Raw genomic sequence first — 72,089 nt, forward strand, 5'->3', positions numbered from 1 at the left:
ACAGATAAATTTTTAACGTTCTCAGCAAAGGTGTGTGGGTGGCACTGAGGGTGTTGCCAAACGGGGGCCTTGAAGGGACTCTTTACAGTCTTATTCACCCACAGCCTAATGTTGAACCCCCACGTGATCACACGAAAGGAGGGCGCGAAAAAGGAAGGATGAAAAGGTATAAAAACTCTTCTCTGCTTTGGACTACGTTCAGATTTCGTCGAATAGTTTTGAACTGTCAATAGCGGTTCTACCCTTTATCCAGGAGCAAAAATATCGGCTGCGCTGCAATCCAAAGGGGTCAGATCACGCTTAATGTGACTGCAACCCCACGATAGAGTAGGGCTGAAACACCCCTAGGTTGGTAGAAGTGTCGAATGTTGTCAAGAACGTCGTCCTGTTAGTCGTCGCACTGTGAGCTGTAGTTCCAGATCGCTTAATGAATGGATATCAACGCCACAAGGGAAGGTGGTCGCATTGACGTCCTTCATGTCACTGCCTGAAGCCTTTTCATGTCAATTCTGAGAGATGGTGTGTCTAAAATGTTGTCCTCGATCGCCCATAAGAAAATCGTGTGATTTCACCCTTAGTGTCGCGGTTCTGACCTCAATCACTGAGGCGTCAAAAGACGCATGCACTGTGGCGGTGGGCAGAATTGTAAAATTTGGTATTAATGTGACATCATTAACCCACCTTACAGCTTACATGAACTTCTGAGCTGTGGATTTCTTTCCGCATGTGTCGACTTTCAGTCGCCGTGCCACTCAGTGACGTCGCAGGGCGCCACGCTTTCCCACCGTTACAGAGGAAGGTTGTTGGCACCTTTATGACAAATTTCAAACTTATGCGTCTTAATGGGAGACAATTACGGTATTTCGGTAAAGTGATTCTTAATTTCTTTGTGGATTGTAGTTTTCAGTATTTTCTAATTAGACTTTCGTGCGGTATGAAATGTCTTTCTTTACATATTTGTCGACTGAAACTTCCAGTTCTTTCCTTACACTTTCACTCCAGTTAGACAAGGCTGTTACCATTCGCGCTGTCCGTTTTTGAATACGTTCGACATTCCCAATTAGCCAATTTAGTAGGGATCTTGAGCAGTTCTCCAGTGCGGACTATGCAGGTCTTTTAAAAGATACTTTTTCTAAGACTATATTTTACCAGAAACTTACCAAATTTTCTAAGACTGAAACTGCTTTACGTACGCTCGGACTTTGCAACTGTTCCTCTTCACATATCTACGTATTTTGCCTTCTACAACGTTGCATGACGAAAGTAACTCAGTTAATGAGAGTTAGCTTGTGTTAAGTTAATTTCTTTACGTTGGTAGCACGTTGCCAGTCTTTGAAAGAAACATAAAAGAGACTAGGGTTTAACCTAGCGTCAACCATGAGGTCATCAGACACAGATCACAGCCTCTAGTTGGAAAGGTATGGAAATATCGGCAGCGTCGACTTCAAAGGAATCACGCCGGCATTTGCCTTAAGGGATTTAAGGAAACCAGGAGAAAACTAGATCTGGATAACTAAACGAATATTTGAAGCGTCATCCATCCGCATATGAGCTCTCCTCGCTCGGTGCTAGTCCTTGCATCAATCTCACATATTGCCGAGATGTGACGGTATTAGCTTTTTTTAAATGTTACATATACGAAAAGTCTGACGTTTTAAGTAATACTAGCTGCATGGTCTTAAGCATGTAACATGAACAGTACTGGTGGTGTGAGGCTTCCCCGTGACGAACCAGCTTCCAGTTGTTCAAGCGCCCTTCATGCAGAATAACGTGTTGCGTACAGCATATCGAGAAGTTTTTATTCAGTTGCAAACTTTGCTAGATATGTCATACTCACATATTTTCACCCAAAGCCTTAACTGTAGTTATATTAGTTTAGGAACACGTTTACGGAAATGAGCATTCATTACGTTTGTTCAACGAACATTTCCTTTACCACTAGTTAATCAAATTCTATGGACAAAAACTCATGATAAAAGGGAAAAATAAATTGGCCTGCATCATTGCACGAACACAAAAGAAATGGAGCATCTAAATCTTTTAAGTTTCAACCATGTTTACACAGTGTCTGAATTTCTCATTGAAGAAGACCTTCCGTCTTGTTAGGTCGCCGGATCCAAACAGAGCGCAAATTATTGTTGTGAGCTGCTAAGAAACATGTCTATTGATAAAACTAACTCCCGTTCCTTAGAAAGTCTGAACTCTGTGACATAAGTGTGTCCGTGTCCAGCTTTAGACTTGATTTCGAAAAACAGTCAAGTGCAGAAAGAGCGTTTTGCTCGAAATACATGTACTGTGAGGCAAAGCTCGATTACGATATCCTGACTGTTCCGAAAGAACAGTCGCCATTTTGATCCAGCAGCCATTATGAATTAAGACACAAAGGAATTGCAGACATTGGCTACGAGCGGGCATCGATTGAAATCAAAGCTGAAAATTTGTGCATATATAGTTGCAATGGCCACTCTGTCCGATTAGCTTAGTGTTCTGCCGGCACGGTAACTAATTGTGTTTATTCAGAGGGCTGGTCTGTTGGCACGGTAACTCATTGTGTTCGTTCAGAGGGCTGGTGGCTCTGTAATGAAAAAATTGAGTACAGGAATCAATGATGAACTTGAAAGGTTGTCATGTGACGTCCGTCAATACCGAACGCAACAAACAACGAAAAAATGGGAAAAAAGTGGAATGGTCAGAGCATCTGCCTAGTAAACGAAAGACCATAGTTCGAATACCGTTCCGGGACAAATATTCAACTTTCGCCATTGATCTCAGTCAATGCCCCCTCCTTGGTGTTTTAGTTGATTTGTACTGATGTGCGTAGGACTCGAAACAACACTGCATTCAGGTATGGATTTTGTGTCCTGGAGAGTTTACCATTGGGAATAAATGTGAAGTGACAGAACGTTATTTTCTAAATAGAGTTAAGTCAGTTATTCCGAAAAGAAAGATACGATACATCTCCATAATTAAAACGGAAGAAAACAACGGAAAAGTACCACTGAAACTATTGGCGTTTATGCAGCTGTTGAATCACTCAGTGCATATTTTAGAAATACCGAGTATACGATTTCTCCTAGTAGCAGACAGATATAGTACATTTGTACACTTAGTAATGTAAATTTTACGATGTATAATTGCAGTGATACAAAATACCCCAATTGCAAAGTCGGAAGTACGTTTGTAAAAAGCGATTTCCTTTCGAAACCGTAAATAGTTTCATCAGGAGTTATCTTGTGGCTAGTAGATGGAAATGTAAACGAAACTGCAAATATTTATGTAACATTTTCTTTCCCTCTTTACCTCATTACGTTTCATTGGTTTATTTATATGTTCTTTTTCACAGGATGAGATATTTTCCCTTAAAAACGACAAATATGGAGGCTCGCATGTGAGTTCAGTGTTCTGAAAACGATTGGGTGTGTTGTTTCTGAGTTATTGGTGTTCGATCCTTGTTTCTACGGTATACGCTACTGTGTTCTCCATTTTCTTACATGTACTCCATACAAAGTGTTTGAAGAAGAAGCTGACACACATGAAGAGATGATGATATGGACTATTCTAAAGTGAAAACATAGCACAAACAATACCCTGTTTCTATGGATCCCGAGATACATCTATTTGAAACTTACAGAAGTTGATAGTTCACGTTGAGAAAGTTACTTTGTTTTATAGACACTATTTCTTTTAAGTTCAAATTCTAAAATATCACTTCCGATTCAACTTATTTTGCGCCTTGTGTTGAGCGACAATGTGTTCCTAATGGGAAATGGGACCGACAGCTCCCATTAGCAACACAGCAGCTATCTACACATTACATTTGCGACATTGTGCCTTTCATCTTTATTAATGAACGAACAAATATTTGCTCTTTGCCACATGGATATAAAAAAATGATAGAAATATTTACCGCAAATATAGGCAACTGTTATGGCTTTGTTGGTTGAATTCTCACCTCTTCATTTTGACCACTAATAGGTAATGTCCCAGATATAATAGTGCATTATCAAAAGAAAAAGTTTTCAGTCTCCACATAAATCTCGTAACGAAATCAAACTACCTAATATTCCAGGCAGATAGATTCTCATATAAACTCCCACTCCAGATACAATGAAAGTGAATTTTAGTTTGGTTGCTTCTAACGTTATTAACTACCGTGAAACAAGAACACAAACGAAAAGGAACTGCTCAACACAACAACCCCCGATTTTACAATACCTGATAATCACAGATATTTCCTTACAAGAGAGCTAGCTTGTACAAATTACTAAAATTTACATTACACAGACTACAATAAAATGATGTCCCCACCCTGTTGCTAATCAAATGAAGAAAAAGGATCGTAAATTCCCTGCCTTCATTGGCGAAACGCTCTAAGGTTACAAGTCTTCGTCTGTTTCACATTAAAGGTACCGACTCACTTTTTGAACGTGAATTATAAAGAGGAATTGGCATCAAAACACGAATATTAACGTCTGTTAATTTACAATCAGCTATTGATTTTCATTTCTTATAGTATCTAATAACTGCATCTCAGAAACAACTAAGATTTGAGGATGTATGTGTCCGATTTTTCCTTTTAAGATGATCAATAATATTCCTCTCGCGTCCCTACTAAAACTCTTAAATAAAATATAGAAAGTAATAAAATTGTCAAGGTGATAGTATGCATATGGCATATTTTACCTCAAACCTTTCTTTAGGACATTCGTTATTCATGCATTTGACCGCAATGACACATGTTATTTTGCTTTTGATTAAAAAGTACTTTAAAAGACGCTCAGATGGTTTGAACTAACGTCTATAAAACTTGATGCGCTTAGAACGAAAAAGTCACAGAGAAAGTGTAAGATGAGCTTTTTTTCCTTCAGATTTCTCTTATCGGTAATCGTCTGCTAGCGTGTAGGAATTCCCTTGCCCTGCAAATCAAGTGTAGCGCGGCCTGCGGCTCTGCAGAGGCAACTGACCGAGATTCCGTGTAAAAGGTGTGCGGGCCACTGGGAAGAACTGGTGTGACGTCAGCAGCAACGGCGCACGCTATATGTGCGGGCACAAGGACCGCTGCTGTCAGTTGGCGTTGCGAAGCTGCAGATGATGGTGAGTACCTCAGCGCTGCCTACAAATTCACTGTCACCGCACTCACCTCGCAGTCCTTTTCCGCACGTGCTCAAGAACATTCGCCGCAACGTTCTATATACACCAGCTTTTGGACGATAGAGTTGACCTTCTTGTTAGTTATTTAAATATATGTCTCACATGTGGTCCACACTAAAAAACAGCGCACACCTGAGAGGAGACACATGGACAGGTTGTGTTCTTAGCAAAATTTCGTTCTACCGCCTTCATTTACTAAACATAATACATCGAACCAAACAAAACTTCTACGATTCCATTCAACGACGTAACTTAGCACCGACATTTCAGATTAGGCTGCGAAACTACTCGTAGTTCGGCTGTTGAATAAGATCTCCGTTGTGAACATGTATTAGACTGTCAAAATCTCGTTGAAAAATATTTATTTTCATACAGAAGTTACGTTATTCTTTAGCCGAATTAAGTTTCGAATTATTTAGAACAAGGAGGAAAAAATGTAACAGACGTGAACTCAAAACCAGAATGAAAAATATCTGACCCATTCATTTCTTCATTTTTCCATCTTACACGTATTACTCCAGTGCACATCCTATGGAATAACGGATTGTAAACATTGTTCTAATAACAAATTGTCGTGTGCGCGTTGAAGAATGAAATACATATCACGTCTTTGACGTCAACGTACTGATCAAAGGACACAAATACACAGCTTCACGAGTTTTCATTGTCACGAGAGATAAAAATAGGGTCCCGAACTCATAATTTCTTTATACAGATTGTGACATGCGGAATCAATGTCAGTACATCTCATTTGACTTCGCATGACGTACGTGATCTAATTGTCGTTGTAGCCGATCTTTCTCATCGATATAATTACGTCAGTAAAAATGACAATAAAGTCTAGTCTGCAATCCGTCTTTGTACATTGATGCTTAACATTAGTGGTGGATAGGCTAGCATGACCTTACAGGACGAAAGCTACCAGTCACAGTTGTCAAAGCGAAGTGTTTGATATTGGGCGAAAGCCTTGTAGGAGGATAGCGCCTACTTTGATAGTTAGATTTCTGAGGATAAGCAACCCAACACCACTAGAGCCGGCCACTGGGGCGAAGGAAACGCGGAAGTAGACTGGAGGCCGCGTATGACGCACAACCAGCTAAGGCACAGCGCTATTTTGTACACTGTCACACAAAACACGTAGCTTATGAAAGCAATATCAGCTCTCGCTCACTGTACGTAAATCAATATGACATGCAACTATATTTCTGATGCTCATTTGTTTGCGATGATGTGTGTTTTTCTCTTTTTTTTAATTTTATGAAACTTAACTTCTTAAACTCATTGAGAAGCTGGAACTGTGTGCTGAACCAGGAACAACACCCGGATTTTTGTTTTTGTCCGCGCAAGACAAAGAATCGGATTTAGCTCCTGGTTCGGAACACAGTTAGAATGTCCAAGGCCGTTTCATAACGGTGCACACTCCAATGCCGAATGAAAGATTTATTGTGAGATATATATAGTTGTCCCACACTGTAAACATACCCATGTTATTTTTGTAACTAGCATACAGAATGGTAATTCCGAATATTAGTGTCTGATGGTTCTTTTAATGGTGGTCCCAGAACAATGAAGGTTACAAACTGACGCTGGATCATTTGGAGATCTGGTAATAAACACGTATAGTAAAAAAGTGGCTCATTAATCCGTATTAATTTGTAACTTCATAGTTTTTGGGATATCATATTGCCTTTTAGTGCGACGGAAATAGGAAGCAGCCTTAATGTTAGGCTTGTATTTATTGCTGTCAGATAAGCAATCCCTTACATGCGTCCACCACGGGAAACAAAACTGAAAGAATGGCATTCGCACAATATTATTTTTCTAGAAAACGGATTTTCAACTTCTTATACAAAAAGTCTTGTTTTAGTGGTTTCAAGTGAATATTGAGACTGACTTTGCTTAAAAGTGCAGATATTTGGGAAATGTGAACATATATTCCACATGGAATGAATAATGAATATTTGAAGCATTAGGTCCGCAAGAAGCTCATTTTACTCTCGTCTGATAACTCTGTTCTACAATAAAGTTTCTGGAAATAATATGGCACATGAGTTAAATACCCGAAGCTGTGACTGCAACTTTTTCACATAAAAAACGCTGAACTGTTTGTGGCGTCGTATCGTGATCGTACTTGCTTTAAATGGACGCCATTAATATTTCGAAAAATGTTTGCTCAGCTGTTAACTAGGCCACATATTGTGTTGACTACACTATATCTGTTCACTGATGTGTAATGCAAACTAGGAGTATTGAGGAATTTTTCTAGTTCGGTAAACACGCAAATCTGATTGAAGCCCCTGGGAAAAAATCCTTGTTTAGGACTATGGATATATCTGGAGGCCGCGGTATCGACAGCTGGGCCTAGCAGTATGTTCGTGTGAAGCATCCTTGAGACAATTTAAATTCCTCCTAAAATTGTGATTAAGAGAACGATATGCTGAACTTCAGAGATCGCTTGTCCACCAATGGCAGGCCCCACCGCAAGCAATTTTAGACGATCTGCTCAATATCATGGACAACTGTGGCACGTCCTGTAGTGATAAGAGAGGGCATCACAATTCAAATATCCTCTATGTCACTAGCGGAGCGACGTCACACACCGTAACTGTCACTTACAATACGTAACTGGTTTTTCTTACACCATGTACTTGTATTACTGAGACACATATCAAAGATGTGACAAGGCAGCTTTTATACTGTGCTTGGATTATTTTGTGCCTCTTAAATATGCCTTAACTTAAATATGTAAGTACATTTTCATGTGCTACAAACCACACTGACAGTGCTCAGGACTTAATTCATCCACTTACGATTTCTTTGCGCCCTGAATCTTACATCAACATGCTGCAAGCCGGCCGTAGTGGCCGAGCGGTTCTAGGCGCTACAGGCTGGAACCGCGCGACCGCTACGGTCGTAGGTTCGAATCCTGCCTCGGGAATGGATGTGTGTGACGTCCTTAGGTTAGTTAGGGTCCTGGAAGCAAGTTAGCTAAGGAGTGCCACAGGGGTCAGTCCTGGGCCCGCTATTGTTCTCCTTTATGTCAATGACATGTCGTCGGTTCCGCGCGCCTGTAAATGTGATTGCAGTCCCGATGACCTCAATTGTTTCTTAAGCGTCAGACCTGAAAACATTTATACTGTCATCGTCCAGACGGCTCCCAAGTCGTGTTCAGTTTGCCGCATAACTTGGGATTTAAATTCAAGGGGGAGAAGTCTGAAGAATTTTAATACGTCATCAGAAGTTAATTAGTCCTGTTTTTCGTGAATTATTATCCTCTATATCATATCAGAAAACTGTGAATAATTTAGATTAAACGTAACGTCAACTAGACATAAAATGTTGTCGTTAAGTGTGTACCTCTTTGCCCTCCAGAAGTTTCGGAATACATTTCCACAGAATGTGAAACAACTTGTGCAGTCACTCGTCCTACAGAACTTCCACTTTTGCGAAGCACTCCAAGACGGCACCAGTAGTAAAATCCCTAGATTACTGTTTTGTAAGTGCCACGACCTGGTTACTGAGAAAACGGAGAGAGTTCGAAAGAACCGAGTGGTCGACGACAGAAACCGTAAACACATTCGAAAGGACAAACTGACGGAGGGAGGAAGGTCATGTTTTTACGTCGAATCAACAGGAAAAACCGAGAGTAAACCAAAATGTTAAAGCCACAATAGGAAACCGAGGGAAAAACCAAGAGCAAGAATGTAATTGTGTACGACAGTAATGTTAGTGGTCCGAAAGCTTCGGGAACATCATCACAAATGAACGACACAAGCGGGCACACTTCCGTCCCACCTTACGCCGCCAGGTTACGCGAACTGACGCGAGCTCCTAGCTGCCTGCAATTCAACCGCGAAACGAAATAACTCTGGATGCTGGTGCATCTACATTACTGGCCATTAAAATTGCTGCACCAAGAAGAAATGCAGATGATAAACGGGTATTCATTGGACAAATATATTATACTAGAACTGATACGTGATTACATTTTCATGCAATTTGGGTGCATAGATCCTGAGAAATCAGCACCCAGAACAACCACCTGTGGCCGTAATAACGGCCTTGATACGCCTGGGCATTGAGTCAAACAGAGCTTGGATGGCGTGTACAGGTACAGCTGCCCATGCAGCTTCAACACGATACCACAGTTCATCAAAAGTAGTGACTGGCGTTTTGTGACGACCCATTTACTCGGCCACCATTGACCAGACGTTTTCAGTTGGTGAGAGATCTGGAGAATGTGCTGGCCAGGGCAGCAGTCGAACATTTTCTGTATTCAGAAAGGCCCGTACAGGACCTGCAACATGCGGTCGTGTATTATCCTACTGAAATGTAGGGTTTCGCAGGGATCGAATGAAGGATAGAGCCACGGGTCGTAACACATCTGAAATGTAACGACCACTGTTCAAAGTGCCGTCAATGCGAACAAGGGGTGACCGAGACGTGTAACCAATGGTACCCCAAACCATCACGCCGGGTGATACGCCAGTCTGGCGATGACGAATACACGCTTCCAATGAGCGTTCACCGTGATGTCACCAAACACGGATGCGACCTTCATGATGCTGTAAACAGAACCTGGATTCATCCGAAAAAATGACGTTTTGCCATTCGTGCACCCAGGTTCGTCGTTGAGTAAACCATCGCAGGCGCTCCTGTCTGTGATGCAGCGTCAAGGGTAACCGCAGCCATGGTCTCCGAGCTGATAGTCCATGCTGCTGCAAACGTCGTCGAACTGTTCGTGCAGCTGGTTGTTGTCTTGCAAACGTCCCCATTTGTTGACTCAGGCATACAGACGTGGCTGCACGTTCCGTTACAGCCATGCGGATAAGATGCCTGCCATCTCGACTGCAAGTGATACAAGGCCGTTGGGATCCAGCACGGCGTTCCGTATTACCCTCCTGAAGCCACCGATTCCATATTCTGCTAACATGTCAATGGATCTCGACCAACGCGAGCAGCAATGTCGCGATACGATAAACCACAATCGCGATAGGCTACAATCCGACCTTTATCAAAGTCGGAAACGTGATGGTACGCATTTCTCCTCCTTACCCGAGTCATCACAACAACGTTTCACCGGGCAACGCCGGTCAACTGCTGTTTGTGTATGAGAAATCGGTTGGAAACTTTCGTCATGTCAGCACGTTGTAGGTGTCGCCACCGGCGCCAACCTTGTGTGAACGCACTGGAAAGTTAATCATTTGCATATCACAGCATCGTCTTCCTGTCGGTTAAATTTCGCGTCTGTAGCACGTCATCTTCGTGGTGTAGCAATTTTAATGGCCAGTAGTGTATCTCGTTCTCGATGTCCCAGTCTGTTTCAGATTCTAAAGAAAATTTGTGTACGTTGCATCTGCAACATTCGTGTGTCTTAGTTGTGATGAAAATGCTTGGTTGTATGAATGTGGACCACGAAACTTTTCTTTCCTGATGTTTGTCGAGAGATGCATTGGAGCACCACCGTATACTCCAGGAGTTCACCAATAACTAAGACAACAGATGATGAAAAGCTTCATTGCATTTGTCTGTGTGACCGTTTATTTAATTGCTTCGTACGCAAAGCATGGATTACTGGGACCATATAAGCTACGTGACTACCATATGCTATGTCCACTTCATCAGTATCTCAGTGAGCACGCACCACAGCATTTTACATGACAGATCAAAGGCCTGTCGCCTCATCATAATTCCAACATTAGGTCTGAGTTATTTTCTGTGGTCACCGATTGTCAGTCTTTTTCTCCATTTGCACAGTCGGCCCTGAGAGCAGTGCTAGTGCTGTCGCTGGTGGGAGCGGTGATGTCGCAGTACAAACCGTCGTACGCGGGCAGTGGGTGGTCGTACCCCGGCCCTCTGCCGCAGTTCACGACTGACGTCGGGCTCGACAACCGCGTGGGTCTGGAGTCCACCAGCAGCACACTCTCACCTGAAGAGGACGTCGCATCGCTCGTCTCTGCCTGGCCGGCTGACCGTCAGCCCTTCTGGTTCGTCAACAGGTATGTAGCTCCAACTCTCGGTTCATCTTACACTTGCTGGGCTGAGTACTGAGTACTGAAAAGTACTCCACTGCAGTGCTATATTTGCGACATAGTATGCTGCTCCTTCGTACGTTGGTAAGACAATGGCAGCTATAATGAACAACCTATTGTTACTGTGGAATTATTTTCTGTTTCCAAACTACTCAGACAAGCTACTCAACCACCTAAAGTGATGGAATGGATCTGAAGTTAACAAGAAACATAAAAGCAGATCAAGATGGCGAGACGGAAAAACTTGGTATTAACTACTGAAAAAAAAAAGAGCAAGAATTCCTCTACAACCTTGACTGACTACAAAGTGGCAGTTATCTCTTCCTCCATCGGAAGTTCTTTCGTGACCAATGTTATAAGGTGGATGAAAACTACAAGGACCAAGTGAAAACATTTTTATGTGTAGAAAACTAGCTTATGGTGCATAGAAAGCAATGATAATTAACGGTGGGAAATATTTACTTTCTGTAACTTGGTTTCCCGAGATGTCTCATATAACGTGCAGTACACTACACACCCCATGATGCAAAGTATCAGGACATATCTATGTAATGCGGTATTGACAACTACACGTCACGAGAGGCGGACATACCAATATAACAGGAGGTGAGGATCGTTGTGCTGTCAGTAGAGAAACAGTAACAGCAGAATGAGTTGGTCGGGAGAGTTCAGTTGACTTCTAACGTGGACTAGTCATTGAATGTCACCTGACTAACAAATCAGTCAGGAAAATTTCAACCATTATGAAGCTACCCAAGTCGACTGTTGGTGACGTGACTTTGAAGTGGAAACGTGAAGTAACTACCACAACTACACCAAGACCAGGTAGATCTCATGTATTGTTGGACAGGGACTGTCAAACATTGCAGAGGGTAGCTGTAAAAATCGCATGAAATCAGCGGTAGCAATCATTCAAGAGTTCCAAAGTGCTACCAGCAGTCCAGATAGCGCAATGACTGTGCTTGCTAAGTTCAAAGGAATACGGTACAGCTGTCGGACAGCTCATCATAAACCATACATTTCTGTAGTCAGCGCTAAGCCAAGTTTAAGGTGGAGCAAACAGCGACGCCACTGGACAGTGGATAAATGGAAAAGAGTTTGGAAATTACTCTAAACCCTGCGGCAAGTCAGTGGAAGGGTTTGGATTCGACGAGAGCCTCTAGAAAGTTAGCTGCCATCATGTGTAATGCCAACAGTAAAGTACGGACGAGGTGGCGTTACGGTATGAGTCCTTTTTCCGCGGTTAAGGTGTGATCCACTTATTTCGATTAAGAAACACTAAATGCCGAAGGATACTAATACATTCTACAACATTGTGTACTAACTACAGCAGAGAATGATTTCAGAAACGATCATTTTTTTGTATCGACATGACTAAGCACTCTATAATAAAGAATTATCCATGGGACAACGGTTTTTAGAAAATAACTTTCCTGAAATGGACTGGCTTAATCAGAGTCCTAACTAGAACCCAACGAAACACATTCGGGATAACTTACACTTTCACTCCGTTCCAGACCCCAGCTTCCAACATATCTACCTTCTCTGGTTGCTGCTCTTGAGAAAGAATGGGCTACTATTCCTCAACAGACATTCAGACACCTCACTGAAAGTGTCCTCAGCAGCGTTCAAGACGTCATGAAGGCGAAAGGTGGACACAGGACGTATTAATGTCCAGTAATTGGTGTCCTGATACTTTTTGTCAGAAAGTTTATTTATTTATGATTTTATGATTTTTCATTTTTACTCATGAAAGCCAGTACTTTAGGAGTCACTCGCTGTGGGGTTTTTGGAGAGAGAGTAGGAACTACTTTTGAAGTTCGCCATTTCTTCTCTAAATACTTTCTTCGTATATCTTTATTGCTTTTCATTTGCGATTTTCATGTGTCCTCTTTTAGATATTCCGTATTTTAGCCCTTACTTCTCTCTCTTCTTGCACCAATACAAGACGTTGTAGCTCTCATTTTTTTTTTGTCTTCCCAAAAATGTGATGATGTGCTTTCCAGTTCCTTACTCTCATTTTTGCGCTGTCTGACATTTTTGCAGCACAACCAATATTCTAGCACTGTACCTTTCACAGGGTTCTCAATTTTTTCTCAAATATTGCACGGGCTATTTCCGTTGTAAAGAAAGGAAGCAACAAAGGCGGTTGCAGCTAATATGTCGTCGACGACGAAGTCACTAGAGACGTAGTGCAATGTCGGCTTGGACAATGGTGGGGAAAGAAATCTGCTGTATTCTTTCTTTACAAAGAATCTCTCTCGATATTCACCTTAAGCAATTTTGGTTAACAATAGGAAACGTAAATTAATATGTCCAGAAGGGTATTTACCGCCCGCTCCTTCTGAATGCGAATCCTGTGTCTCAGTCTTTGGGCCGTAAGGGTCGTCACTCACGTCTTGGTGGCTCCTTAGATTGTGTCAAATGTAGTGTGTATACTCCTATTCTACTTTTGTATTTCTAATTCTTAAGTTTTAGAGGTACTCTTTCAGTGTCATCTCTTGACAAATGTTCATTTCACTTCAAATTATTCTGGTTTATTATTTCACTGAGGACGCATACGTGTAGTTTGTTTTTAGTGGTCGATAATCCTGTATGCACTCGTACAACCTTTTCCTCTTGTAAGAAATCCCTTTTGTTGCCTGTGTATTCCACTTATTTATTCGTAAGGACTTCACATTAGCTTTCATATAACATATTGTGACAACCAAATTCTTATGGAATTTCATTACCGTCCATGTTTTGTGCTTTGTTTTTGGAGTTTCTGCTAATGGTTCCGTAACAGAAATGAAATTTATATAATTTTTTTTTACCATATTGTCTATAGTCGTTAGCTGTTGCACATGCCCTATACCGGAAACTTTTAGTTGATTTATTGTTTCATTTAACGGATAATCTTTGGCCCTTTTATTCAGGACTTATAAAAGCCATTTTTTTGTCCCGGCGGTATTTTTTGATTATTATATGCATTCTATCGTAAAGGTGCGAATATTTCAATAGTGACTGATTCCAGTGACAAAGGCCATTCTGGTTTTCAAGACAAACTGCGGGCACGATTCTTGAAATTTTCTTGGCTTAAGGAGTATTTCATGTAGTTTCAGGATTGCATCTGGATGACAACCATCCATCCATCTTCAGGTGAGTGTTTGCACTGGAGATCGCTAGTTCAAATCGCTAACTTCGTACAAAAAACTGGCCTGGAGAGACATGCTCAAAGGCAGCTGCTGCGTGAATGACGTCAGTCGGGTTTCGCGCCCTCTGTAATTCAGATGTTGAATTAATCATCTGAATTTTAGCTCGGCAGCCCTGATTTCGACAGAGAGCGCGTACGTAGTATCACTATTGCGCATGCACCTGCGTACCATTGAGGGAGCAATATTCGAAGAGGGCGCGAAACTCTAAAGAGGTCATTCATATACCGGCTGCCTTTGCGCACCTATTTTTTTGTAAAGTTAGCGATGTGAACTAGCAATCTCCAGTACAAAACACCCACCTGAAGATGGCTGAATGGTTGTCAGTCGAATTATCGTGGCAATCCCGAAACGTCGTGAAATAAACTGCGGGTAAATAGATGTTTTAGCTAACTTTGGGGACGCATGCTGTGCAGGGACCAGATCCAGCAGCACATCGGACGACCGCAGCCTCAGGCCGGATCTCAACCGCAGACGCAGCGTCCTCAGACGCAGACGCAGCAGCCTGAGCAGCCGCAGGCGCAGACGCAGACGCAGCAGTCTGTGCAGACACAGACGCAGAAGCCTGAGCAGACGCAGCCTCAGAGACGCACTTTCCCCCAGGCAGCTTCCAGTCGGCAGTAGCCTCTATTCTCACATATCAAACATACTGCAAATGTGATGTTACTAGACATCTGATACTGATAAACAGTTTTACAATAAAACTGTAAAATTGTTTACTTGCTTCCTCTAAGGAGCCAAAACATGTAATCACATTTTATTTTTTACTAAAATAACGATTCGTTTCTCTTTAAGACTGACAATAAAACAGTTTAGTAATTTAATTCGTGTTACTTTTATTTTTGTGTTTAGATTATAAACAGAACAATGAAAATACTTTAACAAGACACGTACAAATTATTTCCATTAACGACGGAACATCCTTAGGACAGATTTAGCAGAAATGTGTAGTTACATCGGTATTTTCTAGGGCTCCCTACCTCAATCAGCAAAATCGGAACTCTCTTAGGAACACTTCGTTGTCCATCTGATTAATACCCCTTTTTCTCACGAGTGGGTAGAAAAATCTTGTCGAAATTCATGCCAAATTACACCCTTGGCGGTGTAAAAAGTTTAATTTTTGAGTCAATGAAACCAAAATATACGGCCATTTACGTAACAAATTTTGATACTCGCAAACGAACTCATCAAAATCTGTAGATGAATTAACTGTATACATAATTAAGTTTGTGCGAAACTCTCAGAGCGCGAGACCTGTTCACAAATGATTCAAATGGCTCTAAGCACTATGGCACTTAACATCTGAGGTCATCAGTCCCCTAGACTTAGAACTACCTAAACCTAACTAATTTAGGGACATCACACACAGCCATGCCCGAGGCAGGATTCAAACCTGCGACCGTAGCAGCAGCGCGGTTCCGGACTGAAGCGCCTAGAACCGCTCGGCCACAACGGCCGGCGACCTGTTCACATTTGTCCGATTTTCCTTCATTTTATTTTCACCATAGCATCACGAATACTTCTAAGATCTTTTATGGCGGTCTGAACCGGCTGTCGACTCCATCTACATAGTTACTCTGCAATTCACACCTAAGTGCCTGGCTGTAGCTCATGCCATAGCAAAGCACCTATCTATTACATATCGAATAAGAAATCGACTTTACCCTCTTCACAGCCACATACATACATACATACATTAATCCTTGTTCCATAGATCATGAATACGACATTTCGTAATGATGTGGAACGTGTCACTTTAACATAAGTTTTCTTTACACAAAATAATTAATTAAAAAAATGGTTCAAATGGCTCTGAGCACTATGGGACTTAACATCTATGGTCATCAGTCCCCTAGAACTTAGAACTACTTAAACCTTACTAACCTAAGGACAGCACACAACACCCAGCCATCACGAGGCAGAGAAAATCCCTGACCCCGCCGGGAATCGAACCCGGGAACCCGGTCGTGGGAAGCGAGAACGCTACCGCACGACCACGAGATGCGGGCAAATAATTAATTAATTAATTCTTTTTTTTACAGTTACTACTTTATCTCTAAGAATTCATCTATTGAGTAGAAGGAGTTGTCATTCGGAAATTCTTTTAATTTGCTTTTAAACGTTGGTTGGCTATCTGTCAGACTTTTAATACCATTTGGCAAATGACGAAAGATTTTTGTGGCAGCATAATTCACCCCTTTCTCTGCCAAAGTGATATTTAATCCAGAATAGTGAATATCATCCTTTCTTCTAGTGCTATACACAAAGTGGTCAAAAGCCGATGGCTGTCCATTATCATTCATTCCACAGGTGCCAGCCATGCAACTTATTGTGTGTGACAGTTACTGTTGTTACTAGTATTGTGTTTAATCTCCGGTATTTTTACTACGTTTAGGTATGATAAAGTCGGAATTTCAATGCGGTTGATCTCAGATACCAGTGGGGATCAAAATGTGGCATTAAGCAGGTCATTTCAGAAATTCTATCTGACTTTCTTCGAGTTTCAATGTAAAGATCCTTGATTTGCGGTAGGACATTGACATCTTCGCACAGAAATAGTCTGATTCTAAAGGTTTTTCATAGCTTGAGAACGGAAGGTGGGGCCGCATTTTTGACAATTTAGTTATAAATATAGCAACCTCCTCAACACCATTGACCCAAGTTACCGATTGAAGCCCGAACGGGGAGACATGGCTGCAAGTTCTCTCTATTAACTGACTTGGATGACCATTCCTTCGTACGCTATGCTTTAGAGTATGGCGGACACGGTCAGCCCGCATTTCGTGGTCGTGCGGTAGCGTTCTCGCTTCCCACTCCCGGGTTCCCGGGTTCGATTCCCGGCGGGGTCAGGGATTTTCTCTGCCTCGTGATGGCTGGGTGTTGTGTGCTGTCCTTAGGTTAGTTAGGTTTAAGTAGTTCTAAGTTCTAGGGGACTTATGACCACAGCAGTTGAGTCCCATAGTGCTCAGAGCCATTTGAACCATTTGGACACGGTCAATTAGAGCAATGACTGGAGTCAGTGCCTCTCTGGCGCTTCCAGTTCACAATAGCGTCCTTCGCAAAGGGCGTGGACACATGTAAAATCTCTCTGATACAGTACTCAGACTTAAAGATCTCTACAATTACAAAAAAAAAAAAAAAAAAAAAAAAAAAAAAATATGGTTCAAATGGCTCTGAGCACTATGGGACTCAACTGCTGAGGTCATAAGTCCCCTAGAACTTAGAACTACTTAAACCTAACTAACCTAAGGACAACACACACATCCATGCCCGAGGCAGGATTCGAACCTGCAACCGTAGCGGTCGCGCGGTTCCAGACTGAAGCGCCAGAACCGCTCGGCCTCCAGCGGCCGGCTCTACAATTACACCTGGTTCAAATTACTGCAGTTTCTTGCGTTGACTATATTTTGACAGAAATTACATCTATGATACTGATGAAATACAGTGGTGAAAAAATATGGACAAAACAAAACCGTGCCTAATACGGTGTAAGAAAGCCTCTAGCGTATAAAAGTTTCCAGCCCTCTCTGAATGGATAAATACGGCTTCTGCATGGTTTCAAGATAATCTTATACCACTGTTACCCCCTAAATAGTGACTCTGTCAAAAGTAGACCACAAAAGGTAGATAATACTGAGATCTGGTTACTGTGGAGGCCTGGGGAGGGGCAAATATTCACCCTTGAGTTCACGAAGCTAGTCCTGAACGACACGAGATGAATTAACAGGGGCCATGTCATCTTGCAACACAGCAACACCATTGGGAAACAAACATTGTGGATGGGACAGACCTGATCATCAAAAATGGTCACTTACTTCTTGGCTGTAATGTGACCCTGCACAGTAACCATGGGGCCCATAGAATACTACTATATGGAAGCCAAATCATCAACGAACACCGCTATGTTTCAGTCTTGGAATGGCAACTCGGTCAGAAGTTGGAAACAGTGTGAAACAGTACTTATCCGACTAGATGACTTTCTTCAGTTGCTCCATAGTCCAGGTTTTATGGCTTCGGCACAACGTTTTCCTATTACGAGCACTTGCATTACTGATGAATGGTTTTGGAATTCCAGCTCGCTCTGTAATTACCTGGTTGTGGAAGTCCATTCGTGCTTTTTTGGTGCTGACGAGTTTCGTGAGTTCGACATTCAGTTCTGCAGCAACTTTTGCAGTTGTCGTGCTCTTATTTTTTCGCCACAATCCTCTGCAATGACCGTTTGTCACTGTTACTCAACACACACTTTCGTCCGCTTTCTGACTTAGTGGATGATGTTTTCCCTCTTTCTCTGTACAGTATATAAATCTTCGAGATTGTGCCTCTTGAAACACTAACCACTTCGGCTACCTTGGTTACGAAAGTATTCACTGTACTAGCACCAATTATTTGCCCACGTTCGAATTTACTTATCTCCGTCGTAACGCACTCACAACTACAGACAACACTGTTCTGATCACGACTGACACTTGCAACGTATTGAGGACACTACAAAAGTGTCGTTCATACTCAAATACAACAGCGCAAACTGCAGTCTTAGTTCGCATCTACATTTATGTTCAAGCATGCTTTCCTCGCGGTGTTTTCCGGCCTCTGTGACCGAGCGGTTCTAGGCGCTTTAGTCTGGAGCCTCGCGACCGCTACGGTCGCAGGTTCGAATCCTGCCTCGGGCATGGATGTGTGTGATGTCCTTAGGTTAGTTAGATTTAAGTAATTCTAAGTTATATGGGATTTATGGCCTCAGATGTTAAGTCCCATAGTGTTCAGAGCCATTTGAACCATTTGAACCTCGCGGTATTTCCATATTTTTGTCCAACCTCTGTATGTTTGCATTTATATACAAATCAAGTGAATAACCCTTTTTTCATACCTCACTCTCTAATGGCCTTCTTTTCGTCACATAGACTGTGTCCAGGACAAGACATTTGGCCACTAGTTTCCATGCTGCCAAATGTGCAACATAGGGAAATAATCTCGCGCTAGAGAGAGGGTTGGGTTTGGGTTGTTTGGGGAAGGAGACCAGACAGCGAGGTCATCTGTCTCATCGGATTAGGGAAGGATGGGGAAGGAAGTCGGCCGTGCCCTTTCAAAGGAACCATCCCGGCATTTGCCTGGAGCGATTTAGGGAAATCACGGAAAACCTAAATCAGGATGGCCGGACGCGGGATTGAACCGTCGTCCTCCCGAATGGGAGTCCAGTGTGCGCTAGAGAGAACAAGGTTCAATATTTTAGTTTCCTTGTAGTGCTCTCACGACTGTGAACAAGTACCTGTTCAAGCTACACCAAGAGAATCGTACTGAAGGACAGAATTAGTCATGACTGACTTCCTGAAGTAGCGTGCTCTTAAAAGTCAGTGGACTTTTCGAATCATTTAAAAGTTAGATGTCTCTATCGACGTTTGCAGCTAATTTTTGAATATACCTATACAGGGTGTTTCTGTAAATGTGTGCAAAAATGTAACAAGACATAGAGAATGCTCCAGTGAACAATTTGAGGTAGGGAACCTGGGATCGGAGAAGTCAGCTTAAGGAGAGATGGAAGTAAGCTTGTCTACCACTTTGTCTAGCTTTACTGTTTTCCAGATTATTTACAAGTAACATGCGTACAAGTTTATACGTTCTGTGCTATTTATTTACATGTACATTCTTTGCCGGCCGGGGTGACCGAACGGTTCTAGGTGCTACAGTCTGGAACCGCGCGACCGCTGCGGTCGCAGGTTCGAATCCTGCCTCGGGCATGGATGTGTGTGATGTCCTTAGGATAGTAAGGTTTAAATAGTTCGAAGTTATAGGGGACTGATGTCCTCAGAAGTTAAGTCCCATAGTGCTCAGAGCCATTTTTTTGTACATTCTTTACTTCCTACAAGGAAATGAGGAGGACAAGCCTGATTACTAGGAAGTCATGCTGCAGGTTTTATTTACTTTACTTGTCCATATGGTGGCTCTGTTATATCGTGTTTATATTGCTCCTTGATAGAACGTACTATGAATCAACGACAGACCCACTCATTACTCAGTGCTATTCAGAGACGTAAAGTACAATACGATGGAGTAGTAACGGTACAGTTTCGCATAACTCACTGACGCGCACCTTGTGAATGGGGAAGTACGTTGCAATGATCTAGCTGCTGAAAGGCTGTACAGGGAACGATTTCCTAACATGTATCATCCGTTACGAAAGGTGTTTTTTTCTTTCGACCCACGAATGCAGGAGACCGGTTCATTGGAAAGAAGAAGTTAGGAACGTGGCAACGTGAGGACCACTTGCACACCCGATTTGGCAGTGGAGGTGCTGGAACGTGTTGCAGCGTATCCCACCGCAAGTATTCGTCGTATTGTTCGTGAAATTGCTGCTGCACATACTAGCGTGCGGCGAGTACTCCACGAATAACGATTATACCCACGAGTCCATACAATGCTTGTGACTTTGCACCAAGGGTCGCATTATGTGTGGTTGATCCAACAACGGATTGATCGAGCAGATTTCCTCCAAATCATGCTGTTTACTGACAAGGCCTCATTTGATCGTGGTGGTATTTTGAACAGCAGGAATAGCCATGTATGGGATGAGGAAAACCCTAAAGCTGTAGTAGAGTTACACCATCAAGTACGTTTTGCTGTGAATATCTGGGCCGGTATTGTAGGTGACAGTCTCAGTGGGTCATATCTTCTGCCTGGCCGTCTGAGTGACCACTTGTACTTGAGGTTCGTGCAAAGACTTCTACCTGGGTTGTTGGAGAACGTACCTTTGGCTGTTCGTGAGATGATGTGGATACAACGTGACGGTGCACCGCCTCACTTCAGTGTGGATGTCCGCAGCCATCTCAGTGCTGCATTTCCTGGCCGCTGGTTTGGAAGGGGAGGTCATATTCCACGGCCGGCGAGGGCACCTGACCTGAAACCCCTTAATTATTACCTATGGAGATATCTAAAGTCATTTGTGGATATGGAAATGGAATTGTTGCCAGAATTGTAGCTGCCTGTGATGTGAATCGAAACACACCAGGGATATTTGTGGGGGTGCGTCAAAATCTTGTTCGCCGTTGTCATTCTTTATTGAGGCTGATGGCTATCAGTTTTAGCACATTTTGTGAGATGCAGTACAAATGGTAGGTTCATTGTGTCACTGGTGGTATTTCCAGTCAACTGTGACTAATGTAAGTAAAACAGTGCACAGTAATATGATTTTATTCCTATTATCTACTTAAGCAGGCTTCTTCGACCCCAGGTTCCCTACTTCAAATTGTTCAGTGGAGCATTCTCTATGTCCTGTTAAATTTTTGCACGCTCTTACGAAAGCAGCCTGTAGTTGAATTACGTTTTACGACCGTATGCCTTCCCCTTCTACATACAGCTCCAGAACAGTCACCTCCTGCTTCTGTAACACCGTGACTGCAGCTATGATTAAATGTTTCATTCAGTATTAGGTTCAACATAGAGGGAATAGGTGGATGCTATGATACCAATTAATGCGACACAGTTCCAACGAAATTTTCACTGTGCACGATTTGGCTTAACTTCTACATTGAACGCACCGTCGGCGTCATTATGCAACACACACGAGTAAACCCACCATCAAAAATTAATTTTAACACGAAATTCAACCTTTCTGGCATCGCGTTGCGCTCCTTGGTTCTGACCAACGAGACAGCCAATTACGGTCTCAGTGAAGCGCTAACCACCACGGCTTGAGCTCCAAAATAAATGCAGCGCTGACAGCGCTAACACGACTGTCGATACCAACGATAAAATATATAGCTTGCAATACTTAGCGTACATTCATATACAATTCGAATGGAATCTGTATAAGCAGTTAAATGACTTGGCTACTTCATTCTTCATAGTGCACTCTTGCCACAAAATTTCATGAATCACTTTGAAAAATCCACTGACTTTTAAAGCTAGGCTCCTTTAGAAACTCATTGTTGCCTAATTACGTCTTGTAGTTCGAGTCTCCCAGCTGTATCTAGCATAGATAAGTAGTGAGAGCATTAAAAGAAGCCTTAATGTAAGTATTATATACTGCTTCAAATATGCATTTTATATATTGTCTATTTGGATTAAAGTGACAAGACATTTAAACACATTGTTTGATCACTTCAACAGTCAACAACGAAACATTGTTTCATACTATATGTTATGGGCCATTGTTCAGTACCTACAAATAAAAACATCAGCCATTTGGACTGCGAGTACTATCACGTTTCTTCAGGATACAGTTACTGTAAGAAATAACTCTATCAAGCAAGCAACTGTGTAGTCTAAGTGGGTTACAGGAAGATATGCCACTTAGCAAGTAACCAGTTAGGGAGTTACCAGAGGAGATATCACCAATCTGATAACTCCGTCAAAGATGCGTAATGGATCCTTAACATTGAGGCGTAGTCCAAGGCCTAGGTCTGCGACTCGCTGTCCGCCGAGGGAAGAATTCGTCACATATTTGCAGGTCAGTTCTGGTCAGGAGCCTGCAGATGAGGGACCCCATAGTGGTCAACACAATTGCCTGGCGTAACTCCTGGCGATGTCTGGCTTCTCGGAGTCCGTGCGCTGGCCTAATTACTGCTAAGGTGGAGGTATATAGAGTGGATTAATTTCAGGCATGTGACTTACGAGGAGAAATAGTCCCGCACTGACTGTGCCTCCCGTCGTCGGTTGGAACAGTGCCAGATGGCGACATAAGCGCCTCCAGCGCCTCTAGCTTACAACTTGGAAACCGATGTGGTCGTGACTGGCCTGCAAGCGCCAGTGCATGAAGTGGACGACGCCTTAGGCTAAGTCATTCACGGGACGTGGATGTGCATGCAGTACGGTCGAAGTGCAGGCGTGAATATTGCAGCAATCTTGCTCATAGTCGAAGATACTGCATTCCTTCCCCCTTGGGAAAAGAGACAATGAATCCGTCGAGTCACTGCTGCAGAGACTGTACTTCCTCCCCATGGGGAGAGAAAGACGGCAGCACCTACCCAATGCCAGAGAGTGCAGCGGTATCCGCATGGGTGCTGTGCTTAGCCTGGTAGACGTGGTGTGTCCGTTTATTTCTAGGCAGCCTTAGGCGGCTGCAGCTCAGATCCTGGAACCGGTATGCGAGGATGAGAGGCGTCGTGGTGTGAAACGGTCCTTTCGCGACGGCGAACATCAAAGTGGGCGAGAACGGGCACGACTGAATAAGAAAAAGATTATGAATAGGACATCATGGAAGAGCTAATGGCACAAAGCCAGGAAATGTGCAGTAAGGAAGGCAAACAGAAGCAAAGGGCAGAGCACTGGAGGAGTACATTGAGCGAAAAACCATTGGAAGATCCGACACGGAGGAACACGGTAGGAAAAGGGTGGAGCACTGGAGAGATTGGTTCATTGAGCACCCACTACCAGTGTGTGTGTGTAGGAGCAGGGACAAGAAGAAGGCGGACTGTCAGAGGAAGTGGTCCGCTGAGCACTTGTTACTGCACTGTGTGTGAAAGGGAGGATCGCCGAAAGAATTGGACCGTTGAAAGCTCACCGCCGCAGCGTGCACAGGAACACAGAATGAGAAACGGAGGTGGGCCTTGGGAGAGGGATGATGAATGGAGGGCCCAGTAAAAAGCTGAGAAGGATACTGGAGCCTGGGAGGCCAGCAGAAAGAAGGCAGTGCACCAGAGGTATCCATTGAGGGTGAAACTGCCACAGGCCGGCGGAGGCGTCGACCTGCAGGGGGGTGATCTTCTCATCCCAAAAGATTGTTGACCCTTGTAGCTCTGGAGATGGCAGACTCTGGAGGACATCCTCATCACTGCCCTGGTGTGGCAGACGTGACCTTGAGAGGTAGTCGAATCTTTATCCGCATCGAGAATCTGTTATGGAGTGGGTTCAGTACATACAGATGAAACAGGAGTCAAGTAGACTAGAAGTAACAACGTGTTTATTCTGAATACAGCTAGAGGAAGAAAAAACACTATCAATCAACTGTATAGTCTAAGACATACCACTTACAGGTAACCACCTAGGGTTTTACTAGAGGAGATTGGACTTGGTCAGGAATTACTCGGAATGAGGAACCGCAAAGCGGTCGATGCTCTTGCTTGGCGTATCTCCCGACAATGACTGGTTTCTCGGAGGCCGTGCGCTGGTCTGAGTACTGCTGAAGTGGAGGTATACAGTGCAGACTACTTTCAATCACGTGACTTGTGGAGAGAAATAATCTCTCACTGGCTGCGTTGTCACTAGACGGCGACAGTAGCGCCTGCAGTGGTGGCGTGCTGAGTTCCCGGCGATAAAAAGCCATATTGTTGTGCTAGCTTGATCCCCGGAAACTGTTGTGGTCGTAGTTGGCCTGTAGACACCACTGTAGGAAGTGGACGGCAGCTGAGACTAGGTCATCCGCGGGACGTGGGTGTGCATACAGCTGTTGTACACTCGTAATGTCGGTGTGTATCCTGTGCTATGAATGCTGTTGAGAAATTAATAAACGTTACTCACATTGAAATCAGTATAAATACACATTGTTTCAAAATATTCTGAAAAACTACTTGAGACATAGTAGTACTTTATTGTCGTCCGCACTCAATGCTTAATAAACTATAGCTTTAAACTACATAATGAATCATCTCTCATCTGTTTCCACATAATAAAGAGAGTTGAACATCACAAGATTTGTTATCTCCAGAAACGGATATAACTCTCTACTGATTGACTGCATTATAAATAACAGACAAAAACTGAAGATTGTCTTCCTATTGTGTACACCATCTGCAGTTATGTCCATTGGTTGTATGAAGTGATGCGTTATCCAATACTTACGACAAATTTCCCATTATATGACAAAAACTATGAAACACAGCATTTATAAAACACTTACAGTATATGTTTCCATGGTCTTACTATTCGTGTATTGGAGTATATCTGTAGGATTTTTTCCATTTTTAATGCAGGTGCCTTTGTGAAGTTACTCTGTATCCTGGCCGTCAGGCAACCACATGATCCTCAGTCTAGGATTATTGATCCGGAGCTATGTTAAAACATTAGATCTTATTTTCCTGCCTTTAATGAGTATCCACACTTGTGCGTGATTTGGAATTGTTGCACCGATACTGAATTTATCGAAAGTTTACTATGTTATTGCACTCAGCCAACCACATAGTTCTCAAACCAAAACCATCCATCTGTGGCTACATTAAAACGTGGGATCTCCTTCTACTGAGTTTAATAAGTGCCCATAAACATGTGTAATTCTGACATATTCCGCGTTTTCTGAATTTATCGAAGACAGACTGCAGTTTGACCATCAATCAACCACATGATCTGATTACGGACATTAACGTAGTGCAACATGAGTAGTCCCTTGTACTTATTCCAGAGAATATAAGATGGTAACGTATATTTTTGGAAACTTCCTTCCAGGGTTAATGATTTTTGTCTTTGGGCCCTTATAGGTGTTGGTCATCGACTCCTCCATTCCATCTAAACTTACCCCCCGCCCAATACTCACCAGTGCATTCTAGGATTCTAGGTTTTGGTATTTACACATTTAGATTAGAACTGATGAGATCCTGCACGCAGAAATATATAAGTGACTCGAACGTGCAGCACCCCTTCTGGTTCGTACTTGATCCTCCGATTCCCACATAGTGGACTGTATTTGATTATTTCACATTATATATTTCGATTTTTTAGATGAATCTTGTTCATGAGGGATCGTTTCTAATGGAATGTGTTACGTGACTTTCACAATTCTTAGTGCGAAATTGTACCCTGTAAGGATATTAATTTTGATTCATACGAATAAGCCAGTAGATTTTAAGGTGACTAATTATAGCCCCACAGTTTATAATCGCCTTCCCATCTAGTCATTTCCAACTCCCCTCTCCCAGCAATTTTAAACTGAATAAAATGTTTTGAGTATACCTGGCACTGGAAGGAAACTGGCCTCTGTGTAAGTTAAATTACTGAAATCACAGAGAGCATTCAACTGCTCGCGACGTTATGTTCCCCATCTCCTCTATGGACACCGAGTAATCAGTATATCGTTGTAATCACATGACTTTTGTCATCTCAGTGCAAGTTGTGTCATAAATTTCTTTTACCCCCAAAATTCAATTCAATATCTCCTTATTAGTTACACTCTCTACCCATCTAATGTTCAGCATTCTTCGGTAGTACCACATTTCAAAAGCTTCTATTCCCTTCTTGTCCACTTTTAGCTTCCATACAGGACTACACTCCAGACAAATACCTTCAAAAAAGACTTCCTAACTCTTAAATTTATATTCGATATTGACAGTTTTCTGTTTTTGAGAAATATTTTTCTTATTATTGCCAGTCTACATTTTCGATCCTTTCTGCTTCGACCATCGTCTGTAATTTTGCTGACCAAACAACACACCTTATCTATCACTTTCAGTGTCCCATTTACTAATCTAAATTCCTCAGCATCGTTTGACTTAATTTGATTACTTCCATTATCTTTGTTCTACTTTTGGTGATATTAATGTTATCACCTCGTTCCAAGACTATACATTCCGTTAAACTGATATTCCGAGCCTTTTGCAATCTCTGACAGAATTGCAGTGTCACTGACAAACATTAAAATTTTTATTTATTCTCCCTTAACTTAATTCCTTTTCTACAGTTTTCCTGCTTCTTTCACAGCTAACTTTGTAGAGATTAAATAACGTTGGGGATAGGCTACAACCCTCTGGACGTGGTGGTATAGTGGGTAAAGAAATGGACTCCAGCCATTGAGATACTGTGTGGGTTCCATCCCGGATAAGGGGGGAGATTCATCTTCATTTCAGTTCCTCCAGACGCACCAAGATCCACTCAGATTGCTATTAAATTAGTACCAGATATCTGGTGCCTAGCTCGCCACCCACTGCCTCCTAGTGCCGTGGTGAAGAACGGCTTAACTTTACCTGCAATCAGGCCAACAGCCCATTCATAGGCTTGCGCCAGCTTTACATTACAGGCTACCATCCTGTCTCATTTTCTTCTCATCTACTGCTACCATTCCTTATCTTTTGACTCGTGATTGCACTCTAGTTCCCGTAAAAGTTGTAGATGACGTTCAGTTCTTTTTATTTTATTCCTGCTACCTTCAGAATTTTAAAGAGTGTATTGAAGTTAACATTATCAAACTTTCTAATACATCTACAAATGCAGTAAATGTACGTTTTGTCTTTCTTCAGTCTCTCCTCTATGACATGTCATTGGGTATTGCCTCTCAGGTTCCTACGTTTCTCAGTAATCCATATAGATCTTCACCAAGGCAGATTTGTACCAGTTTTTCCAATGTTCTGTAAATAATTCGTCTCACTATTTGTAATCATGACGCATTTAACTGATAATTCGGTAATATTCACACCTGTCAGTAATTATCATCTTTGAAACTGTCTTCCGGAGACTTAGGCCTTCCAGTGTTTCGTCAAATTCTGTCTCACAGTAGCATATTTCTCGTCTATTCTTTAACTACATTCTCTTTCCTTTCATGTAATTATCTAGTCCTGTTACACTGCATGCGTCTTGGGTTGTAGTGTCGTTAGTTCAGTAGCGACCTGGGTTGTTCAAGGCCATTACGGGTCTGGGGGCTGTGCGGTGATACGGGCGTAGTCGGGTGCTACACCCGGAGGCGTCAGTAGCACAGTGATATGTGGAATAACAAAAAAATGGTTCAAATGGCTCTGACTATGGGACTTAACATCTATGGTCATCAGTCCCCTAGAACTTAGAACCACTTAAAGCTAACTAACCTAAGGACATCACACACATCCATGCCCGAGACAGGATGCTACCGTAGCAGTCACGCGGTTCCAGACTGAAGCCCCTAGAACCGCACGGCAACACCGGCCGGCGTGGAATGACATTTTATTGTCATGATGATTATACAGAGTAATGCAGCCGCTTCGTAGGGTCGTGCAGCTTGTGGGTATCATGGGAATGCAGGGAAGAACTGCTGTCACGTCTCATCAGCGAGTAGTGATGCGCGTGCCGCAGGCCCGAGAGCGGCGGTTGTCTCAATGGCGTGTGAGCTGCAGCGAGGAAGATGAGTAGGCGTTGACCATTACCGGACGTTTCGCACCTCAAGACGGCTATACACGTCAGCACTCTCATGGTCGGGTGAGCATGCACTTGAGTGAGTGTAGCCGACTGCGGGACCCAAGACGGCGGTTGTTCTGAAGGACAGGCCCCGGTCTAACATCACGGGATGACCAAACTGCAGCATATGTAACGGAATGGCCAGGGGGCTGCTTGAAAGTGCCACACCCAGACAGTGAGGGAATGACAACTTCCACAAAAAAAAGGTTCAAATAGCTCTAAGCACTATGGGACTTAATATCTGAGGTCATCAGCCCCCTAGACTTAGAACTACTTAAATCTAACTAACCTTGGACATCACACACATCCATGCCCGAGGCAGGATTCGAACCTGCGACCGTAGCAGCAGCGCGGTTCCAGACTGAAGCGCCTAGAACCGCTCGGCCACACCGGCTGGCTCATGTTGTCATTAGAGGCAGTAAAAATACGCGTTTTTTTGGCGGTAGTCTCTGCTGGAGAGAGTCCTCATGATTGGGCCGCAATGGTTTGTAATTTTGCAATTGGCGACTGGAACCTTTAGTGAGCGCCGCAAAAGAAGCACTTGCCAGTAGGACGCGGAAGTGTCCGGTTCGACTTGCCTGTAGTTCAGGCAGTCCGAGTGGCCGAGCGGTTCTAGGCGCTACAGTCTGGAACCGCGCGACCGCTACTGTCGCAGGTTCGAATCCTGCCTCGGGCATGGATGTGTGTGATGTCATTAGGTTAGTTAGGTTTAAGTAGTTCTAAGTTCTAAGGGACTGATGACCTTAGAAGTTAAGTCCCATAGTGCTCAGAGCCATTTCAACCATTTTTGGAGTTCAGGGAAATGTTAGGTTTGACTCGGTGGTAGGACGTGAAAGGTGTCCGTACGTCTCGGTGGTAGCAAGCATGTAGCAGGCAGAGCAGTGTCGATAGCAGGCAGACCATCATCGACCAACTTCTTGTGATTTCACTGCAACTCATTAGGCCGTTATTCTCTCTGGTTTTGGTGACCGGGCAGAACAATGGAATGACTGAATGTGTCTGGGAGGTCCGGAAGCCTGGTTATGTAAACATCAGAGCTCGGGTCTATGATACTGTGGCCTTAGGTGGATGTCAGAATTTGCCCTGGGTTATTGCACTCGTCAGTGTTCCTTGCCTCTATTCTTGGTTGTCGATGTCTGGTCATGATGCAACGTTTGACTTTTACAGTGGCGCTCTGGTGTTCTGAGTTACAGATCGTTGCTTCATACTGCCCTGTTACGATGTCTTTCGATGTTTGCTCATTTGCTTCCATCCCTCGGAGGTTGTGTGGCAACGCTCGACTAGTGCCTTGCTGTCTCCTAGATGGGCGATACGCCCATATTGACATACCGACTGACACACAGGTTCCGAGCTAGCGTGCTTTGCTCTGAGCTTGCCAAGCAAAAATTTCAAAAACTTAAACTGACCCCCTACGGCTCTTGGCGCCTCCCAGTGTGTGACGGTTGGAATTTTCCCTACAACTGGGTCTGCTATATGCGAAGGTGTACCTATGATTAAAGGAATGTGGCTTCAGCTGTGGACGAATCATCTGCTCAAGTTGTAGGAGGATTCACGACCCACAATCTTGACAATGCTCTTGGAATAATGTTTTCTGACAAATCTGATAATGAGCTGTATTGTTGAGTGGTACTTAGGATAGGTAAATAAATTAGTGAAATCAATTTGAAGTGAAGTAGGAATTAGAAAATAAATGAAAAACTTAGTTTAGTTTACACACTGGCAAACAGCGGGCATAGCAGCAGTGGCAACGGCCGGCGCTTGCAAGTCAGCACGTTCAAGAGAAGCCATCGTCCTCCCCACACAAGTGGAAGCTGTCGATTCAGCCGTCAGGGCATCGCCCGACCGGCTCACGTGTTTCTCAATTGTCACATGTGATCAAAGGACCTCGCCCACATTCCAAGAGCCAATGACCGACGTTAAGAAGATTCTTCAAGAAGCTTTTCAACGTGACAGAAGAGGCAATGACCGCGAAGTCGTTCACCTCCAGTGAACTGAAGTAAATAAATACGCGAGGCGCAGTGGGTCCGGCAGTAGTTTTCAGTTCAGTTTCGGTTCGAGTTCAGTTCCAGTACAGTTCAGTCGGTGCTGAAGACCGTCATGCAGGAGAGACTACATCGTACACAGAAGCACCAAGTCCACCGCTGTAATGGAATAGCAAGCAGCAGCCTCGCCACCAGAAGACAGAAATTAGAAGGTATTTGAAGACTGATTTTTACGTACCCGGGTGACTCGTGAGGACGGGAAGGAGACGGCCTCACATCAGCAGTCACCTGTGAGCTGGTGATGAAGATCTGACAGCCAAAGACTGGCAAGCTGGAGTCCGTTGTTCGAGTCCGGTACACTGGCCTTCCCCCACCGCACCGCTCCGCTGGCCGACGCACAACACTGACACACACGGCCCATAGAGAAGAGAAACACTGGGACGCCACATCCGAGATATCACCATCCGATTCACGACTTCGTTCTCAATAAATAAACGGGCCACCTCACGATGCGTGTCTCCAGTCAACTGGGTGAAACAGCGATACGAGATACACACTGCCAAGTGTAATCAGACGCCGCCGCTTCCGCAGCAGAAGGCTTCGCAAACGACACAGCTACCGCTCTCCCAGCCAGAACAATCCAGTAAGGAAACCATTGTACAAATCTTTCAATAAAAGTTATCTTATGGAAAAATTCTGTTTCATTCTACCTCATACCCGAGCCAAGGAATAACCCACCCTGCCCACATGTTGTTAAGAGAGAAAAAGTAATTTATTTAGTGTTTTTCACCCTGACATAATGCTTTAGAATCAAATGCCCTTTGCAGTAATGCTCATCCTGACAATTGACTAGCATCAAAAAAGGTTACCCAGTTACAGTATTCCACAGACATTTTCCTACTATGAATAACGCACTGTGTTCCAAGTGCGTTATTACACTACTTTCTGATTGGATGATCCGCTTAGAGCAGTCCTCCAAAAGTCGTCATACTAGCTATTACATACCCGTTTCACAGGAATATTATTTTAATTTGTTTTATTGTGTCAGATCTTAGTCCATTGTAAATACTCGTTGCTCACTATGAAGTAATGACGTCTTGCCCTATCTAGTGAAAGTGTATGACTATTACACAGCCTTGTTGAAGTCATGACAAGCTGCTGATAACCACTTTACTCATTAGGTGCAAGTGGAAGCTTTTGACACCTACACCATCTCGTATTCGCTCTAAATTTCGTACTATTTTACAAGGATTACTTACATGAGTTTCTATGAACCCTTGTGTAAGGCAGATTTCGTATTCGCCTTGCAGCTCTCCTGTTGTAGCTCCTAACCTGGTCACCTAACTGTGTGCAGTTGATAGGGTGATATGGTTAGTGCGGTAGGTTATCCTGTCTAAAGTGTGGCTTAGATGGTCGAAGATGATTGTAATATCGTAACGTGTTCTTATATGAGTTCTAGGAGCTGCTGATAATCGCTCACGGCTGCACAGTAGCAGGTGTTTTTTCAATCTTGTACTTCATCTAACATCTTTTCCATATCTCCCGTGAAATTTAATACTCCGAAAATTCTTGTAGGATTTGGATTTTTATGTATGTGGGTGTAGTGAGTTCCATTTATGCCAGTTTACGGGTACTTGCAGAATGACATGCAGTGGTTATAAATGTAGGTAAGACCCCTTTTGCTTAAATATATTTATGGCTACTTGTACTATGGTCTGCGTTTATTCCTCCAATTATTGGTAGTCTCCTAAAGAGGTAGATTACAAATCCAGCTAATCAACTAGAGAGAAACTGTACAGGAGTTAAGACACTGGACAAGCATTCAAGAGAAGGAGTGATGGAATCCCTTTCCAGCTAGTCAGCTATAGGTTTCCTGTGTTTCCCTTAAGTTACTTAAGGTGAATGCCCAGAAGGTTCCTTTCAAAAGGACATGGTCGACATCCCTCGATATCGTTATCCAATCTGAACTTGCGCTGTATCTCTAATGACATCGTTTTCCACGGTACAATGGATTTTAATCATTCTTCCTCTATTTTACAAGTAGTTCGACTAGTTTGTCCACTCCCCACATTGGCCTAACACAGTCCTGCTGTAGTAGCAGATCTTGCTATACGGTCTGTGTGTGTGTGTGTGTGTGTGTGTGTGTGTTTTGAACCGGGGACCTAGAAAAGACGGAGAGGCTTCGTCCCGCCGTAGCCCTCAGTGGTTCACAACCCCACAACAGGTCACAGCAGTCGGCTCACCCCACCGCCGCCTCACAGCGAACCTAGGGTTATTGTGCGATTGGGCCCCCAGTGGACTCCCGCCGGGAACGTCTCATAACAGAAGAGTGTAATACCAAATGTTTGCGTGGTAGAGAAATTACAGTGTACGAGTACGTGGAGACATAGTGTAACTGCGGGGGAATACAGGGAACCAGCCCGCATTCCCGAAGCAGATGGAAAACTGCCTTAAAAACCATCCAGAGGCTGGCCGGCACACCAGACCGCGACACTAATCCGCCGGGCGGATTCGTGCCGGGGACCGGCACGTCTTCCCGCTCGGGAAGCAGCGCGTAAGACCGCGCGGCTAGTCGGGCGGACTTGCTATACGGTAGTCCGCTGGAGGGTATGTTTTGTTTTCTAGCAGTTGGTATTAACAGTAATTTTTGTGTTAGGTTTGCCAGAAGCCGAGATCACATCTTTCTTGATGCTCCACGAGCCATATTACGGGGCATGGAGAAGGATAATATTCGCTCATTTAGTGTGTATTATGGATGTTTTTACCATTGGCTATCTGACTTTAGAATACTATCTTCCCAGATATTTTTGTCATTTAGTAGAACTATTGCGCCTGACAGTGAAATTTTATGGTTCAAGACGCGGTCGTAAAAGCCTTCGTTTCAAATATCAAACTCTGATTGTATCTACTTCTGAACTGATGCAACTGTTGCCGTCGAGCCTTCAGCTCCAGAAAATAAACTTCTGAATTCTATCGTAGTATTTCTCGATGTTCAGTTTATACTTTTGGTGTTATACGTTCGTTACCAATTTACCCATAAAATAACTCATAAGGAGGATGCTTTGTTGCATTTCGTGACTTGGTGTGCTATTTAAAAGTGTCGTATGGCCCCCAGAAGTTCCTGATCTTTCTCGACATATGGTCGTAACTACTCTGTTCAGGTGCTGTGTGTCTTTTCTAAGGAACCATTTGTCTGCAGCCAGTGAATACTTTTCTGGATGTTGTCAATCTAGAGGAGTTTATCCACCCCGTCGTGATCAGCACACTAATTGCCGAGGATATTAGTATGTATTCCATAGCACAGTATTATCCGATGACAGTCTGCATCTTGCTGTCGTATTTCATCAGAGCATCCTAGAATATAAGAATTTAGCGATTTAACCATTCACTATCGAGAAGGGTCTTACGATATCGATATTCCATCGCCAAAGATGTGTTTCGGTATCTTGGTGAGTTCGAGTAGCATCTTTATGCTAGTAGTTTGTTCAATTGGTTTACTGGAAAAGGAAGGAACATTAGTCTGTAAACGTCCCATCGACAATGGGGATTTAGAAATGAATTACAAGCTCGGATTAGGAAAGGATGGTGAAGGATATCGGCTGTGCCCTTTTCACGGGCACATCCCGGCATTTACGAAAAGCTTAAATCTGGATGGCCGGATGGGGAATAAACCGTCGTCCGCCCGAGTGAGGGTCTAGTGTGTTAACCACTGTTATTCACTGGTGATGACCTATCTGGTCTCAAGATACATCTTTTTAATGTCGATGTTTTTGATGCTGACTGAGCGATTTGTCTAGACGCTTACGACGAAAAATCTAGATGACCAAGCCCCTTCGACACTCTTACTCTGTTGCGCTACTCAATTCCTGCACAATGAGTCAGCTACTTTCAGTATGCGAGTTGATATTTGTACTTTTTCTGTTTAAATGTGTTTCATAAGCCAGAACGAATGATTGATAACGTTATGGAGCCACTAAAGGGACTCTTGGTCAGTTCTCATCACGAACTTCCATACGAATACGAAAAATTCTAAGTACTTAGTGGCGCAGTGAGTTGTAACTCTCTTTATGTGCAATTACACGGTACATTCACATTAACGTGACCACCACGTATGTTCGACGTCAACGTGCAGTAACCACCACAGACGGCAGGCAGCAGCACTAGCAGTGAAGGGTATATAAAGCACGTCGGCTGGCATGGGTAGGGAAGGGGCGGGGGGGGGGGGGGGAGGGGGAGGACGCTGAACACAGTGCTGTCGCTGTTGTAATGCGAAAACGGAGCGATTTATCTGACGTCCAAAAGGGCATGATCATTGGCTTTCGGGCCAAGGGAGATTTCCGGAACGGCTAAGTTTATAAATTGCCGGTCTCGGAAACTGACATACGGCCAGGAGAGCGGTGTGCTGACCACATGCCCCTCCATATCTGCATCCAGTGACGCCTGTGGGTTGCGGATGACACAGCGGCCGGTCGGTACCGTTGGGCTTTCATGGCCTGTTCGGGAGGGGTTTTTCTAAGTTTATAAATTGTTTGCATGCTGTTGTGGTTGAAGTATACCGTGCATGGCGAAATGGCGCTATCCACAACCGTCGCCGAGGCAAGTGTTTGCACCACGAGGCATAGAGACAGGGCTGAAAGCCGGTAGCGGGGATGTGTACGGACGAATAGACATGGAACTGTTGAGCAACTGACCACCCAGATAAGTCAAGGAACTACTAACAGAATCTGCTCGACGACCGTTCAGCGAACTTTGCTGCGTATGGGTCTCCGCAGGAGGCGTTTGGTTCGTGCACCCATGCTGACTGCTGTTCATCGGTGACGTAGGCTGGAATTTGCACGCCAGTACCGTAACTGGACGTCCACTGACTGGCAACAGGTGGCCTTTTCAAATGACATGTGAACTTTGGCGTGTTCGGCGTGAAACGTTTCAAAGCAAACAATCGCCGGAAAGGTCCAGGCCGGAGGAAGGAGCGTTATGGTGTGGGGAATGATTTCGTGGAATTTCCTAGTTGATCTCGGCATTCTGGAAGGCATAGTGGATCAGCACAAGTATGTATCTATGCCTGGAAACCCTGTCCGACCCTACATGCAGTTTGTTTTTCTTTCGGCATGATAGCATCCACCAGCAGGACAATACAACGTGTCGACAACATGGCGGATAACGCAGTGCGCCTGTGTAAAATACGTGACAAAAAGTGTTTGTGCTGTTACAAAAAATAAGAAAGGCCAAGAAAAAACAAGGAGAGGAGAATGCCAGCTGCAGCATCCAAACTACTGTCGATATTTTACCACTGTAGAAACTGAAGATACATGTAATTTGCCAGCTGAAGGTGGGTGCAAACCCGAAATGCATATTGGCATAAATAAAACGCATTAAAAAAAGTGACTGGTCACTGCATTTTTATAATAAAATATCACTAATAGATCAGTTACCGAATGATCAAATGAAACAGTTTTCAGTAGATGACATTTCACATTAATGGTCAGGACAGTGAAAAAGGAGCCTGTCGTGCATCAAAAAAAGGATCGAAAATTTTCATTGTACTTTCAAATAATGGTGCTTCGTAAATTAACAGAGCTAGACTGTTGGTATTATCAAATAAGACCGTCAGCGACACCAACAGTGGTATTCACATTGTTATCCAATTGGCTCATACCTTCCCATGAATGATGAGCCAAGTGTAAAAGTGCTCAAGACACTGAACTTGTATTTGAGAGGAGCCAGGCTATTCTCCATTAGTGTCAACACGGTTCCCCTAACAGTAATGGTTCCCTCAGGAAGGCTACAACCGATTTTCTGTCACATCCTGTTCTAATGTAACTACTGCTGCGTCGCTAGTAACCTCGCCGTCAATGGGACTTTAGATCATTATATTCCAACTTTCCTCTAAAATTTATTCTTTCTGTGCCTGAAGACGATCAGTGAGGCATACTGTGGAATCCCCCACAATATATTTTAATATTCTTGTGACTATTTTATAGTTCTTCAGAAACAACAAAAGTATTACAAATCTTATACCGTCGTCTATTTAGGGAAATCCTTGGCATGGTTTAAACTGAGACTATGTACCATGCACTCTTCATCATACGGTGCACTGTGACTTCAGATGTATAAATACAGATGAGGATGATATATAGGATTATTCAGATAAACTGTTAACCTCAGATATTTGATGAACCGTTTAAGATATCGAAATTCTGTTTTCACCCAAACGAATTACAAAATAGTCCTCCATAAATGTACAGTCTCTTTTCATAGCTGTTTTAATTACAGAGATGTAGGACTAAACTTTGGCTTTTCCACTGCTAGTATTGTAGTTCTAAAGAAGACGAATTTAAAGGCATTTCACTCTTTTGAATCTGATTACTAGTTTCGGATTAATTACAATATTTAGAACTTAGAATTTATCCGTTTATGATCTTGAAACCGATTGCTGCAGAAAGTTCGTGATTTCATATCCAAATAAGAATATATTTGTAAGTCATGTCGAATGAAGAGGAAACAGAGCATTGCACCGCCACGGTACCGGTATGAATGAGTTGCGGTACAGAAGAATTGTAGCCTTAATCTAAAATTGTTTTCATTTCGAAATAAATTCGTTTTCTGGAATTTCCGCTTATCGCCTTAACCACTTCGGCTATCTGAAAACGCCTCCACGACCGATTCAGACTTCCATATGTCATGCAATCACAACCGTTACATTCGCACTAACCGTGATTCCCGCACATTGAGACAAACATTATATTGTCATTTTAGCCTATCAAGGCATTATATAAACATAGACACTGAAACCATCAATAAACTGGTTATGTTGATAATAAACTTGTGAAAGTCGTGTATCATTGGTATGATACTACCTAACTGTCAAGGAAGTGTAATACGAGCGCATGCTGAAAAGTGATGCCTCAGAATTTTTTTATATCAAAACTCTTAAATATTTTTAAATAAATCAAACGTTATTAACGTTGTACATCTTTATTCCTCACGTCTGCCTGTTTGCAACACTCTGCCGCTAGAGAACTACGAATTGTAGCCCGTAACTGGACGGTGTGTAACGTAATGTCAGTGCGTCAGAGACAGCGTGCTCTAATCGTGTTTCGAATTCGAAGAGTTCGCAAATGGAGCAGCCGCTCCTTCAACATGAGAATGCCTCACCACAGACGAGCGCTGCGACATCTGCAACAATTCGACCCCTTTAGTTCACTATCAGCGATCATCCTACATGCCTACGACTCTGCCTCATCCGATACTCATATGTTTCCAAAAGTTACAAATCACCTTCGTGGACTTCACTTTGATAGTAATGAAGCAGAGAAACCGTAAGTGAGGTTGTGGCTCCGTCAAAAAAATCAAAGATTCTACGATGACGGCACCAACAAACTGGCCTCTCATTGGGAGAAATGTGTTCGTCGCCAGGGTGACTATGTTGAGAAACATGTAGGCATGAGGAATAATGATGCAGAATGTTAATAGTTTTTACCCAAAAATTCCGAGGCAATACTTTTCAGCACGCCCTCCTACTTAAGGTACTTGGCTCGTAATCCGAAGAACGGTGTTCAAACCACAGTTCGACTCGGTCTCAAGTCTCTTGTAATCTCAGAGTCTACAGGACATTAAACTTTGACATCTTTTCAGGTTGAATGGTTCAAATGGCTCTGAGCACTATGGAACTTAACTTCTGAGGTCATCAGTCGCCTAGAACTTAGAACTACTTAAACCAAACTAACCTAAGGACATCACACACATCCATGCCCGAGGCAGGATTCGAACCTGCGACCGTAGCGGTCGCGCGGTTCCAGACTGTAGCGCCAGAGCCGCTCGGTCACCCCGGCCGGCTTTCATGTTGAATACTAGTACTTCCTACAGATCGTGATCAGGACAATATACATTTTATATGCGAATTCCATTGTCCACTGTACGTTCCTGTGAAACTAGAGGCAGTAAATATAACAATGGAATCATAATAGAGTTAAGGGTTTGTAGGATTTCCACTTACGGTAAACGGAACCACATCCGGGAAATAAATTGATGATTTCACGACTCATCCGCCAGAGGGAGTAACATTATCGGGTGTGCGTTGTAAGCTATCTCGATTCTGCTGAACACGCCCGCAACAGTCCCGGGAAGAGTGGTCGTGACGTCAACCGCGTGCCGCTATATCTGCAGTGGGGATAGCCCTGTCTGCACAGTCTGCGTGTCGGCGTGCTACTGCCATGGTGAGTCGCTGCAACCGCAGCCACTAACTTCCTTCGTCTGACTGTCTTATTCGCAAGACTGTATACTTCTGAATGCATTCTTTTAGAGTGGAGCGTTGTTTGCTGATCTGTCGATAGTGTATATCTCTTTCATTTAATTTTTACAATGGGACTTCGTAGAACTAAATTCAACTTTGTGAGGAGTAATTGCCAAACTGTCCCATTAATAGGAAATGGATTGGAGACGTCAATGGTCTTTGAATTTAGGATACAATACCGTGTGTCATTTTATGTATTGCTTGTATAAACAGCTAAATAATCGATTTTATAACTAAGAGTGTCCAGTAGTAGATGGAAAAGTGTGCAAGAATACAAGGCAAAGATTGGCAAGGTTACCTCCGTAAGCACTGGTATACAATCTTTTCCTTAGCTTTGTTGCTAGAGGTGTGGACGCTGCATCAAATATATGTCAGTCTAAGCCGCTACTGTGACATACTGAAATTGCTTATCTAAGCGTTGTGCTGTGTCTGGAATGAACTTTCGTGTCAAATAAAACTGTTTGGGGCTTACACATCACTAGTTATCAAGAACAGCTGTTTTCTTTTGGAAAGATAATTGTGTTTCAGTGCCAGTCCATCATGTCGGTATAGCTTGTCATTGTTGTTGGATCCAGGAACTGAACCACTACCGTTTAATAAACAATTTTCTCGAAATATTCCCAAATTATGGCTAAGTTATTATCTATGATTTCCGTCAAGGATAGACGGTTTGCATACCGAGCCACAGAATCTCTGTGTACGATGAAGAAGAAGATGAGAGGAGCTGAAATTTGAAGCTTGCATCATGGTTCAACACGTAGCTTAATTTGTGTTTCATATGGTAGGACATTATCACAGTGACTCAGCACCAGTACCGATTAAAACACACGAAAGTAGTTCCCTTTCTGTATGAGTACAGTACGCCGTGCAAACAAAGGGATGCAAAAATATGTACAAGAAGACATTTCGAAACTCCCAGGAGTGTATAGTTTGCTGCAGAAAGACAGAGCAAGCTGTGCCTTCTAATATTACAGTTCCACAATGATTATTGTTTTGGTCTGAAATACCGCAAGGCAGACTTAAACATTTGTTAACAAAATATGTTTATTTTCAAGGCCATATTCTTTCTTTCGTTTAGTGTCAGTGCTTCCTTTCTTCAGCTGTCTAACAACCTACCAAAACAGTACAATACAAAATAACAACATCAAATTTTCAATTTCATGGGAAAATTCTGTTATGAGACGTTATAGTGTTATCGCTGATCTCTGTAGGTCATAGGGGTATCTTGTGCTGTGCCAATAGTACTTGCAGTTCGTCGTTTCAGCGTACCTTCGTTACAAATATGATATTCCATCATTTACCTAGAGTGCTGTTTCTTGTAAGAATGAGTCAAACCCCTACATTGGTTTCTGCGAATGCTGAAAAGACGATGTTCTCCGCATCTATTTATAAAATACTTATTGTAGTTTGATATCTGCTGATTTGAGCTAACATGCCATTTTGAAGTGAGTATGTCGTAGCATGTTACTGCGTCGTATATGGCTATCTTAGATCTTATATGGTACAGGCTCTACCAGTCTATTGTCTCCAGTTAAACGTCCAAGGTCATAATACAGTCGAACTGCACTGTCGCAAATGTTCATTTGCAGACAATATTCTGCCACCTGTGAGACTGCTTGCAGGCATTATTACTTATATGGTTTAGACTACGTATTGTCTGCCATACGCATGACCATTAACAATACGTCAACACATTACAAACTGCTCAGTTGAAAACTACATGTTAATCGAAATCGGTTAATCGCACACTGTAATAAACATTTTACAGCCCTAAATCTTCTTTTAAGCAATTAGGAGGGCTACGGAACTAAATCTCGAGAAATAGTTTTTATTTTTATGAGTTCCCAATGAGAATTTTACTTCATGATGATAGCTTCCAAGTCAATGACCAGACACTGTACGTTCGTTTCTCAGTTCGCCGTCAGATTTGTAAGTGGAGTCAGTTACTTTGAGATTGCCTTTCTTAGAAACTTCATTACCTCGAATATTACAAAAGAGATTAATAAATATTGCTAATAATTACCTGGAAATGTTAAATGACGCCAGAAATGGATGAAGAAGAGTACTTGACGTTAAATTTAGCGGAGCTATACGATAAACATCGCAACAGTGCTGTGGCGTGTAATTGAAGGCGAAGTAGGATGTGCTCTCAGGCGAGAAATGACGCAGCACCTTGCCATTCGTGTGCGATAGCCAGAAGGAGTCGTGCTTCCTGAAAGCGAGCCCGGTTCTCTGCAGCCAGTTTCAGTCTACAAAACACTGCAATGTATAGGTGCTAATGAAACTGTGGTACAAAAACTCTAACGACAAAATACACAGCCTTGAATCATTCGTGCGTAACAAGTTGGTGACACAGAATTTATGTGATAATTATATGTTATATGTTTATGGTCTTATATCATCTGTAGAAATACTCTTACGTTATTTTCTTGTTTATCATTAATGGTCCGCCTCCGTAGCTGAGTGGTGTTCGTTGATGACAGCCATACGGAGGACCAAGGTTCGAATCTTTGTACTGCCGGACGCTTCTCCTTGGTGGGAGGACTGGGAAGGGGTGCCATTTGTATAATTACTTGACAGAGAAGTAGTTGGACCAGGTCTGCTAACTCGTCAGCAACTGGGAGAGCGGTGTGGTGACTCCCATCCGTCTATACCGTATCCACATGACGCCATTCATTGATGGATGGCACGGCAGTCGGTCGCGCCCTGTTACCCTGTCTGTGGCCAGAACGGTGGCCAGAGCGGCAGTGCTACTCTACTACTTAGTAGAAGATTATTTGTGCCAACGGCCTCGCTGAAGTCGTAATACCGGTTCCCGTCAGACCACTGAAGTTAATCGCTGTTCGGCGTGGCTAGCACATGGATGGGTGACCGTCCGGTCTTTCGAGCACTGTTGGCAAGCGGGGTCTACTCAGCCCTTGTGAGTCAAATTGAGGAGCTTCTTGATGGAGAAGTGGCGACTCCGGTCACGAAAACTGACAACGGCAGGGAGAGCGGTATGCTGACCACATGCCCCTCCATATCGGCATCCAGGACGCCAGTGGTTGAGGATGGCACGGCGGCCAGTCAGTACCGTTGGGCTTTCCGAGGCCTGTTCGGACGGAGTAGATTATTTGATTCTTTTAACATCCTCGGTAAATAGAAATTACCGAAATGCTCGGTAGAAAGTGTGTTCAGAACGGTGCTACACAGGTCTAAAGAATATCTGGGAGACTATAGTTAAATGCCAGTCACTCTTATGAAATGTGGAGTATTTGGTGTAGATGGGGCGAATTTGCTGCTATTGGGCATGATATCCATTAGTGGAGATGTGCTCTGTGTGTGTGTGTGTGTGTGTGTGTCGCCGGCCGCGGTGGTCTCGCGGTTCTAGGGGCTCAGTCCGGAGCCGCGCGACTGCTACGGTCGCAGGTTCGAATCCTGCCTCGGGCATGGATGTGTGTGATGTCCTTAGGTTAGTTAGGTTTAAGTAGTTCTAAGTTCTAGGGGACTGATGACCACAGATGTTAAGTCCCATAGTGCTCAGAGCCATTTTGTGTGTGTGTGTGTGTGTGTGTGTGTGTGTGTGTGTGTGTGTGTATGACTTTGTGTGGTACAGGAAGGGGGGGAGAGGAGGCCCGTTGTTTTGCCTATACTATTATCCAAAGGTTTTTCTCAGTTGTCTTAGTCCTTATTCATAATTCTACACCAAACAACTTTGAAACGACTCCACAAATTAAGAAAGTTGTTTAATTTAAGGTTATAAGATCATGTATTATTTCAGACACAAAGCGGAACATAACCCTAAACACGTCGTTTGTTTGCAAGCAAAATCGTGACTGTCAGTGCCTTATTACTGAGAAATCTATCATTACTAATATTATGTAGTCATGGAATGAAATTAGTCAACATCGCCGCAATCAGAGTGTATTTAAAAGAAGGAAAATGAGGAAACCGATAAACAAGTCGACCATGAACGCCCCAAACAGCGGTACAGGATTGACATCGGACATCGGATATGAACCAACTCCACTTATGTCTCTATCCGTTGTTCTCAGAGAGAATACTGGAAGTCTTGTAGTGTCCAAGGAAGGGACGTACGGCCGTCCATGCTTGGATCGTTTATCATGTGTGACACGGTTATGCGTGGAGATCTTTTTGCCTTCTCGCATCTTCGGGTGGAGTAGTGTTCTATATGTTACAAGTGATCTGTTTAGTCTAGCAGTGCTATCTCGAAAACTGATTCCTACAGTCGGTATTGTAGTAATCCTCAAACATTATTGTTTATGATTTCCTCCCTATGTCTGTTTGCAGTTACTATATCACAGGTGAGTGTATTGCACAGTCAGCACCTTGAACTACTAAATCTTAAACTTGATATCAGAAGCTTTCATTATTTTGGTTGGATTATAACGTGTCTAGGTCCCAATCTGGTCAGGCCGTGTTGAAAACCCATGCAATATGAAGAAAAGAAATGGCTTTCGTCTGTGAAGCGGATCGATGTAAATCCCGCCTAATGTGATTCAGGTGACTAGTCTCTATCTACTGATGACCTGCAACATAAAGCGGTTTCAAAAAGTAAATTAAGAACCACATTTGCCTATAGTGGTCATGAAAATGACAACCGAAACGGTTTTCAGAATTCGGTTTGCTAGACTACATCGATTGCTTTAGGACCAATTCACAAACAATAGTCATCAAATGTGGGTCTTACCTCCCTCATCCTCTATTGCAAATTCTCTAATCGTCCCCCATCAACTGAAGCATCTTCTGCAGATTGTTACCGTAAGTGAACTATGTAACCAATAGGCACATATACCAACACAAATCATCGATCCAATATTGTCCAGTACTAATTACGACTGATTTCACTCACCTGTTCACTACAAAGTCTAACTAAAGCGTAGAGTAATTACGCTGTACCGTCTACAGATTCTTGCTTGCTTTCGTTAACCAGAACTTAAATCTAGGTATTGGCGCCTAATAGAGGACTGTGTGTTGATCGGCACAACAGTACAGTTGTGCTCTCTGCCGAAAAATTATGACGTTTAAATGTGGGAAAATAAGATGATCTTCATTCTAATGGTCAGTGGTAATCATATGGTAGAGTAAAAGTGATTTTCCTAGCATACAATGCAAGAACTCTCTCCCCACTACCCCCTCTCCCGTCTCTCTCGCCCTGCCTCTCACCCCCCCCCCCCCCACCTCTCTCTCTCTCTCTCTCTCTCTCTCTCTCTCTTCCCCCCATATATGAAGACCCCTTAGAAAGCGGATCAGTTGAGAGAAAAATGTCAAAGATTGTCAAGGTTGGATGGCATGTTTATTGATTTGTCTCCACTGTAAATGGAATAGTGACTTTTACAGCAATGTGAGCGAACTGTACTGTTGGGTCTTGCTAGACCTGTTTCATATGTCTCTGATTTTTCGCAGTTGAAACTGAAAGCGGTGCTATTGCTGACGCTGGTGGGAGTGACAATGTCGCAGTACCAGTCGTTCTACGCAGGGAACGGCTGGCCACCCCAGCCGGCGGCCTCTGACGACGGCATCGGCAACCGTGTTGGTGAAGCTCCCGGAAAAGCTCAATCGCCCGACGATCTGATAGCGTCTCGAGTTGGCGCATGGCCAGAGGAGCGACAGCCATTTTGGAAACTTAACTGGTAAGCGTCACTTTCCTCATTCTACATTAGCATCACTTCGCTGCAACAGTTATCTAAATTTCTTCATATACATAGATATCTGTATTCCGGTGTTGGCGTGGGGCACTTACTGCTACTCAAATATAACAGAATAATTTTCCTGTAGTATTTACGAAAAGTAAGCGCGAAGAAAGATCGTCGACATACTTTCGTACATACCGGAATGTCTGCAATTTCAACCTCGAGATCAATACGTGAAATATGGGTTGGAGAGAGTGGTATTGAAAATATGCACTTTTGGGATTTTGGAGTTAAGCTGTAGGCAATGCACATCGCTTTTCTAATAATGTCTCCCAGTGGTTTTTCTGAGCATTTGTGTGATACGCACGCACTGACCAAACCAGTGACCAATGGCACAATTAATCTCTCAATTTTCTCTATCTGCTCCAGTAATCCTATAGTGAACAGTAAGTCTTATCATATGTCCTTAAAGTATTCTAGACGCTGATATTGCTTCCTCATTAGGAACAACATTATGAGCTCTATCAGCTAGGAGGAATTTATTCAATTATCAACTGATATGTGTAGGGAGATTAATATGTTCGGTCTACGTTAGTATCCTGTCATACTCTCCATTTTATGACGAGAAATGCCATTATCAAATTGCCGTCAGAGGTCGTGCACTGGGTATGAGGTCAAAGCCAATTTTCAGTTAGTGGAAAGTTCCACAAATGAACCAAACACGGCGCCATTATATGCATGCTTTATACATTGCTGAAATAAACTTATTAGGTCTACTCTGTAATACTCGCACCTTCCGACAGTTTGTTTACACTGCTATATAGTACATTGAGTGAATTTACTTGAGTACGACAAAAGAGAGATGTTGCGTTGTGTTGCAGCCCTAACAAAGGCACTAAGTCAGTCCTTCTGTATTCATGTCTCATAGGGGCTCATGTACGCCCTGTTGCCTTATGAGACGCAGGAGTAATAGTTCCAGCATTAAATGTAATGGTCACTATATCTTTTCAGTTGCTTTCGATACTCGTTGCTAGTTGTCACTGTTTGCGGACAAAGATTTTGTGTACCATTATAACACTTTCAACTGTGAATTCTAATATTTTCAATCCATTATTTTCCACTCAGACGAGGCACCATGGATCATTGTATGTTGAGTGTCAGCACAGCTTTGGAAGTAGAATGCTTTATCCGCTTACCACCAACCATTGCACAGAAACCATATTAAGTTTGGACTGGGACAGTATAGTGACGAGTAACTGCATTATAGATAGCTCCTATGTTGGAACGAGAGCCCTCGGTCACTATGGTGACTGGAAGAGTTGGTCGAGTCATACGACTGGGATGTCATCATATCTAGTTGTTGCTCGACATTGGCGCATTCTCTTGCGACCAGGTTGCATGTACCCCACCCTTGAGGTCGTGCAGAGATTGGGATTTCACGTGCCACTGCTGAGTACTGCCACAGCCAGTTAGCTGCTGTGGGTTACATCTTGTCTAATTGTAACAGCTATAGTGCAGAAAATCGCTCGACGGTTCATTGCAGGAATCAGTGTCATTACAGTCCATATTTATGCATCCATCCAGTATGTAACCTTCCTAAATCATGATCTTTGGCCAACCTGAGCCTGTCACCTGTCTCTACTGACCACATCGTAGACGGAACATTAAATTCCAGTTTTACTTTTTCGAGACATATTTCGCAAAAGTTAAGCATGCTAAATCATAGTTTCATTCCATCCTTTCTTCCTTCCTTTCTGCCTTGCATCCTACATGAAGAGAAACTGCTTCATTCAGAAAGGCTGTTGCGTTTCCAATTTCATTAATCTTGTTGAGATTCATCTACTGTTGTTAGCTGTTACATTAACGTGCATGTGTTTGCATGTTTCAGTGCATGAAATAAAACTCGCAATCGAACAATGGACTCTTGTAAGACAGAAAAATGCGTGAAGAGAAACTGTTGCATTTTTAGTTCCACAAATCTTGTTGAGATATGTACATCCACTCTTGTTACCTATTGCATAAACGTGTATACGTTTGCATGTAAACTTATAACACACAGTCCTGCTGAGAACGCTACCAGGCAGTTGATCGACTTGGAACTTATATTGACACGTACTAAGTTATTTAGTTTCCGTATTAACGTTTTTAACTTTGCTGGAAAGGCGCAACATCAGACAAACATATAAAGTCTCCACGAAAAATAATTTTGTATCTCATGTCTTAACGAAGTAGCTTATTTCTAAAATAATTTTAAATTAATTTTTGTTGTCTGAAACAATTAATGTTGTAGAGAATTCAAATCTCCGGTAGGCTTTTCCACCAAACGCAAGAAACGTTTACTCAGACATGCAGTGGTTGATTCTCCTCGCTCTTCCTTGTGCATATCAGCTCTTAATCTGTCTCTAATGACATGTATGTTGCACGGTCATTACACATTGAAACTCGTCCTTCCTATTTTGTTTGCAGCTGCATTAAAATCATTGCACATTGTACAATGGTCCAAGATAGTTGCTGCTTCACCCATCTATCTTGGACGATATTGACGTTAGATGTCGTCTTACATGAGCGATACGCCATCGTGCATATATCACATTCCCCAGCCATGGACAATAGATAAATTCTGAGGGCAATTAGATGGGGACAGAGTTGTATTAACTTTCTAACTATTTCCTTCTAACTGAGCTGCGTCTCCTAACCACACATTCGAAATTACCTTCCAAACTGCTTGTTTTCGGACCCCTGTTTACTGGAACGATTTTTCTTCTATTCTTGTATACTTTTCAGCTTTTCAGTTTTCTCTTTCAATTATGACATCCCCTTGTGTATTTGTTGGTAATTCTGCAGCCTTGCCCAAGTCATGGACTGTCTGGATCACAAAATCCTACTTAGAAAACTAAACTGTTATGGCATTAATGGCATCACTCCTGCACAGATCGAAACTTATCCCATAACAGGAAGCAGAGAGTCTCTTTAACAAGCTGTTTCTTAGGCCTGAAATAACCACATAACGGGAAAACGTAACATGTGCAGTGCCATAGGTATCGGTACTGGGCCCACTCTTCTTTCTAACCTACATAAATGATCTTCTGCGGACATTAAAGGTCAGTTAAAAACTATGATGACACAAGCATACGAATCGAGGATACAAATTCAAACCTAAGAGACACAGCTCAAAGGATAACTGAACAAACCTATATCTTTTTCACAGCTAATAGTATGTCTTAATCTCACAAAGACTTGTATTGTGCAATTTCAAACAAGCAATAAGGACCTTTAAGCAACGGAAGAAGACATTAATGGCTATACACTGAATGACCAGAGTGTGAAAAAATCCTTGGGGTCCAGCTGGATAACAAGTTAAAATGGAGTCAACACATGGATAAATTAGTCAAGAGTTCCTCAGTTTCATCTGAACTATGATATACACAGTTACAACGCAAAAGTAAAAAATAATTTTGATGCAGGCTTTGTCTTCTTGTCCACGGTTCAGAATAGATTTATTTAATCTAGTGATAAAATAATCAACACGCTTCCGTCTAACGTAAAGCAAGACGTTGGAAATCCATACCATTTCGGAAGAAAGTTGAAAAAATACGTCATTAGCCATTCTTTTCCACAAATTAGCCGGATACCTACATTCAGGAATTGAAAAGTTCTCTTAGGTACATGGCAAGTAGCAACGTTTGTTATAAAGCCGATATGTACTATAGACAGGTCTTAGTATCTGTAGATGAAACAAAGTATTTTATTTGAAAAATAACACTGTAATCAAGTAAATATCATGCTACTAATAGCAGATAAACAGCGGCTATATAGTAAAATTGAGCAGGCAGCAGCTTTTATCAAAGTAATTATGAATAAATCCTCTCCAGCTGTAATTGATAAATCCTATATTTGGATAAAATCATACATACGACCCGGGTTTCAGGTTGTAAACCCCATCTTCAGGTGCTACAAATAAGCAAGGGAATCTAAGCGGGACACTAAATAAAATTAATTAATATTAAAAGGGTCCATGCAAATGTGAACATCAGGCAGCCGTGTTGTTTCCTATGATTTCATCAGTTGTCCCTCCCGCCCTCGGAATTAGCTCTGGCGGTGGCCATTGTATGAGGTGTATGTGAACTGAAGCGTCTCATTGCGGTTCACACAGCAGTTAGTTGACCAGCCTTGCTGGGCGTCCACGACTTGTGGCGGGCTTGCAACTTGTTTAGTAAACTACTTTAGAAGTTCAAAAATTGGCATCCTACGGCATTTATGCCTTCATTTTACTTAAGGGGGGTACGACGTCAAACGGGTCGACTTGGAGGAGGAGAGGCATCACAGGACATTTTAATTTCCAGTGTCTATACTTCTACAAATAAATTCATAAAACTTCGTCAGCATCTTCAGGAAGGATTCACGACTCACACTCATTGCAGTGGAAGTTCGAAAACATAACAAAATAAATTTTTTTACGTGCGAAATTTCATCATTTTTTTCACTTACTAATGGCTGCATTTGTTGCTATAGGTACACTTTTCTTCATATGTTAGAGAGATTCTTCGATGAATTTTGCACAGCATACATACCATACTCACAGGTGTATGAAAATCTAGAATTTATTTAATTTATGAAAAAACTTTTTCTTACTTTTTGAACTTCATGTTTAGAAAATACACAAATTTTTTAGTTAATTACCTCAATTTTTACCACAGGTTTTAATAGATTTGGAAAATTGTAGAGTTTCATACACCTTTGAGTGTGGTTTGTATGCTGTGCAAAATTCATCGAAGAATCTCTCTTTCTTATGAAGAAAAGTGTACCTATAGCAACAAAGTGAAAAAATGATGAAATTTCACATGTAAAAAAAAATTATGTCGTTATGTTTTAGAACTTCCACTGCTATGGGGGTGAATTCTGAATCCTTCCTGGCCATGCTGACAAAGTTTTATGAATTTATTTGTAAAAGTATAGACAGTGGAAACTAAAATGTTCTGTGGTGCCTCTCCTGCTCCAAGTCGGCCCGTTTGACGTCCTACCTCCCTTAAGCCCATGCCACATGTCTAGCCGTTCGCAGTTGATTCGTACGTTACATTCGTTTGGGAGGTTTATTTATTGATTCACTCCTGTTTTCCCGATTAGGCCCCGTTTACCCGATGTGGTACTGCTTGACTCTGGTCTCCTCATGTCTCACACGCACGGGGTCTCGCATGCTACTTGATAAATTTGCTGGATTTTTTACATGATTGACACGATTTTCTCATACGCAACCAGGGCATGACCTAATGTTCACATTTGAATGAACTCTTTTAACTTTAATTAATTTTATATGGTATCCGTCTTAGTTTCCCCTGTTTTTATAGCACCTGAAGATGGGATTCACATCCTAAAACCTGGCCCGTGTGTACGATTTTATGCAAATAAAGGCTTTATCAATTACAACTGAAATGATTTCGTTCATCACGAAAAATTATACCATTAGTTGTGGATGTATTTTCTCAAAATGGCAGCTGTCTTACTGTTGTTGTTGTTGTTGTTGTTGTTGTGGTCTTCAGTCCTGACACTGGTTTGATGCAGTTCTCCATGCTACTCTATCCTGTGCAAGCTGCTTCATCTCCCAGTACGTACTGCAGCCTACAGCCTTCTGAATCTGCTTAGTGTATTCATCTCTTGGTAGCCCTCTACGATTTTTACCCTCCACGCTGCCCTCCAATGCTAAATTTGTGATCCCTTGATGCCTCAGAACACGTCCTACCAACCGGTCCCTTCTTCTTGTCAAGTTGTGCCACGAACTCCTCTTCTCCCCAATTCTATTCAATACCTCCTCATTAGTTATGTGATCTACCCATCTAATCTTCAGCATTCTTCTGTAGCACCACATTTCGAAAGCTTCTATTCTCTTCTTGTCCAAACTATTTATCGTCCATGTTTCACTTCCATACATGGCTACATTCCATACAAATACTTTCAGAAACGACTTCCTGACACTTAAATCTATACTCGATGTTAACAAATTTCTCTTCTTCAGAAGTGCTTTCCTTGCCATTGCCAGTCTGCATTTTATATCCTCTCTACTTCGACCATCATCAGTTATTTTGCTCCCCAAATATCAAAACTCCTTTACTACTTTAAGTGTCTCTTTTCCTAATCTAATTCCCTCAGCATCACCCGACTTAATTCGACTACATTCCATTATCCTCATTTTGCTTTTGTTGATGTTCATCTTCTATCCTCCTTTCAAGACACTCTCTATTCCGTTCAACTGCTCTTCCAAGTCCTTTGCTGTCTCTGACAGAATTACAACGTCATCGGCGAACCTTAAAGTATTTATTTCTTTTCCATGGATTTTAATACCGACTCCGAATTCTTCTTTTGTTTCCTTTATTGCTTGCTCAATATACAGATTGAATAACATCGGGGAGAGGCTACAACCCTGTCTCACTCCGTTCCCAACCACTGCTTCCCTTTCATGTCCCTCGACTCTTATAACTGCCATCTGGTTTCTGTACAAATTGTAAATAGCCTTTCGCTCCCAGTATTTTACCACTGCCACCTTCAGAATTTGAAAGAGGGTATTCCAGTCAACACTGTCAAAAGCTTTCTCTAAGTCTACAAATGCTAGAAATGTAGTTTTGCCTTTTCTTAATCTAGCTTCTAAGATAAGTTGTAGGGGCTGGCTTACTAATTTACTAGATTAAATTTAGGTGGAATAAGTGTGAACAGCGTTAAGCAGCACTGCATAATGATGGTTTATTGTTAATACAGAATACAGATTGTTTCTACGATGTATTTGTCTTATGTTAGGGTATACCTTTATTCATTCCACATCCCTGAAGCTTTCCCTTCTTAATGGAGTCTACGGATCACGCTGAATAAATGAATGAATGAGATATACAAGCATTATTAACTCTTTGAGAATATAACAGATTTTTGTGATATTAATAGTTAACCTGTTTGAGAGTAAACGATATATGTGCCTGCTTAACTGTATTTAGGTTTCTTGTTCAGGCTTTTGGCACTAGGTGAAGGGAAGAAGGTTTCGCATATAAAAGAAATCTGTTGTGAACGCCTATGAGTTTAATGTTTTAATTTCACTTTTTTCATGTGTTGTCGCAGGGATCAGATCCAGAAGCACATCGGGCGACCGCAGCCAGAGCCGCAGCGCAAGTCCGCGGCTCCGGCGCAGCAGCAGGTCGGCCGTCCCTGAGTCCTCATTCGCCAGTAGCACTCAGCATTCCACAGCATGCGCCCATTTCCCATACCGAATAAACGGCGTCGGGCTCTAACAATCTTATTCATCCATATAGACTGTTTACCAAAGTTTAACTGAATCACTTCATGCAAATGTCAGGTTGGCACCATTATATACGCCAGGGCCAACATTCTTCAACTTTTTTGTATCTAACTTGCGTTGTGATCCATCTCTAAAGACTTCCCTGTCGACGAGACATTAAATTGTCATCTCTCCTCATTAACTCGTTCCCCATTATATATTATTTACACGCAGTATTATATTTGCAGTGTAGAGCTCGTTTGCTTTACACCAGGTTGTGCTTAAAATGTTTTGTTATTTCATGGAGAATGTCAATAAAAGTGGTGTTGTAATTTCTCTATTACTTTCATTGTACGATTACCTCGGTGTTGATATCCTGCAGCTGATTGCTGAATTGCGAGATAAAATGCGTTGTGGGAGGCTCATGCCTCGTTCTCTCGCATTCCACAAAATTCAGTACATGACGCTGCGAAAAGGAGAAGGGAAGCAATGTACACACTTAGCTACATATTACATTCCAGTCTGTAAATGAGAAACATTTACCTTAGAGATAGCCGGCCGTTGTGGCCGAGCGGTTCTAGGCGCTTCAGTCTGGAACCGCGCGACAGCTACGGTCGCAGGTTCGAATCCTGCCACGGGCATGGATGTGTGTGATGTCCTTAGGTTAGTTAGGTTTAAGTAGTTCTAAGTTCTAGGGGACTGATGACCTCAGATGTTAAGTCCCATAGTGCTCAGAGCCATTTGAACCATTTTACTTCAGAGATACATAAATTCTTTTAATTCATGACACTTAATGAAGCTGTCACGATATTTGTATTGGCTGTCGTTAGAGATTACACATATTATCAATTTAAACAGCTTTAATACTTTCTGTATTTGTCAACAAACAAAAGAGTTTAATGTACTCTTAGGTTCTGCACATTCTCTTTACGCTCTATTAAAACAATCATTACCCATTCCAATCACGCGACAATCTTCCATGTTCAGTGTCACTTTTACTTAGGTTTAAAAATAAAATCCTAAGTTTTATAACGATTGCTTTTGTCAGTCACTGTAACTTCGAAGAAAGAGCCACGCTACGATGGGACATACACAGTGGCTCATGGAAGTACTGAAACCATGCAACAAAAAGGGAAGGGAGGAAGAAACATATACTCAGTTAAGACATCTATAAAAACGTGTCGTAATAAAGCTCGTCTTCTCAATAAAAAAATCTTGACAGAAAAATATAGTTTTAATTAACTTTCGAATGTTCCTTTGCTACCTGTCAGACACTGGATATACATAAGCAGACAAAAATTTCAGTAGGAACATAGTTAATCAATTTTTTAGCTAAACAGCTTTTGTGAAAAATATGAAAGTTTGTGTATTTATGAACTTTATTGTTTGCTTCAAGCTGATTTCAAGTACTGATAACGTAGTTATTGAATTCGTCAGTGCCTTGTAAAGGTGATGTAATGCGTAACTATCATACAGAGATACTTGCAAATAATGTTGAATGGACCAAAATTATAATTCTTCCCATGACAACAGATTATTCTATCGCTACATAGGGAAGAAATTTAATACCCGACGCCGAAAATTACAATTTGTAAATGTTCTGCTTGTATTTGTTTTATTCTGTTTACCGGTTTTCGGTTATCGAAATCTTTAGCTCTCTTGCTGTCTGTTACGCTGACATTTATTTGCGACTACATTCGTCAGAAATTTGCGTGGTTCCCATTTCCCTACATTTGAATGCATGCGAATGTATTTTGTCTGCTATTTAATATTTAGTTACCACGACAGTATTCATCCTTATGTTCTACCTACAAAGTCTGATACCATATAGAATGTTGTGTGAATGCGTAATCAATTCCTTAATAGTTTATTGTGTTAAACATTTGTATGGCCAGTTTATAGTTATTTACGTCTTTTTTGATACAACATGTCATTCTATTTTCAGGAGCAATGCATGAGGCTCCTGTCTACGAGTTTCGTTTAGTTCGGAAAAGTGGTGAGAAAGGAAAACATATTAGGAACACAAAAATCAATCAACACAAAAGCAGAGTATGTTGTTAGAATAGTAGTATTGTACAAAACACCACACACTGGTCTACAGTCTTCTTGCCTCATCTTAATATAGGAAATTGAGCCGTAACTTATCTCTGAAACGATTAGTGTGTTGGCTCTTTCTCGTGCCCGCGCTTTGCCGCGGTACAGTTGCCCGCGATCGCCTATTTAGGAGCGCGGAACGATTCAAACAGGTCAGTTTCCAGCAGGATTCGAGAGAGTTACGAGCTCGTCCGGGAGAGGGCAATACTCTCCTGTACCGAGGTACTGTGGTTATCTAAAGAGATAATCCAAAATCTGATTAGCCATAATCAATTTTCACCTCTTTGTCTGAAAGTTGTTCTATGTGGATCACGATACGAGCTGTGTGGTATTTACCGAAATAATTTATTCTTCTGATAGGTTATTTCAGTGTTTGCTATCTTAAATTAGTGCTGCGTAAAAGGCTCACGGCTTCACAAGAGTCAAAACGGGTGGCTGTAATTTTATTGGTTTTTCCATTCGTTGTAGGGTGCAGCTTGTCTGTGTTCTGTTCGAGGCTGCCTTAGGTACTGCCGCAGTCAGTGAGGCCTACTCTCCCTCAAGGGTGCTGTGGTACAATAACACACTATTGATTTGAAAGTGTTCTCTTAAAAAAACTGTTTTTAGTTGCAAGAGGAAGTAGCGGTTACTGATTCTACCGGGCCCTTCATGTTGCAGAATAGATAAACTAAAATTGCTGTTTGAAGAAATTTTTTTATTTTCCTCTAAAATAAGTATGTTTAAATGCTGTACAATTATGTATTGCTCAAAGTCCCCTTTACAAGGGATTGGTTGCATCCTTGAGAGGATCAATTTTTTATGGAGTTGCGATATTTGAAACTGAAGTTTAAATTCAGTTGAGATATAATTTTACCAGCTGTGCCTAGAATTGATTTTGTTTCACATTGAGGCATTCATAGACAAACATTCTATTTTTTGTTAATAGTTTACGTTTTTACTTATGGTGTGCGTTATATTTCGGGCACTAATCGCCGATGGCTCCAATATATAAATTCAATATATTGTGAGTTTTATTTTTTCATCTAATTGTTACTTTTTATCTAAATAAAGTTTCCCGGCAAAGAACCGGTTACTGTAGTCTGAATATCTATGCTGATACCAATCTGCCGTGCTATTACGTTGTGGTAAATAAACTTTGTCGCTGAGAATAGTCTATGGGCTTAGTCCTTTCACTCTCGGCAGGCTTGAGACCTGCTAACAAAATATCAGAAACATCTACTTCTTTGACAACGGAAAAGAACTTCGTGTTGTGAAACATTTGGAATAACCAATGTGGTCACATGTCGTCGAAGCATCATTTACGGAACGAACGAAATGCGATTGAGAGTAAATGACGAACTGGAAGTAAACCATACTCATACAGATGTGGCCAGGTGACGGTGTGGCCGTGAGGTTCTAGGCGCTTCAGTCTGGAACCGCGTGACCGCTACGGTCGCAGGTTCGAATCCTGCCTCGGGCATGGATGTGTGTGATGTCCTTAGGTTTGTTAGGTTTAAATAGTTCTAAGTTCTAGGGGACTGATGACCACAGATGTTAAGTCCCATAGTGCTCAGAGCCATTTGAACCATTTTGTGGCCAGGTGATTGAATGTTTGTTCTTATGTTGTTCATTTACTGTGACAACAATTCCCCCGTCACGTTTCGCATTTAGAGTGCTCATCCAAAGACAGCGAATGGTTAAAACGCGCGCTAATGACTGAAATTGGCTATAATGACTCGAAGGAAATGATCCGTGACCCTTCCCCAGTGATGGCCTTCCACTACCGCAGCCACTGAACCGCTAATGCGATCGAGGATTGCGGGAAAGGCTTCTTGAAGATGGTATTTCGACCAACTACGGGTTAATGGTTGTGAGAAGAAGCAGTGTTTGGAGCGAACATGCCAACATGTAAACTCAACTGCGAATTAATGGACGAGCGTTTTCTTCATTGACGGGTAGCAGATTCACTTGCCAAATAACATCAGTGGTTCGGAACTTTGCGTGGAAGTTTTAACGACATACTGCCTATCACAATTCGGTGAGAGGAAAGTCTTCGAAGGAGACAATATCTCTGTGTCAGCTGATATATCGTTTAAAAGGTGCGCCGACGTACAGGGCTTGAACAAAAACACGGTAACACCGTGAGAAATGCATTATTTAACAAGAAAAACATTATGTCAAGTGCTGCACATATAATTTCACAAGTGTTTTCACATAGCATGTAAACCTCACCTGAATTATGTAAAATGACGCCATGTTCATAAAAAATATTGCCTATAGTACATTATTTAAAAACATACGTAGGCTTCACCCCAGTTGGATAAACGCGCTATTCGAGTCACACACACACACACACACACACACACAAACACACACACACACAAACACACACACACACAACTGCGACGCGTGTGTTCTCACAGGCACGAAAACATGCATACGCAAACCCCTATATTTAATCTCTGCTTTCATACTCTCTCTCCCTCTATTATACTTCACCAGAAACTGTTTATGTCAAATTACAACTCTCTCTCTCTCTCTCTTTCTCTTTAATGTTTGCTTGCATGAAGCGTAAACAATATAATATGTCACAGAAGACATGGGAAAACCAAACAAACATAGACTAGATATAAATTTTATTATAAAAAGATAACATTTCAAAGATAAGTTAGATGCACACTTGGTTGAATGTGTCAAGCTTAAGCCAGTCATGATCCGGCACATGTATGTACAATCTAGCTAACACGGGGAATATTTAGTGTTTGAACTGTACGATGCTTTTTAATTTCCACACATGTAGTAGATTCAGATACAAATCACATTCAATGTCCTTATGTTTTACAGTTTTACACACTCACACACACACACACACACACACACACACACACACACACACACACACAATAAAATCAGTCTCATTTCAGGTGGTAGTAACATCAGATACGAATCAAATTCAATGTCAATGTTTTTTACATTTTCACACATGAGCAATAAAATCGAGCACTTCCATAGCCGAATGGTGTGTTTCGCTGTCTCTGGTTCGTTTCCTGATATGTTCTCAGATTTTTCTGGGGTACAGAGGTCGTTAATGGGGTAGTGGCCCCAAGTTGTCTTTATAAACCTATGCTGATAAACCTAACTTGTGTTGTTTAACATACATGTGCATACATCATGTCAGAAAGTGTTTTAATGGAATGAAAAGACACTGTAACATGTAAATTTGTTTTTATGTTACGGTAGGCTACTGCTAAATCAACTGTTGCACTCACAGCAATGACCCCACGCAACAGTGCTCACTTTATCATTTAGTATGACGTAATTATCATCTATAGCCAAACTAACTTACATACATTGTTATATAGTCAAAAGCTTGTGCAACTTAGATCGAATTGTACGTTCCACAACAATTTTTTCAATAATGTTTAACACATACTACTGGTAAATACCGGTTCTTAGTCTTTTTTGCTGATGACCGTTTCACACTTTTCGCTCTACGCATTATGCGTATGTGTTTGTTTCAAGAGCTTACATTTTTGCTCTCAGTCTTATGAATTCTGTAATTATCTCTCCCGATAATTCATCTTCCATTGAACCCACAGTCTTTTTATTGACTCATGGGACATTATAAATATTATTATCAGGATAAGCTGATATCTCAAATTATGTATGCATATCACTTTTAATATAAGTATTTGAGGTGGTTACATGATATAGTAGGCTCCCTGTGTCTGTGTAACACATTTTAACATTTTTTGGCTCAGATTTCTTCAATACATATATATAATGATAATCCAGAAGCAGAATCTTAGAAATATGTAAAAGAGGCGTTCTTACAGCTACAGATTAATCAGAAACTATCTTAAGTCTACTCGACTCAATTGAAACCAAATTTTCATTAAATACCACACTGTGAGTGAAATTCGGTCTTGCAATGAGAGCAACAGATCTATATCTATCTTCCCAACTCATTACTAGTTTCACATCTCTTACTTTTCGTACATTTTCCATAGATTTGCCAAAAACACTATTCAAAATCGTTTTATGCATTCATTTTCCTCAGCATTGATATTAATATACCGTTTTATTCAGAACGCCTGATGAAATGACGATATCCAGCGAAATTTTCTTAGAATAAGATTTTACAAAATTCCTCAGTGAGTGTTTTAATCTCTAAGGTGAATCACATATTTTTTATCGTATAATGTAGAAATCATTTCCTTTATACTTCTGGCTTTTTGATCCTAGGTGGTGTACAGTTTTCTCTCGACGGAAAGGTAGATCAGACTGATATTCACGAAAAGTTTGTGGATATTCAAGATCCATATTTAAAATGTAGACTATGTCTGAATTTTCAGGTATATTCATTAGATCAAAACCATACACAGACATCAATGCAAAATCAGATAGTGTTCGGTACTGCAACACTGTCCAGTTTGTTGACACTGTAGAATATGTATATATATATATATATATATATATATATATATATATAATTCATCCTGATTTTCATTATAATCACTCATGAACTTATTGTTGTAACTACATGTCTATGTGGAAACAAATTGTAATTGTTCCATGTCTGTAATAAGTAGCAGTTTTAGATTAGTAATTTTCAGTAGTGCATCCCACGCCAAGCGAGTTGAAGCTACATAAGAGGATGTATATTTTTCGTACGTTTCAAGACAGAGTGCGTGGAAATTTTGAAAAACGTCAGCCAAGAGCAAAACATTTCTTTTAAAATTTTTGTTGGAACAGTCTCCTTACATCTTGCATTCATATAAGCTCTGCACTTCGTACACTATGCGATAATCCAATTCTTTGATTGTTGTTTCACCAGTTAGCAAACTTTTTAACAATTCTGTAAGCACTGATTTGTCAGTTACATGCTCATACAGGAACATACATAGCTTATTGATCAAATTAAACTGCTCACTGTCAAGAATATACCCCTGTTATTTGCAACTCATCAGGTTCCAAATTTGAGGCATATGTTTCTAGAGAGCATGCGAGAAAGTTGAAGAAATCTATAAACGAAATTATGTGTTGGTTACGATAGTCCACTGCAATAGATTTCGTGGACGTTTCAAATTTTTCCATGTTTGTCGCAATTACACAAACATGGCCTGTATTTATTTTAGTCTTTTCTACCACTCATTTGCATAGGTTCATAATTATAAAATGTGCATTGTGAATAACTGTGAAACACAAGACGCAGATTAAAATTACGTCCATAATTTAAATTACACCTATCATATGCAGCACCACGAAATCTGCCTGTAAAATGACGGTAATTTCTGCGTTTCACATAAGTCCGCTTGAAGTGCTCATTGCAAATGTGGCGAATTTCTGCTGTTCAAAACACTTCAAAACACTTCTTGTTCTTCTCACTAATAACCCCCGTTTTGCAACAGGCAAATTTTTATGTGCTGTGCCATCCATGTACTCAGCATATCTGCAAATTTGAAACTATGAATAGTCGTCATTATAACTGCACTGTGCATAGAATGAAATACTGTGTGGTTTGTGCACAAGAATTTTGTTACAAAGGCTCAGTTGCAACGAACATTCGACGACAAATGATATCTTTAATTGTTATAGGAATTAAATGTGTTCAACTGTATCTCTACTTTGGATAGGATACTAGCGACTGGTTTGTAGTGCAAACAATCTACTAAACGTGCAGCCATGTTCTCTAAAAACGAAAGCAGTATAAACAGCGTTCAATACTTCATTTAAAGTTGATCATCATTAATGCAATTACTTGCTAGACTCAAAAGGTTTTTATATAACAGAGACGAAAAATTTATGTGTATATGACAGGTAGTACTAACAGATTCGCATATTTCTCACGATTATGATGTTTTGAGGCATATAATGGAACCACCTGAAACTTTACTATCTCCTGTCTCTTCTACAATCATCCACTGATACTCAAAGTACTGAATACCATTCACATTAACAGACATATTTAAACAGTTTTTCTAAAATATTTCCATATTGTTCACTTAGTTCAATGCATTTGATAAAAGAAGATAACTTGACATGTGGTTCACATTGTTGCTAGGTGCAAACCAGCTATAACTGACCACATGAAGCAATAACTGTCATTTTTTGAATCAACATCTATCACAGCACTTTTATTTACAATAACTTTTGGAATTTTACTGTGCATTTCCACGTAAAATCCTTTGTTTATATTAATGTTTATCGAATGTTTCATAATTTCTTTTAATGTCCAACTAGAAACACGACTTGGAAAGTTTCTGGTCAGTTTAAACCTGGATCTGTGATATTGGCTGAATACCATTCATGACGTCTTCAAACAGCAGCAGAGGCACGTTCTTGGTATTATATACACTTCATTAACCTCACTTGGGCAATAGCAATTTGCAGACAAGTGAGACATAAATATTAACTGGCGGATTCAGCTTCCGCACTTTGTTACTGAAATCCGGGAGACATAAAGCAAGAAATTATTTGGGATCTTTAAAGCCATCATGACTGGCTATTTCACATACATAATCGATTTTTGAAAGCCGCATCCACACAAACCAATTCTAGACAACCGTCACTGATTATAACACTCTTTGCAGATGACTCACCCATTCTTCATAATCATATGAAGCACTATTTTGTTTGTCTAAAAGTCGACAACGTTCATAATCTTCAGCCTCCCGGGGGACTCTGAAGAGGCGTTAGATGAGAGCTATTCCACGACGCAGGCACAGAACGACAGCTGGTGCACTTTCTACAATACTAAAAGAGAAAAGGATCACTGGGCTACAGTAAGTAATGAATAGGTGAAAGATGTAAGATTGTTTCCTTTTTTCTGTCTTACACACACAGTGCTGTAGGAGAAAATTAAGAAGCAGATCTCCTCCATTGTCATCGAATATGTCAGTACAAGAAATTAAGATCCGAAAAGTTAGTAATATATCAAATAAATTTACATGAACCATATGCAGATTACAAGCTGCTCAGTATATATCACCATAATCAACAATATAACATAGGAATCTGCTTAACTTTTTCGCAGAAATCCCCCAACAGAATAGAAACAGTGAGCCATGAGGAAATCCTTTTCTTTTTAGACTTGAAAGTGCGAGGATTACTGCTAAGATTTTTTAATTCTTATCATAGCTTACTGAAAATGGATGCATCAGAATGCTGCACTCCTTTTTGCGCAATAGTCAAGGTGCTGGGATCCGAGACTAGACGGATTTCCACCTAGTATTAAGTGAGAGATAGCTGCAAATTCTTGTGAATAAGCTTATATTGTTAGCAAAAAATGACATTAAAGAACCTTAATACTGAGAGGCCAATACCAGAAGTCCCACACACCAGAACGGGAGTCGACAAGAGATTCACTAACTTACACCACATTTTGCTGGAACTGCCCATTTCTGAGTCACAAATACTCTTTGCGAATGGGAAGATTTACCCCAGAAAAGTATGTCTTAGACTATAAGGCAAGCAAATGAAAATGAGCAAACTAGAATAATTTTCGAGTTGGACTATTACTTATTGCAGATACTATTCTAATGGTAGATGTGGTGGTATTCAGTTTTAAAACAAGATCCTGTACGTGGGCTTTTCAAAACAGTTTACCATTATCTAGACATCTAGGAATTTTGACTGATAAGGCCTACTAATCATGCAACCATTTTGTTTAATAAAATGTCAATGTTAGTTTAATTGTGTGTCAGAAACTATAAAAACTGTGTGTGCTGTGATTTAGCATCAGTTGTTTTCCACAAGTCATGGAATTCTCTCTCTCTCTCTCTCTCTCTCTCACTGAGAAGTCAGTGCTGGGACTGCTACTGTTTATTGTATATGGTCCCACTTTTTGCGGAAATATTTTATGATCAATACAATCAAGTGCTTTAGTTAAATCAAAGAAGACATCTAGTTTTTGCAAGCTTTCCCTTAATCCGTCCATTGTCTCACAGAGAAAAGAGAATATAGCATTTTCAGTTGTTAAATCAATTCTGAAACTATACTGTACGTTTGACCGTAAATTATTTGAACTGATCTAATGAATTATCCTTATACATACTGTCTTTTCTGTTAATTTTGCAAACATCGATGGGATATAAAAATTGGGGTATTATCCCTTTTTCCTTTTCTATAAAGTAGTTGCGTTACTGAGTACTTTAACTGTTCAGAAAACTGACCACTCCTAAAGGAAAAATTAGAAATGAGGCCGAGAACTCAGATAACTTATGCAGCACAGTGCTTTAATATCCTCCTAGCTACCCCATCATATCCTTCAGAGTCTTTAGTCTTAAGCGATTTAATTACTGACTCAATCTCTTCCCTGTCAGCTACCTATGAAAGTGATATTATTCCCCATAGGAACTAGTTTTTTATTTAATTCATGCGCTATATTCAGAAAGTGATTGTTAACTACTATGTACTTATATATATGAAGATTGGTTGTAAACAATGATAAGAGACAACTTCGTTAATTTGAGAAATTACACGGTGAAATCTCATGAACAGGATATTGCAAGTACATCCATGGTAATTTTTTTTAAATTAAGGTAAGTCATTGTTTTCAAACATTTCTATGGTAACGATATATTTTTACAATTGTAAATTCTATTCCAAATTTTATTCTTAAAAACATGTCAGTGGGTACTTCACACTCTTGACTTGCAATCTGATTGTAATTAACGTGAGTTACTTCAGACTTATCACTGTTTACTTTCTGGGCGAATTAACGATGCATTACTGTGAAACCTTTCGAAAATAGAAATTTAAAAGCTGCTAATTGTTGCAGTTTACAATGTTAAGGTTTTTATCACCAAGTCTTGAAATAATGAAATGTAACAACCTCAAATATAAATCTATGATTCAGCACAACCAAATTAAATTAATGTTACGTTACTACAGCACATAAAGTTAAGGGTGACCCTTAAAATTTCTGACATCAAGCTGTCACGTAAATTCACCAAAAAAATGGTAAAGGACACAACACTATTTACTTGCTTGGAGAGTTATCGATATTTACTTCTATAGCAAAAACTTTTAAAACGAATTTACGTTTTTCAGGAACGTATTTAGGATCTTTATATCTTAGTCGTAGTGATCAACACCGTACTTGGATTTGTACAGATCGTCCCTGAAGAGCATTTTCAGAGCACGAAGCGGCTCACGTTATTATTGCCAGCAGCTATATTTTTGGCACTAGCCACTGTCAACATGCGGACGTCCTGACACACTTGCCATTAGTAAGAATTTGAAATTAAAGAGACAGAGAGCTGTCATTTCTAGGTTTATCGCGTAACTGTCAACTAATGTGAATAAAAGACATTGCATATTACGTTTTACATCCAATAACTACGCTGAAGAAACAGTAATCACAACACCAAACAATAATGTAGTGCAATGAAATTTCGGGAATACATTTGTCTAGGTACCATATTTAAGTGATGAACATTGCAAAATCACAGATTAATGTAAGCAGGAGATAAATCATTGCAAATGCGAAATACTGGTACATTAATATCCAGTGTAATCGACAGAATGTTGAATGCAAGCATACAAACGTGTATGCATTGTGTTGTACAGGTGCCGGATGTCAGTTTGTGGGATGCAATTCCATGCCTGTTGCACTTGGTCGGTCAATATAAGGACGGTTAACGCTGTTTGTGGATGACGCTGGAGTTATCGTCCGATAATGTCCCGTATGTACTCGTTTGGAGACAGTTCAGGTGCCGGCCGGAGTGGCCGAGCGGTTCTAGGCGCTACAGTCTGGAACCGCGCGACTGCTACGGTCGCAGGTTCTAATCCTGCTTCGGGCATGGATGTGTGTGATGTCCTTAGGTTAGTTAGGTTTAAGTAGTTCTAAGTTCTAGGGGACTGATGACCTCAGAAGTTAAGTCCCATAGTGCTCAGAGCCATTTGAACCATTTGAACAGATCTGGTGGTCAAGCAGGCCAAAGCAACATGTCGACAGTCTGAAAGCGTGCTGGGTTACAACAGCGGTATGTGGGCAAGCGTTATCCTGTTGGAAAACATCCCCTAGAATGCCGTTCATGAATGGCAGCACAACAGGTCGAATCACCAGATTGTCGGTTCTCGGACAAAATTTGCAGTCAGTGTGCGTGGAATAACCACGAGAATGGTTCTGCTGTCATACGAAATCGTACCCCAGATCAAAACTCCAGGTGTACGTCCAGTGTGTCTAGTACGCTGACAGATTATTTGCAGGCCCTCAACTGGTCTCCTAACCAACACCCAGCCATCATATGCACCAAGATAGAACCATCTTTCATCACGAAACACAACAGACCTTCACCTGCCCTCCAATGAGCTCTCGCTTGACACCACTGAAGTCGCAAATGACGGTGGTTTGCGGTCAGTGGAATGCATGCTACAGGGAACATGGCGCGGAGATGTTCTTGAAGTAACCAATTTGTAATAGTTCATTGTGTCTCTGTGATGGCAACTGCTGCTGACATTACTGTTGTAGATGCGGTACGATGCGCCAGTTATATGCCGTAGACGATGGTCCTCCCTCTCGGTAGTGCCATGTGGTCGTCCGGAGCCCGGTCTTCCTGCGACCGTACATTCTCGTTACCAGCGCTGCCGTCAGTCATGAACATTGCCTACATTCCCACCATGCCTTTCAGCAGTACTGCAGCAGGAACATCCAGCTTCTCGTATCCCTATTACACGACCTCGTTTAAACTCAGTGAGGTATTGATAATGGCTTCTCTTTCGCCTTAAAGGCATTTTTGACTGATATCAACTTTCCATATCAAGTCTTAAAGATAACCAACGCTTCGACCGTCCTCATAGTGGCGCTACTGTCGCCACTCTTACGGGACTGGCGCAAAATTTGAATAGACTTCTTTCAGATGTAGAAACACGCCCGCCAACTTTTTTTTCCCATAAGTGTATTTCTCATCGACTGTCACTTACCATTGATTGGAGCTGAGGTATTGACTTCTAATTTGTCAGTAACAAACAATTTTAATACATAATGACGTCATATTCTTGACCTTGTGCTGAGGGCCGGACACTTCTTTCACAAATAAGCGCATGGTTTTAATTTTATCATGAGAATTAGCCATTCTGTTTGCATAATTCTTGCCTTTTGCCATCCTAATCACATTTTAAACACCTTGAAGTGCTATTTGTTATGGACTAACCGAGATCGATTGTGACTATTTTTAAAGTTGTGTTGTAATTCCATTTTGTTCTCCTTGATATCCTTATACCATTAGTCGTCCCCAGATTTTGCTCGTTAGTGACAGTGATAGTACCTTGTTTTAAACGTTCTAATTGAAAACAAATTTCAAAGACCGCTAGGACTGGATTGAGAAAAGCATTATATTTATCGTCTTTTCTCAGCAACATTCTGCCACTCTTGCACTTTAACGAGGTTTAAAAATGTCTGTTTCCACTAGATTAATATTTCATAATAGTTTCGTTATTTTATTTCACATGGGTATGCGCACAAAGCCTCTTAAGCGTTAAAATTTTGGCATCGTGGTCTGAGAGACCATTTATCCTTTTACTAACGGAATGCCTTTGGTAACGAAGAATGAACAAAAATGTTGTCTTTAGTTGAGATATTGTTACCCTGCACTCTGGTTGGAAAGAATACAGTCTGCATCAGACGATATGCATTTAGGAGATCTAGCAGCAACCTTCTTCTTGAAAATCACTTTTAAAATTAATATTAAAGTCATCACATACAACAAATTTTTGGCATTTTCTATATAGTGAACTAAGTACTCTCTCTAGCTGGAAGGAAGCTTAGAGCTCGACTGGAAGTTTCGATTGAAAGGGTATACGAAGAGAGAATCAAGGCTATAATGTGAGTTGAGGGCGAACAAATTACGCTAAGCGAAGCAATAAAGTTACAACTCTCTGAAGGATCGGCAAATGTACAACAAAGGAAAAAGAACTCAGGCTACATAAGGCGAGGTACGCAAAGTCCGAGCGTAACAAGGGAGTCAGGGCATGCTGCGAAAGACTGCCAAAGAACCAACAGATGCGCGAAGTTTGGCAGAGGTAACCACAGCACACGAGACTGTAGACGTGAGAAACGGGTACGCACGATCGCTTCAATACCACCCCACAAACGTTCTCAGAAGGAATATAAAGAAACGTTCAAGTGAACAGTTGTCTTAGGGGCAGAAAAAAAATTCAAAAGGTTGTGAGAATAAAAATAAATTTATTGAGTTAGAGTGTCCACAAAGTAATACAAAAAGATTGCGTTTTCTCAGAGACAGTGGACCACAAAATAGCCTTATGCACAAGTAATGCTTGAAGGATCAGTTGCGACACAAACCAAAGGGGACTACCTGAGCTGAAAGCATAGCACGTCAAGTGATGGCCACTTACGGAACAGTGCATTTAAAGTTAAAAATTGGTGGTGGTCTATAACTGACTCACGAATTTCACGTCGTGACGGAACAGCTACATCTCCCATGCTGTGGATTAATAGGCAGAGAGTTCTTTAAGAAACACAAAGCTGTTCTTAACTACGCAAATGGGAGTCTGTGGACCAAAAACAGATGTTTCAAGTTAAATACTAAAGTATAGCCGAAATTGGAAACCCAGCGAGAAAAGACAAACAGGTTGCCGAGAGGAGAACAGCTAATGAGCAAAATAATCAAGGGTTGGATTCAAGTGGAAACAAATAAGTTTTAGCAACGGAACCTCCGGGACGCAGTGGAGAGAGACGAAGAAGGTATGGACAAGAAACTGGTGAGTTTCAGAACAATGACAAGAGGATGTATTTCTTCCAGAGGCACGGTACATCTGCAACCACAGTATTAGACACGAGCACTCAATAGGTCGTAATAAAATGTTTAACAATTAGGGTGGAAACAGCAGCAAGGGAAATTGTGCACAAGAAATGGTGTATTCAAAAGATAAAGAAAAAAAAGTGAGGGTTCAATATCTGACTTCCAAGGAAAATCAGTCGGTCATAGAATTGAGCGCCGCTTACAGCAACGCATTTCATTTAATGGGATATCATTTAACCCATACAAATAGCATCGATCATGAGATAAAGTTATTACCGGACTGACGTGTAATCTATTCTCGTCCGCACAGGATACCGCAAGCACAGAATCAAGCGTTGCAGCAAGAGACAGAAAAAAATTTCGAAGGCGATGTAATAGTTCCAAGTACTAGCGAATGGAACTTCCCTCTTATAATGATCCCTATGAAAATGGACGAGAGTGGTAAGAGGAAATGACAGATAGCAGCTGATTATCGCCGCTTAAATGATTGCTGTGTCAACACTGTTTTCCTTCTTCCACTCACAGATGAAATTCTAGATAGCTTGAGGAAGATAAAGTGTTTCTCGACATTAGATTTGGCGAAAGAAGACAACCAAATCTTACTCGACGAGAAGGACCCACAAAAACCAGCTTTCAGTACACCTTACAAGCATTATGAGTACAACCAAAAGACTACACCCAGTACGCTTAAAAATGGATGAGTGACGATGGTTTGCAAAGTTGATAAATTGTTCAGATGATGTAGTCTTTTCGGATCGTACCTACAGGAGCATAATTCCACTCTGACGCAAGCATTTGAAAGATATAGGCTGCATAGTTTGAAATTACAGATTGAATAATGCGATTTTTACGCAAGGAAGTCACTTATTTGTAACATTTGTTGTCTGTAAATGGTTCAATACCAGACCTGCTAAAGATTAGTGCTGTAAAAGAGTACCAATGCTCACGTGGCCCAAAATGGTTGAAATTCTTTCCTGAGTTAATAGTATATTAAACAAATATTTATAGTTATTTATAAATGATTTCATCAGGAGAATTAGACCACTGCATGAAACCTTAAAGGATGGAGAAAAATTTAAGTCTGGCAACAAACAGGAGAAAACATTACGGTCGTTAAAAGAAACGATAACACATCCATACATACTGCAGTATCCGTATCTTACGGAGCGGTTCATTACAACCACCAACGCAAGCCAATTCACAGCTAAACTGTCATCTTACAACGTAACCTAGACCTGGAGCTAAGCTACAGATCAGTTAGACAGCACAACCATCTTTTTTGCTTTCACATTCGTTCTCTCTGCCAACTAACAACAAAACTGTGAATATTCACACCAACAGGTGACGTCAGACAGCCATTAAAATTATGTCTGCGGTCAAAGGAGACCACTTGTATCGTATGTTCTTCTTGATACAAATTGTATATATGTCGCAGTACGACTGGCTGTTGCGCAGGATTGCAAGCTCTGACACATAAAGAGACTTCTCATGCTGTTTGCACACACGCTGTTTTATTCACCAAAAAGCACTGGCATCAAAAACATGAGCCCTGTCCTTCAGGAAGTTCTTAAATCAAGGACTGAAGTGATAAACTCGATCGACAATTGGCCACTGAATTCGAGATGTTTTCAACAAATGTGTGTCGAAAGTTCCTAGCAGATTAAAACTGCATGCCGGACCGTGACTCGAGCCCGGGTCGTGAATCGTTCTTGTGTAGTTCAGCAGGTGTGTGTGTGATTTCAGTAATGAACTTTACTTTTATCTCGTTCAAAAAAAAAAGAAAAGTTTGAGGTCCGAGAAGTTCGTGGACAGTGACTGTTTTGAAGCTGGCGTATATTTGAAAAACTAAGTTCATTGAAAGTGTCACTTCATTGTAGTAAGATCAAAATTCTGCAGCTGCCAGTCTAAATTTCAGCCTTCAGAAAGAAACTGCTATTGCGGAAGAAAACTTTGGCTGCTAAAGATATACGAGGGCCATGTTTCTTTCAAAGTCAGATCGCTCACGAAATGCAAACTACGAAGAAAATTAAAAAAAAAATGTGTTACTTGCAGCATTTAGCTACACCTTCCAGCTATTTCTCTACATAATCGCTGTTCAGACTTTGACATTTGTCGAAATGTTGCACCAACTTTCCAATACCCTCGTCACAAAAAGCGATTTCTGCCTATTCTCTATGCTGGCCTGCAGCTCGTTGTTTGTGCCAAAATGCTGCTTCATAGCCCTTCATGAGAGCAAAGAGATGAAAATCAGAGGAATCTAAAAGCGGGCTCCTTGGTGGGGGATCAAAAACCTCCCATCGAAAACGCTGCAGGAGCGTCCTTGTTACAGCTGCAGTGTGCCTCCGAGCATTGCCATGACGGTGGAAAATGCCTGATGACATCATTCCTCTTCACTTATTCTGAATTGCACTTCGTAGACTGCTTTCTCAAATTGTCAGTCACTGAACAAGATCATCGACTGGCACTCGCTTCCTTCCCTAACCGCCTGCATGAAGAACATCTGTACGTTTCGCTTTAAAGTTCCTCCACCATTTCCTCACTTTGCTGTCACGCAAGACAGAAAAGTTATGTGGGCAGCATGGAAATTAAGCGAGAAACATCAACGTGAAGAAATTGAATGACAGCAAGCATTTCACATTTGGCATGGGACTCTATTGTTCCAAGCATCTGTAGATGTTCGCTGTACCCTCAGAACGATGTGACGTGACGTGGTCGACTAGAGACACTGCGCAACACATCTGCACAAAGCTTTATTGGATTTTCCTTGTGGTTTTACTCTGATGAGCCAAAACATTACGACCACCTACTTAATAGCTTGTTTGTCCGTCTTTGGAATGAAATATATCACTGATTCTGCCTATCAGGGATCCGAAAGTTTGTTGGTAGGTTTATGGAGGTACGTGGCATTAAATGTCTACGCACAGGTCATCCAATTTGCGTAAATGACGGGCCGCTGATTTGAGTACGCTGTGATGGCGCCAGATACGACCCTGATGGGTTCAATAGAATTTATACCAGGTGAATTTGATCGACGAGACATCAATGTTAGTTCGCTATAATGCTCCTCAAACCGCTGTAGCGCGTTTCTGGCTCTGAGACACGGACCATTATACGCTGAAAGATGACATCATCGGCGAGGAAGATATGGAGCATGAAAGGATATAGGTGATTCGCAGCTGTCAACTTGTTTTCGATTACTACCACAGGTCCCATGCAAGCGCACGAGATTGTATCCCATGACATAATACTGCTCCCATCAGTATGCGTTCACGGCGCGCTCCACGTTTCGAACCGCCGTTCACCTTGATGATGGCGTTCGTGAAGACGAACATCGACCTAGTGTAGCCAACATGTGATTCACTCGAAGAGCCAACACGTTTCCATTGATCGACGGTCGAATCCTGATGGTCCCGAGCTCACTGCAGTCGTAATGGATTATGTCGTTGGGTGAACATGTGATCACGTAAGGGTGGTCTGTTGCGGAGCGCCATGTTCAACAATGAACGATGAACCGTGTGTTCCGAAATACTTGTGCGTCCTCCAGCATTGTGCTCTTTCGGCAGAGATGCCACAGATCACTATCTATCCTACTTTACAGAGCAGACAAGCCTTCGAACCCCACGGCCTGTGAATGGTCGTGGACGTCCAACTATTTTGCGCCTATTGCTAGTTTTACTGTCCGTCTACCCCTTTCTGTAGATGCTGTCAAGAGTAGGGCGTGAACATTCGACCAGATTCGCCGTTTTAGAGATACTCGTTCACAGGCTCTGCTTAATAATAATCCGCCCTTTGTCAAAGTCGGTTATCTCAATGGATTACCGAGCGAGGTGGCGCAGTGGCTAGCACACTGGACTCGCATTCGGGAGGACGACGGTTCAATACCTCGTCCGGCCATCCTGATTTAGATTTTCCGTGATTTCCCTAAATCGCTCCAGGCAAACACCGGGATGGTTCCTTTGAGACGGCACGGCCTACTTCTTTCCCCGTCCTTCCCTAATCCGATGTGACCGATGACCTCGCTGTCTGATCTCCTCTCCCAAACAGCCCCCTCCCCTCTCAATTGATTTCCCGATTTGCATCCCATATCTTCACTAGGGTGATCAATCGTCCGCGTCTGCTCCGATTACATACTTTTGTTACCACCTCACGTGCCCACAACGCCACCAGGCGGCAGCCAACGTCGCAGTGGGTAGTACTCATAATGTTTCGGTCTGTCAGTGTAAATTCACGATTTTCTCTGCTCTTCACACAGCTTCAGAAGACAATTTAAGCGTCTCCACATTAGCCCCTTCATAATGTTTCAATAAAATTTTACGTCATTTCAAATGCTCTTTAGCACATTCTTTCCGTGCATTCAAGAATCAACAGCTGAGTATGCTCCAGTCAGCCACAACTGCATACATTCGCTGGATTCATATTTGGTTTTTGTATTTTATATCCATGTATTGTTTTATTACGTATCTGTACTTCATATACCTTCCCCACACTTAATTATGTATTTCTATTATACCTTCTTTCCCATTTCTACCATCTTAGAATGACAGACTGACGTATGTATATCTAGTATGTATATTTAATTTTCATAACGTCTGGTCGCGGGTAAACTTCTCGCTGCTACTGTGCCTGCCATATTAGGAAAATTATTCAGTATCTCCCATGCGTATTCTACTTGCACCTGAAGGTCACAGATCTTATGCTCCTGCTCCTCTATTAACTTATTAACTTATTTCTGCAATATAAGCTCCCTAGGACGCCCGCTGGCTCCTCCTCCCCCTATATGTCTGTTACCTAAGTTAGACTGCTACAATAAATTTGTTTCATTAACTAACTACAATGATTTCAAATTTTCCCTTTAGAAAGAATGTAAACACTACTATTAAGAATACTACTCCATTATTAATACTACGACCACAAATACTTCACATGATTACTTGACAAAAAATAAAAATTTCACGTGTCCACCAGTACACCAGAAAATTGCTTTAATTTTTAAGTGACTACAATATTAGTAATCTTGCATTATTTTTGAGGCGTGCGCGCATGTCCGAAGCCTCCGAATTTCGTCACAATCAGGTATTAGACAACTGCTGCTGCTGTTGCTATTGCTCTCTCTCTCTCTCTCTCTCTCTCTCTCTCTCTCTCTCCCAACTGCTTGCAGATTCTGCAACACTGAATGAGAAGAAAAACAAAGTGCCTGAATGGTAGCAAATGAGTTGCACCAAGTACATGGACATATACATCTACATGATTAATATGCCCTCGACAATTAAGGGCCTAGCAGTGAGTTCATCGAACTACCTTCAAGCTATTTCTCTATCGTTCCATTCTCTAACAGCGCGCAAGAAAGACGAACACTTCAATATTTCCGTGCGAACTCTGATTTCCCTTATCTTGTTATGATGATCATTTCTCCGTCTGTAGGTGGGCGTAAAAATTTTTTTTCACTCTCTGAGGAGAAAGTTGGTGATAGTGATTTCATGAGAAGGTACTGCTGCAACGAAAAAGCCGTTGTTTTAATGATTGCCACTCCAGTTCATAGTCGGCCGCTGTGGCCGAGCGGTTTGAGGCCTTTCAGTCCTGAACCGCGATGCTGCACGGGTCGCAGGTTCGAATCCTGCCTCGGGCATGGATGTGTGTGATGTCCATAG

At 41.7% G+C, this 72,089-nt stretch overlaps 2 protein-coding genes across 2 annotated transcripts; both read left to right on the forward strand.

Moving 5' to 3' along the window:
* Positions 1-5,019: 5,019 nt before the first annotated feature.
* On the forward strand, positions 5,020-15,198 carry LOC126470146 (uncharacterized). The gene is made up of 3 exons (XM_050097760.1): positions 5,020-5,094; positions 10,909-11,150; positions 14,791-15,198. The coding sequence occupies exons 1-3, from the start codon at positions 5,089-5,091 to the stop codon at positions 14,996-14,998; spliced, it is 456 nt and encodes a 151-aa protein (XP_049953717.1). The 5' UTR covers positions 5,020-5,088; the 3' UTR covers positions 14,999-15,198.
* Positions 15,199-38,526: 23,328 nt separating this feature from the next.
* On the forward strand, positions 38,527-51,933 carry LOC126470148 (uncharacterized). The gene is made up of 3 exons (XM_050097761.1): positions 38,527-38,636; positions 44,120-44,346; positions 51,445-51,933. The coding sequence occupies exons 1-3, from the start codon at positions 38,634-38,636 to the stop codon at positions 51,533-51,535; spliced, it is 321 nt and encodes a 106-aa protein (XP_049953718.1). The 5' UTR covers positions 38,527-38,633; the 3' UTR covers positions 51,536-51,933.
* Positions 51,934-72,089: the final 20,156 nt, after the last annotated feature.

The sequence above is a fragment of the Schistocerca serialis genome, chromosome 3 (genome assembly GCF_023864345.2).
Source record: "Schistocerca serialis cubense isolate TAMUIC-IGC-003099 chromosome 3, iqSchSeri2.2, whole genome shotgun sequence".
Taxonomy (NCBI): domain Eukaryota; kingdom Metazoa; phylum Arthropoda; class Insecta; order Orthoptera; family Acrididae; genus Schistocerca; species Schistocerca serialis.

What these genes read in the sequence shown, in the direction of transcription:
- LOC126470146 (XM_050097760.1), top strand. An exon ending in CCCTTCTGGTTCGTCAACAG is followed by an intron (nt 11,151 to 14,790) that starts GTATGTAGCTCC and finishes CATGCTGTGCAG; the next exon opens with GGACCAGATCCAGCAGCACA.
- LOC126470148 (XM_050097761.1), top strand. An exon ending in CCATTTTGGAAACTTAACTG is followed by an intron (nt 44,347 to 51,444) that starts GTAAGCGTCACT and finishes GTGTTGTCGCAG; the next exon opens with GGATCAGATCCAGAAGCACA.